The sequence below is a fragment of the Triticum urartu genome, chromosome 5 (assembly GCF_003073215.2).
Source record: "Triticum urartu cultivar G1812 chromosome 5, Tu2.1, whole genome shotgun sequence".
NCBI classification, from domain to species: Eukaryota; Viridiplantae; Streptophyta; class Magnoliopsida; order Poales; family Poaceae; genus Triticum; species Triticum urartu.
This window is the reverse complement of record NC_053026.1, coordinates 457,824,981-457,897,069: the sequence shown is the minus strand read 5'-3', so window position 1 is coordinate 457,897,069 and position 72,089 is coordinate 457,824,981. Positions and strand designations below refer to the sequence as shown.

Here is a 72,089-nt window from a genome sequence, read left to right as displayed (position 1 = left end):
TAGAAGTGTCATATGTATGAGAGAAAAAAAATTCGTTCGGCCCAAAATGTCATGGATGTGTCTTTTTTTGTAGTGTATGTGGGGACTTCTATTAAACCATCTTTTAATATATCCCTTGTTCACCAAAAGTAAGCTCCGAGATGAATGATGCGTTATGTGCGGATTTTTTAGATGAGGAAATTAGTGTCAAACTAATCCAGATTGGCCCACTTAAAGATCCAGGGCCTCCCGGGTGAATGATATCACTATTGTGCTTATTCCAAAGGTAAAAAATCTAGCTGACCTAAAGTATTTTCAGCACAAATGCTTGTGTGATTTCATTTGCAAAATTATCTCTATATTGTCCGGTGAATAGACCGCGTCCTAGTTTGAATGGGATGGTGTCACCAACCCATAGTGCTTTCATTCCAAAGAGACTAATTACAGATAATGCCCTCATAGTGGATTTGATGAAAGATGGCATGGCAAAGTTGTCTTATACATTGTTGTATTCAGGGGATGGACTCTGAGACAGCTAGATGTGCAGAATGTGTTTCTTCATGGTTTAAGAGGAAGTATACATGAAACTGCCACCTGGTTTGGAAGACAAGAATGCTCCTTTCCACGTGTGCAAACTTGACAAAGCAATATATAGTCTTAAGCAAGCTCTCACGGGCATGGTATTCATGTTTGAGTCTGGAGGTGCATAAACTTGGTTTTGCTCCCTCCAATCCAACACATAACGGTTTATCTATAATAAGTGCAATACCTCTATCTTTGTATTTATATATGTTGATGATATCATTGCTACAAGCTCTTCAGATAAGGCAGGGCTTCTAAAGACTTGAACTCTGAGTTTTCTCTTAAGGATCTAGGAGACTTGCATTACTTCCTCGGTAGTACTGAAGTGAAGAAAACTAGGGACACTAGTAGAAAACGGGCCTATTGTCCCGGTTCATAAGGGCTTTTTGTCCCGGTTCCTGAACCGGGACTAAAGGGTCGTTATTAATGCCCTGACCCTTTAGTCCCGGTTCAAACAAGAACTGGGATAGATGGGCCTCCACGTGGCCTGCACGCTGAGCCCAGGCAGGAGGGCCTTTGGTCCCGGTTGGTGGCATCAACCGGGACCAATAGGCATCCACGCGTCAGCATTTCTGTGGCTGGGGTTTTTGTTTTTTTTAAGGGGCTTGTTTAGGGGTTTTGGGGGTTAATTTAGTTTGTTATTAGCTAGCTAATAGAGAGAAGTGTCCTCTCTTATATCTCCGTGCTTGGTTTATACCAACACTATGCTATGCCTAAACATGGCTTAGATTGAAGTGAAGGCAACATGTGGTGCATGTCAAAAGTAATACTAATTAATCCTAACTTGATCAAGTTTGGATTAGTACTACTTTCGACATGCACCACATGCATGTTGCCTTCACTTCAATCCAATCCATGTTCATTTCACCCGCTGATATGTAATAACTCTTCATGCTCACATCATGCATCATAATAATAATAAGTCCTACTAATCATCATGATACAACTTCTACTTGTTATTAATAACAAGTCATACGATCATCATCCTCATAGTCATCGAACCAACCCTACTTAATTGTTCTTAGCACATGATCATCAGTATTAGGTAGGACCTAAATACCCTATTTAAGGTAAAATAGCATAAAATAGTATAGACCCTGACTCTCCATTATGGAGAATGGAGATCATCCTGTCTCCAATTCTTGTGCCGCGCTTCCTTTTGCGTCCAAGAACCTCTTTACGAGTGTCCATACATTTTTTCCATTCTCTGATTTGCATGTCTCCACTTCTTTTAGAAATCCGGTATGGACAGTTGAGATTCGTAGGATGACCTGGATATATGTTCAAAACATCAAGGCGACCATGCTCATACATCAGATGAGGCACACAATCCTCTAGGATTATCTGTTGAAAAACATAGTAATAACTTCATAGTTAGCAATGAAGTACTAGTTTTATAGAAGTATGCAAAAGATGCACGTATGTCGTAATAGTAAAAAATCTTACCAGGGTATCTCCATAGTAGTTACCGTAGTTCAACACGTGCACTAGTGGCACGTATTGACCATAATGTTGAGGAGTTCGATTGTAGATATTGTAATTCTCAAGATCATTACAAAATCCAACCAGATGATTTTTCTCCTTGTAAGTTAACTCAGAGCCATCGGTGTAGTAAGTTCTATCTACCATCTTCTGCACATTCTTTGATACTCCAAAATAAGCTGTCAATGGAAATAAGTCGTCAACTATTTTGAAATGAACAATATAAATTAGTTAATAATTAACTATGTTTGAGAAACTCACATAGCGGTAGAACTGGAGGCGTATCAACAAGGACCCAAATGTCCATATTGTCTTGCTCGATTTCAGGATCACCAAGATCCATGGTGACAAGCATACCCTCATCAAAACCATACAATTTGCAAAATGCTTCCCAATTTTTGCAACCAAAATGGGTTACGCTCTCAGCATTATACAGCTTTACTTCAAAATCCACATCATGATGGGTCCTTAGGTGAATTTTCTTCGTTTCAAAATTTTCATGGTCTTCAAAATCCATCCTCTCCAAGACATAGCGTCTTGCATGGCATGGGATAAACTATACTCGAATTGTAAAAGATGAAAATTACACGTTGAAATAGTTGAAGTCATGCTTAATTATGAAAAAAACACCTGTCGTCATTGCGTACCGTTTCAACTTCGAAGGTCTCCTCGAGCTTAATGCTGAAGCGCCGATCATCGTCCAGGTGAGGCTTGTCGCACAGACCACGATCGTCATGGCACCAGTCGCACTCCCCCGGGAGACTTCCATCGTCCGATGATGACATTTCCTACGTTCATAATTCAAAGATTAAACATGTATAATTAAATATATATATATATGTACTACAAAAACTAAATTAGATCATTATTATTCAACTAATCATATGCATATGCCTTGCATAGTGCTCTCCAATTTGAGCATTCAATTAGAAAAATCAAATCACAAAATAAAGTAGTATTCAAATTAGGATGCATTCAATTATAAGAAAAACTACATCATCTCCATGTGTCCGTACATCATCGAATATTATCACTAATACACGTCGAATACTATCATACATATCACCAGTACAGCTAGAACCGTAGCGCCCGACGGGTATCGGCGCGGGCGGTGGACACCCAAAGGGAAGGAACCATCACAGGATCATAGCTCCAGTGATATCCCTCAAGAACCTGCCAGGTATTCTCGAACCTGCCCTCCAACGCAACCATGTAGCGACGGACGTGCTGGTCCTCCTCGCTGACACGGTGACGTACCACCTCCGCGGTGTCCGGAAGCCTCAGCACCGTCACTGGCCCACGCGACCGCCACCAAACAAGGATCGGGTCAACGACGGGCTGGCTCCTCACCAAGCTACGCCCCCCAAGAAGGTAGCGCCTCCCAGTACCACCCCGGCGGAGCCCAGTCCCAGACATGGCCCATCTGGTCAAGCAGGTGTCGTCCTCCGCCGACTCGACGACGAGGATGCGGGATAGGCATCGTCCACGTCGATGCGGGAAAAATTGCTTTAACTAAAAAAATAAACTAGTTCTATTAATTTTCTTGCTAAAAATAAACTACTTCTATATATAGTAAATAAACTAGTTTTCTTAAATCAACCAGTTCAACTACTACTAATATAAGCACTTAATTACTATAAATAAAATAAAGTAGTACTAACTAAAAATAAACTACTTGTATATATAGTAAAATAAAGTAGTACTTATTAAAAAATTAATTCAACTACTAATTAAACTAGTTCAAAGCACTAACCTAGAATGTACTATCCTAAAATGCACTAACAATAGAACTAATAACCTCAAATGCATTAAATCAACTAACCTTAAATGTAACTTTTGCAACACAATTTTTTTTCTGAATATGGACATATATATATATGAACATATATATACATAAATTGACAAAAAAATCTATGAACAAAAAAAATCATACATCAATTCATTTATATCAATGGATCATACATACATCTGCATATATGCATATACATACAACATCCATATATACATACATCAATGAATTACAAAAAATATGAAAAAAACAGAGGGCGGCGACGGTGAGGCGCGGCAGAGGGCGGCGATGACGGCGGCGCGCGGCAAGCAGAGAAGGTAGGGGCGGCGGCGGGGGGGAAGGGAGGGGCCGGGGCTCACTGGGCGGCGACGATGAGGCACGGCAGAGGGCGGCGACGGCGAGGTCGGGGCAGAGGGCGGCCACGTCGGGGTGGCGCGGGGCAGCTACGGCGTCCGGACGGTGCGCGGCGACGACGGCGACGGCGAGGCGCAGAGGGGCAGCCTGGCGACGTCGTCGGGGCGGGATCGAAGAACTGACCCCAAATTTTCACAAGTGCTGTATATATAGACCGAGCATTGGTCCCGGTTCGTGGCTCAAACCGGGACCAATGCCACCTTTAGTCCCGGTTGGTGGCACCAACCGGGACCAAAGGCCACTTTTCGGCAGCCCAAAGGGCGGGAAGCGGCGGCCTTTGCTCCCAGTTGGTGGCGCCAACCGGGACTGAAGGGGGGGCATTGGTCCCGGTTGGTGCCACGAACCGGTACCGATGCCCCTTTAGTCCCGGTTGGTGCCACCAACCGGGACCAAAGGCCTTGTGCTGCTGTGGCGTCGAAAGTTTAGTCCCACCTTGCTAGTTGAGAGGGGTGCGCAGTGGTTTATAAGCCCCACTGCCGCACCCCTCTCGAGCTCCTCTCCATTGCAGGCTTACGGGCCTAATTGTTACTGCTATGCCTTTGGGCCTACTGGGCCTCCTGCGGGCCTGAATCCTGGCCCATGGATGGGTTTCTAGTCGTATTCAGGCCGTGGGGGCCCAGTAGGTGGCAAATTTTTTTGTTTTTTTGTTGCTTTATTCATTTTATTTTGTTTCTACTTACAACAAAATACTTATTGTTGCTATTTTTATTTTTTTTTCCAGATTTTTTGTTTTGTTTTCTGCATTATTTATTTTCTTTTGTTTTTTTCTTTATTTTTTAATTCTTTATGCTTGTAGTTTTAGAAAAATTATAAACTTTTTGTTAATGCCATTAGTTTTCAAATTTGAAAACACTTTTTTTGTTTTTTTGTTTTCTTTGTTGCTTTATTTATTTTATTTTATTTCTACTTACAGAATATTAGGATTTTTAGTATTATATTTACTATCTACAATCTTTCTCCACAGAGATACCAAAAATTATAAACTTTCTGTTAGTGCCATTAGTTTTCAAATTAGAATAGTTAAAATTTGAATTCTTTGAAATTTGTGTGAATCACAAGTTTGTGATTAACTTTACTAAAAAAATGAACGTAGATGCGCCTATAGAGAAAATTCAACCTAAATTCATAATCAATTTCTATGAATTTTAGAGAAATTCATTATGAATTTAGGTCAAATTTCCTGTATAGGGGCATCTATTTTCACTTTGAGAGGAGCTCAACAAGGCAGAGAGGGACGGGCTTATAAACAGGTGTGGGCGCCTTCGGTTGGCGAGGTGGGACTAAACTGTGAATCGCAACGAGGACCAACCATTTAGTCCCGGTTGGTGGCATGAACCGGGACTAAAGGGGACCTATTGGTCCCGGTTCATGCCACCAACCGGGACCAATGGTGGTGGGCCAGGAGCGAGGCCCATTGGTCCCGGTTCGTCCCACAAACCGGGACCAAAAGGTCCAGACGAACCAGGACCAATGGCCCACGTGGCCCGGGCGGCCCCCTGGGCTCACGAACTGGGTCCAATGCACCCATTGGTCCCGGTTCTGGACTGAACCGGGACTAATGGGCTTACCCGGCCTGAACCAAAGCCCCCTTTTCTACTAGTGGGAGAGCCTCCATCTCTATCAAGAGAAATATGCAAATGAACTTCTGACTAGATTTGGAATTCAAAATTACAAACCATAATCAATCCCATTATCCAATATAGAAAAGTTATAATCCAGAGGATGGCACTAGATACAGAAGCATAGTAGGAGCACTTCAATACTTAACTGTTAGTAGGCCAGATATTCCGTTCGTTGTTCATAAAGTGTGCCAGTTTCTTCACGCACCCACCACAGCACACTGGACAACTACAAAGTGAGTATTGAGATATATTAAAAGTGCAACGAGTATAGGTCTTCTAAAATTCAGCAAGTCATCATCTACTCTTGTCAGTGCTTTCTCTGATTCTGACTCGGCAAGTTGTCTAGATGCTTGACGATTAACAAGTGATTGTGCAGTGTTCTCTGGACCAAATTTGATCTCATGATGTGCAAATAAATAGGCTGTAGTCCCAATGTCAATCGCAAAAGCTGAGTATAATGCCACAGCAAATGCTACGGTGGATAATCTTGGTGCTACATATCATTCTACTAATCATGTCTCTAGGACTAGGCATATTGAGATAAATTTTCACTTTGTTAGAGAAAGATTTACTACTAAAAAATTATAAATCAGATTCATTCATTCTAAAGATCAGATTGCAGATGGTTTTACCAAAGCATTACCAACAAAAAGTTTGATGCATTCAAGCATAATCTCAACTTGGAATCGTTCTGGTTAAGGGAGGGACTTGTCCACAAGGTCTATTATATCACATGATAGCTGCAGGGCGCACAACTTATATTCTACGGCCCAGCTATTTTGGCCGATTCTTCCCAAATCTTTATGTCAAAAAGATATGGGTTTAAGATTCTAGGAGATGCTAGGTGAAGGTTTGATTCTCAAGATTCTGGAACAACTGGCCAAAACAACTGGGCCATCTCGTGTACCTTATACTTCCTGTACTCTATCTCTCCTTCCATGATCTCCAAGCTATGTGACAAATTATACGCATCATGTCGGGTTTATTCCCACTATATTATTTTTTTACGGGAAGGCCTCCCGCCTAGCTTTATTAACATCAAATGGCACTTACATCGGCTACTAAAAATTTAACCAGAAAAGTTGGGGGTTCATCCGTCCAAACAGTGGGAGGATTAACACGACCCCAATTAGCTAGCTCATGAGCAACTACATTCGACTCCCTATTACAATGTTCAATAGTCACCTTCCTGAAATCACATAAGATGAAACGACAGTCTTCTAAAATAAGAGCTGCTACCACCGAGTGTCCTTCGTTTTGATTAAGTGCCTCCACTATGATGATGTTATCCATTCATACCAGGATGTTTGAACATGCAATGCTCTGCCCCAATTTCAGACCCTCGAAGAGTGCGGCAGCCTCCGCTGACACCAAGTCTACCACATGTTCCTGTTTTGCCGATGCCGCCGCAAGGAACTTCCCTCTGTGGTCACACACTACCATACCACAGGAGCCCGAGTAATCACCATTGGAGAAAGTAGCTTTTCTCACTACTCGATTATAATTCAAGGTTAGCGCACAAATTGTTGGAGTTGTTCTTCCTAGAGGTTGAACCTCCTCGCCTTGGAACATCTGCCACCTCTGCCACCACAGGTACCAACAGGTTGCAGCCAATAGTTCTTGGAGGTTAACCGCTTCTACGTATGGTCGCTGAAAAGACTCGTCGCACAGCAGAAATTCCATGATAGCTGGTGATAACCCACAAGTATAGGGGACCAATTGTAGCCTCTTTCGATAATTAAGAGTGTCGAACCCAATGAGGAGTTAAAGGTAGAACACATATTCCCTCAAGTTCTATCGACCACCGATACAATTCTACGCACACTTGAAGTTTGCTTTACCTAGAACAAGTATGAAACTAGAAGTACTTTGTAGGTGTTGTGGGATAGGTTTGCAAGAATATAAAGAGCACGTAAATAAAAACTAGGGGCCGTTTTAGGTAAAGAAGCAATAAAGTTAGTATAGCGGCTGTGGAAAAGTGGTGGTAGGAGTTGTGAAATTGTCCCTAAGCAAGTGACTACTTTACTAGACCGATAGCAAGTTTTATGTGAGAGAGGCCACTGCTAGCATGTCATCTCTGACTTGGAATTCTATGCACTTATGATTGTAACTATTAGCAAGCATCCGCAACTACTAACATTCAGTAAGGTAAAACCCAACCATAGCATTAAGATATATTGGTCCCCCTTCAATCTCGTATGCATCAATTTATATGCTAGGTTGAAGCTTCTGTCACTCTTGCCCTCCAATACATAGTCCTATCAACATACAACTAACCCTATGGTGTGATCCACGTGCGCGCTCATATGATGGGCACCAAAGGAAAGAAACATAACCACAAGCAAATTAAACCAATCATAGCAATTCACCAATTACCGATAGGACAACGAAAATCTACTCAGACATCATAGGATGGCAGCACATCATTGGATAATAATATGAAGCATAAAGCACCATGTTCAAGTAGAGGGTACAGCGGGTTGTGGGAGAGTGGACCACTATAGATATATGGGGGAAGGTGATGAAGATGTTGGTGAAGATGACGGAGGTGTTGGTGTAGATCATTGTTGCGATGATGGCCCCGGCGGTGTTCCGGCGCCATCGGGAGAAAGGGTGAGAGAGCCCCCCTTATTCTTCTTCCTTGACCTTCCCCCTAGATGGGAGAAGGGTTTCTCCTCTGGTCCATGGCCTCCATGGCGGCGGAGGGACGAGAGCCCCTCCGAGATTGGATCTGTCTCTCTGTTTCCTTCTGTTTCTGCGTTCCCCGATTCTGCCCTTTCACCGTTTCTTAAATTCCCGGAGATCCATAACTCCGACTAGGCTGAAATTTGGACACAATTTTTATCCAGATATTGGCTTTATTGCGGCGAAAGAAGGGCACCAACCGCCTTACAGAGTGGCCACGAGGGCCCAGGGCGCTCCCTACCCCCTGGGGCGCGCCCCTCACCCTCGTGGTCCCCTCGGGCATCGTCTCGCGTTGATTCCACTTCCCAAAATTCACATGTATTCCAAAAAATCTCCGTAAGTTTTTATCCCGCTTGGACTCTGTTTGATATGGATTTTCTACGAAACAAAAAACATGCAACAAACAGGAACTGGCACTGGGCACTGGATCAATATGCTAGTCCCAAAAATAGTATAAAAAGTTGCCAAAAGTATGTAAAAGTTGTATAATATTGGCATGGAACAATCAAAAATTATAGATATGACGGAGATGTATCAGCATCCCCAAGCTTAATTCCTGCTCATCCTCGAGTAGGTAAATGATAAAAAACATAATTTTTGATGTGGAATGCTACCTAGCATAATCTTGATCATGTAATCTAATCATGGCATGAATATTAAGACACGAGTGATTTAAAGCAATAGTCTATCATTTGACATTAAGACAATAATACTTCAAGCATACTAATAAAGTAATCATGTCTTCTCAAAATAACATGGCCAAAGAAAGTTCATCCCTACAAAATCATATAGTTTGGCTATGCTCCATCTTCGTCACACAAAATGTTCAAATCATGCACAACCCCGATGACAAGCCAAGCAATTGTTTCATACTTTAGTATTCTCGAACTTTTTCAACCTTCACTCAATACATGAGCGTGAGCCATGGACATAGCACTATAGGTGGAATAGAATATGATGGTGGAGGTTGTGTGGAGAAGACAAAAAGGAATAAAGTCTCACATCGACGCGGCTAATTAATGGGCTATGGAGATGCCCATAAATTGATGTCAATGCGAGGAGTAGGGATTGCCATGCAACGGATGCACTAAGAGCTAAAAGTGTATGAAATCTCAAACTAAAAACTAAGTGGGTGTGCATCCAACTTGCTTGCTCATGAAGACCTAGGGCATTTGAGGAAGCCCATCGTTGGAATATACAAGCCAAGTTCTATAATGAAAATTCCCACTAGTATATGAAAGTGATAACTCAAGAGACTCTCTATATGAAGAACATGGTGCTACTCTGAAGCACAAGTGTGGTAAAAGGATAGTAACATTGCCCCTTCTCTCTTTTTCTCTCTCTTTTTTTCTTTTTTTGGTGGGCTTCTTTGCCCCCCCTTTTTTATAACCTCACATGGGACAATGTTCTAATAATGATGATCATCACACTTTTATTTACTTACGACTCAATATTACAACTCGATACTAGAACAAAATATGACTCTATATGAATGCCTCTGGCAGTGTACCAGGATGTGCAATGATCTAGCATAGCAAAGATATCAAAAAAGGGACAAGCCATGAAAACATCATGCTAGCTATCTTACGATCATGCAAAGCAATATGACAATGAATGCTCAAGTCATGTATATGATGATGATGGAAGTTGCATGGCAATATATCTCGGAGTGGCTATAGAAATGCCATAATAGGTAGGTATGGTGGCTTTTTTGAGGAAGATATAAGGAGGCTTATGTGTGATAGAGCGTATCATATCACGGGGTTTGGATGCACCGGCGAAGTTTGCACCAACTCTCGAGGTGAGAAAGGGCAATGCACGGTACCGAAGAGGCTAGCAATGATGGAAGGGTGAGAGTGCGTATAATCCATGGACTCAACATTAGTCATAAAGAACTCACATACTTATTGCAAAAATCTACAAGTCATCAAAACCAAGCACTACGCGCATGCTCCTAGGGGGATAGATTGGTAGGAAAAGACCATCGCTCATCCCCGACCGCCACTCATAAGGAAGACAATCAAAGAAACACCTCATGCTTTAAATTTGTTACACAACGGTTACCATACATGCATGCTACGGGACTTGCAAACCTCAACACAAGTATTTCTCAAATTCACAATTACACACTAGCATGACTCTAATATCGCCACCTTTATATCGCAAAACTATTGCAAGGAATCAAACATATCATATTCAGTGATCTACAAGTTTTATGTATGATTTTATGACTAACCATGTGAATGACCAATTCCTGTCAACTCTCTAAATAGATATAAGTGAAGCAAGAGAGTTTAATTCTTTCTACAAAAGATATGCCCATGCTCTAACAAATATAAGGGAAGGAAAAGAGCATTCTACAAATGGCGGTTTTCTATGTGTAAGGAAACAGGCAATCCAAACTTCAAATGATATAAGCGAAGCACATGAAGCATTCTATAAAGCCATACTCAAAAGATGTAAGTGAAGTACAAAGAGCATTCTGTAAATCAACCATGGACTATCGCATACCAGCATGGTGCATCAAAGAAAAGTGGAAACTAAATGCAAAAGATGCTCCAAGATTTGCACATATCACATGAACGAAACGAAACCAAGAACATACCGATACTTGTTGAAGAAAGATGGGATGCCTTCCGGGGCATACCCAAGCTTAGATGCTTGAGTCTCCTTTAATATTTACTTGGGGTGCCTTGGGCATCCCCAAGCTTGAGCTCTTGCCTCTCCTCCTTCTCCTCATATCAAGACCTCCTCGATCTTTGATCACTTCATCCACACAAAACTCAACAGAAAGCTCGGTAAGATCTGTTAGTATAATAAAGCAAATCACTAATCTAAGTACTATTGCAAACCAATTCATATTTTGTTTTTTCATTGTAGCTACTATAATATAACTTTTCCATGGCTTAATCCACTGATAGAAATCGATATTTCGTCAAAACAAACAAAAAATGCATCAAAAACAGAGTCTATCTTAAACAGGACAGTCTGTAGTAATCTGAACATTCACCATACTTATGGTACTCCAAAAATTCTGAAAAATAGGAAAAATAAACAATTTGTATAGAAAGACAGTTCAAAAAGTTTCAGAACCGTTTGACGTTCCAGTAAACAATGTAAAATCGCGCACTACAGCCAAAGTTTTTGTTTTGCACCGCACAAACCAACAAGCAATGTAAACATCCTAAAGGCTCCGTCGTATCTACCTTTCCAAACACTTTTGCCCTTGTTTTGGACTCTAACTTGTATGATTTGAATGGAACTAACCCGGACTGACGCGGTTTTTAGCAGAATTGCCATGATGTTGTTTTATGTGCAGAAAACAAATATTCTCGGAATGACCTAAAACTCCACGGAACATCTTAGAAAAAAACAATAAAAAATCCTCGCCAAAGATGAAGACTAGGGGGCCCCCACCCTGTCCACGAGGGTGGGGGCGCCCCCCTTAGGGCGTGCCCCCCTACCTTGTGGGCCCACTGGAGACCCTCCGCCGCCGAATCCAACTCTATATATTGGCTTTCGGGGAGAAAAAAACAGAGAGAAGAAATCATCGCGTTTTACGATACGGAGCCGCCGCCAAGCCCTAAAACCTCTCAGGAGGGCTGATCTGGAGTCCGTTCGGGGCTCCGGAGAGGGGGATTCGTTGTCGTCGTCATCATCAACCATCCTCCATCACCAATTTCATGATGCTCACCGCCATGCGTGAGTAATTCCATCGTAGGTTTGCTGGACGGTGATGGGTTGGATGGGATTTATCATGTAATCGAGTTAGTTTTGTTAGGGTTTGATCCCTAGTATCCATTATGTTCTGAGATTGATGTTGTTATGACTTTGCTATGCTTAATGCTTGTCACTAGGGCCCGAGTGCCATGATTTCAGATCTGAACCTATTATGTTTTCATGAATATATGTGAGTTCTTGATCCTATCTTGCAAGTCTATAGTCACCTACTATGTGTTATGATCCGGCAACCCCGAAGTCACAATAATCGGGACCACTCCCGGTGATGACCATAGTTTGAGGAGTTCATGTATTCACTATGTGCTAATGCTTTGTTCCGGTTCTCTATTAAAAGGAGGCCTTAATATCCCTTAGTTTCCAATAGGACCCCGCTGCCACGGGAGGGTAGGACAAAAGATGTCATGCAAGTTCTTTTCCATAAGCATGTATGACTATATATGGAATACATGCCTACATTGCATTGATGAATTGGAGCTAGTTCTGTGTCACCCTATGTTATGACTGATACATGATGAACCGCATCCGGCATAGTTATCCATCACTGATCCGGTGCCTACGAGCTTTCCATATACTGGTTCTCGCTTATTTACTTTCCCGCTGCTACTGTTACAACCACTACAAAATACCAAAAACATTACTTTTGCTGTCTTTACTTTTGTTACCGTTACCACCACTATCATATTACTTTGCTACTAAACACTTTGCTGCAGATACTAAGTTTCCAGGTGTGGTTGAATTGACAACTCAGCTGCTAATACTTGAGAATATTCTTTGGCTCCCCTTGTGTCGAATCAACAAATTTGGGTTGAATACTCTACCCTCGAAAGCTGTTGCGATCCCCTATACTTGTGGGTTATCAAGACTAATTTCTGGCGCCGTTGCCGGGGAGCATAGCTCTATTCTTTGAGTCACTTGGGATTTATATCTGCTGGACACTATGAAGAACTTGAAAGACGCTAAAACAACAATTTATCCCTCAACTACGAGGGGAGATAAGGAACTGCCATCTGGCCTTGCACTTGATTCACCTTCTGTTATGAGTGAGCTAGCGACACCTAAACCTGCTTCTGCTATTTGTTCTGATATGTCGCATGTTATTGATGATGCCACCTCTGCTATGCATGATACTTATGATGAAACTGCTTCTATGCCCGATACTACTGTGCCCCTTAGTGAATTTCTCGATGAACAAATTGCTAGGGCTAGAGAAAAATAAATTATTGAATCAGAATACAATGATGATAGTGATGATGAAAATATGCCTGTTATTCCTGAGGGTTATGTTTTTGATATGGAATCTTCTGCCGCTATTTTAGCTTGCAAAGATAGATATGAGCTCAAGAGGTTATTGATTAAATGGAACAAAGAATCACTTAGAGATAAAATGAAACCCGACCCTGATTTTGCAACTTCACCTATATGTGTTCCTGATAAGGATTATGAATTTTCTGTTGATCCAGATATAATTACTTTGGTTGAATCTGATCCTTTTTATGGCTATGAATCTGAAACTGTTGTGGCACATCTTACTAAGTTAAATGATATAGCCGCCCTGTTTACTAATGATGAGAGATCGCGTTACTTTTATATACTCAAAATATTTCTGTTCTCATTAAAGGGTGACGCTAAGATATGGTTCAATTCTCTTGATCCTGGTTGTGTGCGTAGTCCCAAGGATATGATTTATTACTTCTCTGCTAAATATTTCCCTGCTCATAAGAAACAAGCTGCTTTGAGGGAAATATACAACTTTGTGCAAATTAAAGAAGAGAGTCTCCCACAAGCCTGGGGGAGGCTTCTCAAGTTACTTAATGCTTTTCCTGATCATCCTCTTAAGAAACCTGAAATACTTGATATCTTTTATAATGGACTAACTGATGCTTCCAGAGATTACCTGGATAGTTGTGCTGGTTCTCTTTTCAGGGAAAGAACACCGGATGAAGCTGAAATTCTATTGAATAATATGTTGACAAATAAAAATAATTGGGCACCTCCTGAGCCAGCTCCTGCTCCAATTACTGAGCCTATTCCTAAACCAACTCCGAAGAAGAGAGGTGTTCTATTTCTCAGTCCCAAAGATATGAAAGAGGCAAAGAAATCTATGAAAGAAAAAGGTATTAAAGCTGAAGATGTTAAGAATTTACCTCCTATTGAAGAAATACATGGTCTTAATTTACCGCCTGTCGAAGAAACATATAATCTCAATTCTTTATTTACTGAAGAACCTCCTGATCCCGATATCCTGACACAGGTAGTAAAGGTAAATTCTCTCTATAGATTTGATGAAGGTGATATCCCTTACTATAAGTCTTCTAGGCAATGCTTCGATGAGTTTGATAATTTTATTGTCAAACAAGAAAATTTCAATGCTTATTTTGGTAGACAATTAAAACAAAATTCCGATATGATTAAATACTTGGGTGATTATATGGCTAATTAAAGGTGAACTTAAGCTTGTTAGCAAACATGCTTCTATGGTTACCACTCAAGTAGAACAAGTACTTAAAGCTCAAAAAGAAGTGCTTAATGAAATGAATAGTAAGAAGAATGATTATGCTGTTAGAGTGGCTACTAGAACTGGTAGAATGACTCAGGAACCTTTGTATCCTAAAGGCCACCCTAAGAGAATCGAGAAAGATTCTCAGAGAAATAATATTGATGTTCCTAGTTCTTCTAAAAAGAAGAAAAAGAAAAATGATAGAACTATGCAAACTTCTAGTGAACCTATTGCTGAACCACCTGATAATCCAAATAATATCTCTATGTCCGATGCTGAAACACAATCTGGTAATGAACATGAATCTAATGAAAATGTTAATGATGATGTTCATGATGATGCTCAACCTAGTAATGATAATGATGTAGAAATTGAACCTGTTGTTGATCTTGATAACCCACAATCAAAGAATCAACGTTATGATAAGAGAGACTTTGTTGCTAAGAAACATGGTAAAGAAAGAGAACCTTGGGTTCAGAAACCCATGCCTTTTCCTCCCAAGCCATCCAAGAAAAAGGATGATGAGGATTTTGAGCGCTTTGCTAAAATGATTAGACCTATATTTTTGTGTATGCGATTGACTGATGTGCTCAAAACAAATCCTTATGCTAAATATATGAAAGATATCATCACTAATAAAAGAAAGATACCGGAAGCTGAAATTTCCACCATGCTTGCTAATTATACTTTGAAGGGTGGAATACCAAAGAAACTTGGAGATCCAGGAGTACCTACTATACCTTGCTCCATTAAAAGAAATTATATTAAAACTGCTTTATGTGATCTTGGAGCCGGTGTTAGTGTTATGCCTCTTTCTTTATATCGTAGACTTGACTTGAATAAGTTGACACCTACTGAAATATCTTTGCAAATGGCTGATAAATCAACTGCTATACCTGTCAGTATTTGTGAGGATGTGCCTGCTGTGGTTGCAAACGTTACTATTTTAACGGACTTTGTTATTCTTGATATTCCCGAGGATGATAGTATGTCTATTATTCTTGGAAGACCTTTTCTTAATACTGAAGGGGCTGTTATTGATTGCAACAAAGGCAATGTCACTTTTCATGTTAATGGCAATGAGCATACGGTACACTTTTTGAGGAAACAACCTCAAGTCCACAGTATCAACTCCATCGAAAAAATTCCATCGATTATTATTGGAGGTTTTGAATTTCCTCTTCCTACTATCAAAAAGAAATATGATATACTTATTATAGGGGATGTGCATATCCCCATTGAGGTAACCTAGTGTTATTCGAAATTTCTCCGGTTTCATGATTATCGAAATGGGTTTGTTAACAAGACTTGATCAACCTTGTTAGTGGATTCTTTTTGATGAGCATGAGATGGATGAAACTGGAAGCACAACCTTCTGTACCCTCTTTATATTCTCTGTTCTTTAGTAAAAATAAAGTAAAAATAGTATTCTTCTGTCTGTTTCCTATCTTATCCGTGCAATATAAAAATATCCCGAAAATAAAAGTCCTCAGAATGCCATGTCAATTTAATATGATTTTTTCGGGAATATTTGAGGATTTACTGTGCAAAAACTACCTTGGGAGGAGCTGCCACTTGGCCACGAGGGTGGACGGCGCCCCCCCCCTCTAGGGCGCGCCCCCTGCCTCGTGGGCCCATGGTGGCCCTCCTCCACTTATCCCAGCACCCATCTTCTTCCTCTGCCTCACACAAACCTGAAAAACCAACTCAAGCACGAGTTCCAGCCACTTTTGTTGTGATTTTCGATCTCCTTGCTCAAAGCACCTCTCGCAAAACTGCTTGGGGAGATTGTTCCTTGGTATGTGACTCCTCCATTGGTCCAATTAGTTTTTGTTCTAGTGCTTTATTCTTTGCAAATTTGTGCTGCATAGGTGACCATGTTCTTGAGCTTGCATGTCAAATTTATATGGTTCCAAGTAGTTCTAATGCTTGATATAGGCTCTAGGCACTTGCAGGAGTAGTTGCTATCAGTTTTATTGAAGTTGGTTCACTTTTGTTTAAAGTTACTGAAAATTTCAGAATTTTTTAGAGAAAAACAATATGCTTAGGAAGATGTTCCAAGGTGGTTCTTCTAAGAAGCAAGGACCCAGAATTGCTATGCGTGATGCTGACGAGGATCCACCAAGAGACGCTCCAGTACGGCCTTGTGAATGGCCGTCGGAAAATTTTATGGACCGTGCAGGAATTAGAGAAGAATTCAAAGCATATTTGCGCAATGCCGGTCTTGAGGATTTTGAGGCTAACAAATGCCCCAGTATCATGATCTCACAAGTTCGTCTGTGAGGAGGTTTGAGTATTCATCTTCGCGTAATTCTCCTTCAGTCATGTTTGATCTTTATGACAAATCTTATACCATGGACTTAGAGGATTTTACTTTTGCTTGCAAACTTCCATCATGGGGTAGTATTAGGGATCCCCCTAAATCTGAATTTAGAAACTTTCTAGCTAGTATAACTGTAGGGGAATCTAGAGATATAACGCAAGCCACCATAGGGAGCCTTCACTTTCCTGCTATACATTATTTTGCTCTCTTCATCGGTAGATGCATAAATGCTAAGGATGAAGCATGTCACATGTGTGTCCCTGACCTCAGCATTCTTAGGAGTGCTGTGTTAGGAGACCAATCTTATCATATGGGAGCCATTGTAGCTCGTAGGTTGCATCATAATAGACATAATGGAGATTTCTTTGGAGGAATCTACGCAACCCGCTTAGCTAATTTTCTTGAGATAGACATCCGTGAAGGTGATACGGAGTTGCTTCCTGCATATTTAGATTATAACTCTATGGCTTCGCACCAGTTTGTCGAGAGGCCTGAATCACCTCTCTTATATCGTTTAATTTTTAACAAACGGCATGTTGTCCGTATTACTCTCCCTGCTCCTGCCTTCTTTGATTCTCACGCAAAACAAAGATATACTATTACCAGAGAGGAGGCAGATGAGTACGAGAGGAGACAGAAGCAGCACGACTCCACGCTGCACCTCAGCAGTCGATAACTGCTGTGTCGCAATATGACCCCGGCTACACATACGGGTATCCGCTAGGCTATCCCTGGCCATAGACCAACTTAGGCCAAAAGCCTAAGCTTGGGGGAGTACGTATTTCTCACCGACCTTACATTTATGTTCACACACACTCATTGCTAGATGTCAGTGCTCATACTCTTTCACTGTAATATCCATGCTAGTTTATTTTATTTTTCCTGCTTTCTTCTTGTGTGTTTGTTAAACCTTAAGAAAAAACAAAAAAAATTAGTAGTAGTTTACTTCCTTGCTGTAGTATTAAAAAGAAAACCCAAAAATATTTCCCGTTTTTCTTTTGCTTGTTGGGAGCTTTCCCGTGTAAATAGTTTTATTTCTTTTCTTTTCTTTGGGGGTCAGTAGGAGAAGACCATAATTAAACTGTTGAAGTGGCTTTTATATGCATTATTGTTGATTTAACAAAGAGCCCATATTGCCTTGTCTTCTCCTATTTATTGAATGCTCGCAGATTCCAGCTTAGTCCAATGCACGTGCACTCTTATTATTATTCACATCGTTCGGTCGTGCAAGTGAAAGGAAATTATGATGATATATGATGGACTGACTGAGATGGGAAAAGCTGGTATGAACTCGACCTCTTTTGTTTTTGTAAATATGATGAGTCCGTCGTTCTTGATTCAGCTTATTATGAATAAACATGTTTGCAATGACAATTAGAGATCATAGTTGCTTGTGCCATGCTTGATTAGCTATGAGTTATAATGATTTACCTTGTGTGCCAACATGCTATTGAGATGGTTATGATGTGGTATGATGGGGTGGTAACCTCCTTTGAATGATTTAAGTGACTTGACTTGGCACATGTTCACGCATGTAGTTGAAACAAATCAACATAGCCTTCGCGATATTTATGTTCATGGTGGATTATATCCTACTCATGCTTGCATCCAATGTTTATTAATTTTAATGCATGTACATGGCTGTTGTCGCTCTCTAGTTGGTCGCTTCCCAGTCTTTTGCTAGCCTTCACTTGTACTAAGCGGGAATACTGCTTGTGCATCAAATCCCTTAAACCCCAAGTTATTCCATATGAGTCCACTATACCTTCCTATATGCGGTATCTACCTGCCGTGCCAAGTAAATTTGTATGTGCCAAACTCTAAACCTTCAAATAAACATTATGTTTTGTATGCTCTAATAGCTCATGTATCAACCAAGGCTGTCCTTATCTTCCGTGTTAGGCGGGTTATTCTCAAGAGGAGTGGACTCCGCTCCTCACTCACGAGAAAATGGTTGGTCACCGGGATGCCCAGTCCCATGCTTTATGCAAACTAAATCAAAATTAATTGCAAACAAAACTCCCCCTGGGACCTGATGTATGTTGGAGACACTCGTTGTTTCGAGCAAGTCATGGATTGATGCTTGTTGGTGGAGGGGAGTATAAACTTTACCATTCTGTTTGGGAACTGCCTATAATGTGTGTAGCATGGAAGATATCGCCATCTCTTAGTTGTTACGTTGACAATGAAAGTATACCGCTCAAAATACAATTTATCTCTATTTTAAAACCGAGCTCTGGCACCTCTACAAATCCCTGCTTCCCTCTGCGAAGGGCCTATCCATTTACTTTTATGTTGAGCCATCACCCTCTTATCAAAAAGCACTAGCTGGAGAGCACAACTGTCATTTGCATTCATCACTATTAATCTATGTTGGGTGTGACTATGATTGGATCTCTTTTACCATGAATTACAATGTCTAGTCAGTCCTTGATCTTTAAAGGTGCTCTGCATTTATGTTTTGCGATCTCAGAAAGGGCTAGCGAGATACCATCTTGTTATATCATATTATGATTTTTCTGAGAACGTGTTGGCATCCGAGATTTATTATTATGGCTTGCTAGTTGATTATGCTATTGATATGAGTAATTATGAGACCTGAGAATTATTGCAAATGTGGTTAGTTATGATATATGCTGAAAACTTGAATGCTGGCTTGACATAGTTACAACAACAAGAGCAAACAGAGTTTGTAAAAGTTTTTCTTTCTTTCAGTTTGTCAACTGAATTGCTTGAGGACAAGCAAGGGTTTAAGCTTGGGGGAGTTGATACGTCTCCGTCGTATCTACTTTTCCAAACACTTTTGCCCTTGTTTTGGACTCTAACTTGTATGATTTGAATGGAACTAACCCCGATTGACGCGGTTTTCAGCAGAATTGCCATGATATTGTTTTATGTGCAGAAAACAAATATTCTCGGAATGACCTGAAACTCCACGGAACATCTTAGAAAAAACAATAAAAAATCCTTGCCAAATATGAAGACCAGGGGCCCACACCCTGTCCACGAGGGTGGGGGCGCCCCCCCTTAGGGCGCGCCCCTACCTCATGGGCCCCCTGGAGACCCTCCGACGCCAACTCCAACTCTATATATTGGCTTTCGGGGAGAAAAAAATCAGAGAAGAAATCATCGCGTTTTACGATACGGAGCCGCCGCCAAGCCCTAAAACCTCTCGGGAGGGCTGATCTAGAGTCCGTTCGGGGCTCCGGAGAGGGGGATTCGTCGCCGTCGTCATCATCAACCATCCTCCATCACCAATTTCATGATGCTCACCGCCGTGCATGAGTAATTCCATTGTAGGCTTGCTGGACGGTGATGGGTTGGATGAGATTTATCATGTAATCAATTTAGTTTTGTTAGGGTTTGATCCCTAGTATCCATTATGTTCTGAGATTGATGTTGCTATGACTTTGCTATGCTTAATGCTTGTCACTAGGGCCCGAGTGCCATGATTTCAGATCTGGACCTATTATGTTTTCATGAATATATGTGAGTTCTTGATCCTATTTTGCAAGTCTATAGTCACCTACTATGTGTTATGATCCGGCAACCCCGAAGTGACAATAATCGGGACCACTCTCGGTGATGACCATAGTTTGAGGAGTTCATGTATTTACTATGTGCTAATGCTTTGTTCCGGTTCTCTATTAAAAGGATGCCTTAATATCCCTTAGTTTCCAATAGGACCCCGCTGCCACGGGAGGGTAGGACAAAAGATGTCATGCAAGTTCTTTTCCATAAGCACGTATGACTATACACGGAATACATGCCTACATTACATTGATGAATTGGAGCTAGTTCTGTGTCACCCTATGTTATGACTGATACATGATGAACCGCATCCGGCATAATTATCTATCACTGATCCGGTGCCTACGAGCTTTCCATATACTGGTGTAGCAACCCGACCTCAGACGGTCAAGTCTCTGTGCTTAAGTGTCATCCCTGGATCGGTATGCTGACACACACAGTACTCGAGGATATATAACAGAGGTAAATCACATGTATAAAGTAACGTAAATACTATTACCTCAATCCAAATAGCGGAAGTAACAACAAGGTTGTGGATTCCCATCAGCACCAACGGCAAAGTTGAGTGTAGAAATCGTAACCCTAACGTATCACTTACTCATCGTAAGAAGTCCTGCAACATGAGACGTTGCAGCCACAAAGGGTCAGTACATTGAATGTACTGGCAAATTCACACCATAGGATAATGATGAATAATAACTATCACTACATGCATATTTGGCTCGTGGAAAAGCTCTATGGGTATAATGTTTTTGCGAAAAGCCAATTTTTCCCTACTACAAAGGAATATATTTTATTTAACTACAAGGTTGGTTGATAATTATTGAGAAGGTTCTCCAACTCAATCCCAAAATAATAATCATTAACCCAAATCAAAATAATAATTAAAGTGTTGAGATCAACATGAATATCCAAAGACCAGAGACTCAAAGTTGTCCATAACCGGGGACACGGCTAACCATGATTAGATTGTACACTCTGCAGAGGTTTGCGCACTTTTCCCCACAAGACTCGATCGTCTCCGTTGGATTTCTCGCACTGCATGGTGTTTGAGAAACGGATGACCGAGACACGGTCTTTCAGAAACATTAACTCTCTACTCCGAGCAGACCATACCAAACCTACAATCCTCTACCTGCTAATCCACCTCTTCAAGAGCTTCATGTAACCTACTCAACTATGCTAGAGCCCATAATAGCTTGTGGCTGCACACGGAAGTTTCTAGCATGAATAATCTTATGATCCCTTTGAGCCTGCGTGGCGGACTGTAGGATGATCACACGGTATATCCCCGGGATCTCCTAGGACAACACTGTATTTCCCCAGGTGTTCGGGCAATTCCACTGGTATATCCCCAGGGTGCCCCTAGCAATCCACCCAGATGTGTAGTTGACAATAATCTCTCACATCTTTCATGAAAAACACTCAAACCCAATCCACGTCTACGAGCATAGCATGGCAATAATAGCATAACGTAAAAGTAACTCCCAAGCTTTGAATGCAGGGCAATAGGTTCTTACCTCATCAACTACTTCCCAATACCCACGTGTTATCAATTCCTAACCATGCAATGTTTGAGGATGAAACTAATGCATAAAAACTGGGTATGAAAGGGATATGATCAAAGTGTGAACTTGCCTGCAATGTTGGTGAAGATGATTTGCACTCATAACTCTTGATAGTTCTACTCGTCACACTCCGGTCAATCTATCGTAGGCAAGCAATAGTAACCACACATAAGCAATCACTCAAAAGATCGGGAAGAACGAAGAAGACAGTTCGGAAAACATCAAAACCAAGAAAATAACTCTTGCAACATAAAACAATTTCTAACAGTACCAAAATTATGTGAATTTGGCCTTATCAGAAAGTTTAGGTCAAGAGCTTCGATTTGCAAAAAAAAATCAACTAAATCAGAGTTACGAAACTCAAGTTATGTTCAAAGGAAGTTTGAATATGAATCTGAACAAAATTCAAAATTTGAAAATTTCAAAAAGTTGACGTGACAGGTTGACTGGATAGGTGAAAACAAGACGAAACTATAGGCGCTGGTTTCATCTAATTTGGATGAACGAGTAAAATGTTATGGCTATTTGAAAAATCAAGGCCAAGCTGTTTTACGGAAGAAAAATAGCTACGGCTAAGGTCTAATATATAAATACGTAGACTAATTGATAATCTAATTATTATATCGTATTAGTCTAAAAATAATAAACTACGGAAGTATAAAAAAACAAAGAAAGATACCTGAGAAAAGATGACTTCAGAGAGAGGAGACAATTCCCAAAAGTTGCGCCGGAGAGGAGAAAATATTTTTTTTAAAAGAATCTAGTCAAACCAAAATATTGATAACCCGAATCGGATGATTTTTGGAGGCTCTATAGGTCTATATTTATTGGTGGAAAAGAGGCTTAGGGATTAAAGGCTAAGCAATGTGGGACTAAACCTATACGTACGCAGATGAAATTTGAAAAAGATCGCATGGGCTAAAAGTTCGGCCCGGCAACGCACGTACACTGGCGCGACAATTTTTTTTTCAAAGGAAGAAAGAAAAGAAAATCTGGAAAGAAAAGGCTGGCTGGGCCTGACCCACTTAGGAAAAAAATGAGGCGCCTGCTGCCACTATGCTACGCGTGTAGGCGATAAATAAATATGGGCCCCACATACAGTTTTTTTAATATAAACAGAAGGAAAACCGAATAAAGAACATAACATAAAATTTTATATAGGCATATTATATATCAAAATTTTCAGAAAAAGATTTCCTACAAGTTAAACATTTTATGGCTACAAGTTAAAATTTTCAGAAAAAGATTTCCTACAATTTGGATGAACGAGTAAAATGTTATGGCTATTTGAAAAATCAAGGCCAAGCTGTTTTACGGAAGAAAAATAGCTACGACTAAGGTCTAATATATAAATACGTAGACTAATTGATAATCTAATTATTCTACCATATTAGTCTAAAAATAATAAACTACGAAAGTATAAAAAAACAAAGAAATATACTTTTATAAGGCAGAGAAAAGATGACTTCGGAGAGAGGAGATAATTCCCAAAAGTCGTGCCGGAGAGGAGAAAATATTTTTCTTTAAAAAATCTAGTCAAACTAAAATATTGATTTAAGCCGAATCAGATGATTTTTGGAGGCTCTATGGGTCTATATTTATTGGGTTTTTTTTAGACAAATATATATTTATTGGTGGAAAAGAGGCTTAGGGGTCAAAGGCTAGCCAATGTAGGACTAAAGCTATACGTACGGAGATGAAATTTGAAAAAGATCGCATGGGCTAAAAGTTCGGCCCGGCCACGCGTGTACACTGGCGTGACAGTTTTTTTTCAAAGGAAGAAAGAAAAGAAAATCTAGAAAGAAAAGGCTGGCTGGGCCTGGCCCACTTAGGAAAAAATGAGGCGCCTGCTGCCACTATGCTACGCGTGTAGGCGATAAATAAATATGGGCCGCACGTACAGATTTTTTTAATATGAACAGAAGGAAAACCGAATAAAGAAAATAAAGTAAAATTCTATATAGGCATATTATATATCAAAATTTTCGTAAAAAGATTTCTACAAGATGAACATTTTTATGATGCCAAATAAAATTCACACAAAATCAGATAATTCAAAGAGTGCTACTGGTCTAATAAAATCCAATAAAAATCATTTTAAAAATACAAAAATTAATTCAAATTTATTTATCTCCAATTTTCTTATGTAGGGAATCATGTTACCTATTTTCCGTATATTTTATATTTGGAGAAAAATAATTTGAAACCCAAATAACTCCAAATTGAAAATAATTACAAAAGGATTTTAATTTGATCCTTTGAAATTTCCAACTCATATTTCATCTGTTTTGAAGAAGTCATTTTATCTTCTCTCATGAAAATCATTGAGTTGCATGAAGTTTATGAATTGAAATATTTCCAAATGAAATTCAAATATTTTCAAACACCCTTTCATTTAATTAAATGGAAGAAGTCATATCATCTTTGGCCAAGGGTTTTGTATTTGAAAAGAATTTGAATTCATGGAGATCAAAATGCAAAATGAAAGTTTGGGAAAGTCATTTTATTCCCTCTCATTTAACTTTTAAATAGATACGGATTTCACTCAACTTCACTCAAGCAATCATACAACCAAGCAAAACTATCTATTTATTATAACATTCCAAAATTTAGAATTTTGGGATGTTACAACTGGTTCTCGCTTATTTACTTTCCCGCTGCTACTGTTACAACCACTACAAAATACCAAAAACATTACTTTTGCTGTCTTTACTTTTGTTACCATTACCACCACTATCATATTACTTTGCTACTAAACACTTTGCTGCAGATACTAAGTTTCCAGGTGTGGTTGAATTGACAACTCAGCTGCTAATACTTGAGAATATTCTTTGGCTCCCCTTGTGTCGAATCAACAAATTTGGGTTGAATACTCTACCCTCGAAAATTGTTGCGATCCCCTATACTTGTGGGTTATCACAAATCTTGGAACATTATTTTTATGATACAATGGATTTGTACAAGGGGATAATTATTATTTTTGAAAAGTTTCTGTAATCAAGGGTCACAAAGTTTCCATGGGCATGAATAAAGTTCAAGGCTAGCTCCCACTTTAACAATGCTCGCCTTTCTTACTTTCGCTTTTTTTTGAAAAAGTTTTAGGTTCCTCTCTTTATTTTTTTGTTTTTAAACTTTATAAAAGCACACAACAGAAATAAATGACTCTCTAAAACTTCCGGGTTGTTTCCCTGGCAGTGCTTTCTTTAAAGCCATTAAGCTAGGCATATAGTGCTCAAGTAATGGATCCACCCGGATCCCAAGGTATATCAAAGCCAATTTTAATTAACAATGATTTGTGATTTAGTAGTGAGCACAAAGTAACATATATCATGCAACAACGAAGTATAATTCTCTTCCTATGCATCGGCATGTCATAAAAGAACAATTGATGCATACATAGTAAAGGTCAATGCATAGTATAAAATGTTTCTTGCAATTTTATCATATTGGAAACATGGAGAGGCAGAGATGTAGTTCCTCTCTCATAATAATTGCAAGTAGGAGCAGCAAGCACATGCATATTATATCTATCAAAATCATCATGTGTAGTAGTAAAACGCAACCCATCAATATAATCCTTAATAAGGGCAAACTTCTCTGATATAGTGTAGTCGGGAGAATTCAAAAAGATAATAGGACTATCATGTGTGGGTGCAATAGCAACAATTTCATGTTTAACATAAGGAACTATAGCAAGTTCATCTCCATAAGCATAATTCATATTGGCATTTTGGCCACAAGCATAGCAAGCATCATCAAAAAGGGATATTTCAAAAGAATCAATGGGATTATAACAATCATCATAGTATTCATCCTTCGGTAAATTCAAAGGGAAATTAAACAATGTATGGGATAAAGAGTTACTATCATTAGATGGTGGGAACGTGTGATCAATCCGCTCTTCCTTCTTTTGTTCTTCGATCTCCTCCTCATCTTTTTCATCCAATGAGCTCACAGTGTCATTAATTTCTTCTTCCATAGACTCCTGCAAAATATTAGTCTCTTCTTGGACAGCGGAGGAGTCCTCAATATATGGTTTAATATAAGGATTAGAAGCATAATTATCATAGCAATGTTTAAGTATGGCCAAATTTTCAGATTTGTAGAGAGTAGTATCACACTCTTCAATAAAAGAAGCAATTTCACAAGTACCCATAAAAGCAACAAATTCTTCAATTTGTTGAATATCATAGTAATTATAAACACCCTTAGTATACCAAGATACGATTCCATTATCACTAAACTCACATTGGTAAGGAAGGTGTTTCTTAGGGTCTTTAGAACAACAAGTACAATCATATACTTCACATAAATTCCAAGCATAGCACAGCAAACGATGAATTTGATCCAATAAAAGTTTCCCTTTTTCAGATGTGCGGTGTCGCACATAACAAGCATGCTCATCTAAAGGTTTGCCCTCAACTAAGCTAGTTGGGGTTTCAGCCCGAGCACATAGGGATCGAAGATGATCCAAGTAAAAAGCTTCAGTAGTGTGATAGATTTTGAGTGGTTTTTTCAACCATTGGTTCAGTAGGTACCACTATTTTTTTTGGTATTTTGCGTTTCCTACCCATAACTAAAGATAGAAAACAAGAGCACAAAATAAAAACTACTTAGTGATAAAGCAAACAAGCACACACGAGAATATTCACCCCACGCTATAACTCCCCTGCAACGGCGCTAGAAAAAGGTCTTGATAACCCACAAGTATAGGGGATCAATTGTAGCCTCTTTCGATAAGTAAGAGTGTTGAAGCCAACAAGGAGCTAAAGGTAGAATAAATATTCCCTCAAGTTCTATCGACCACCGATACAACTCTACGCACGCTTGACGTTCGCTTTACCTAGAACAAGTATGAAACTAGAAGTACTTCGTAGGTGTTGTGGGATAGGTTTGCAAGAATATAAAGAGCATGTAAATAAGAACTATGGGATGTTTTAGGTAAAGAAGCAATAAAGTTAGTATAGCGAGTGTGGAAAAGTGGTGGTAGGAGTTGTGGAATTGTCCCTAAGCAATTGACTACTTTACTAGACCGATAGCAAGTTTTATGTTGGAGAGGCCACTGCTAGCATGTCATCCCTGACCTCGAATTCTATGCACTTATGATTGGAACTATTAGCAAGCATCTGCAACTACTAACGTTCATTAAGGTAAAACTCAACCATAGCATTAAGATATATTGGTCCCCCTTCAATCCCGTATGCATCAATTTCTATGCTAGGTTGAAGCTTCTGTCACTCTTACCCTCTGATACGTCTCCAACGTATCTATAATTTTTTATTGCTCCATGCTATGTTATCTACTGTTTTGGGCAATATTGGGCTTTATTATACACTTTTATATTATTTTTGGGACTAACCTATTAACCGGAGGCCCAGCCCAGATTTGCTGTTTTTTGCCTATTTCAGTGTTTCGAAGAAAAGGAATATCAAACGGAGTCGAAACGGAACGAAATCAACTGGAGAAGTTATTTTTGGAAGGAAAGCTACCGGATGGACTTGGACCCCACGTGAGCTAAGGGAGGTGCTCACGAGGGTGGGGGGCACGCCCACCCCCTAAGGCGCGCCCCCCTACCTCGTGGGGCCCCCGAAGCTCCACCGACGTACTCCCTGCACCCATATATACCTACGTATCCTAAAACTTCCAGAATAGAGATTAGATCGGGAGTTCCGCCGCCGCAAGCCTCTCTAGCCACCAAAAACCTCTCGGGAGCCCGTTCCGGCACCCTGCCGGAGGGGGGAACCCTCACCGGTGGCCTAGGATAAAACTTCTGATGAAATTCCAATTTCAATCGGTTGTAGTTCCATGATCCCATATCATCACATAGCCTAAACCATGTCAATGCCTCTCCCTTCAAAGATAAAGGGAAGACCTTCTTCTTGATAACATCCTCGAGCATACCTGCAAGGTTAAATAATCCACAAACTTCATCCACATAGATTAGGTGCAAATCAGGATGTAATGTTCCATCACCTATGAAAGGATTAGCTAGCAGTTTCTCTATCATACCCGAAGGAATTTCAAAGTAAACATTTTCAGTAGGTTCAGTAGGTTGAGGAGCAACTCTTTGCTCTACTAGTCGGGGTGAAGATACCCCGAACAAGCCCCTCAGAGGATTACTTTCCATAGTAACAGGTGACAGTAAATTTCAGCACACTATATAAATTTTTCCTTACCAAATTCCACCTACCAAAGGCGCATTCACTCCCCGGCAACGGTGCCAGAAAAGAGTCTTGATGACCCACAAGTATAGGGGATCTATCATAGCCTTTCGATAAGTAAGAGTGTCGAACCCAACGAGGAGCAGAAGAAAATGACAAGCGGTTTTCAGTAAGGTATTCTCTGCAAGCACTGAAATTATCGGTAACAGATAGTTTTGTGATAAGGTAATTTGTAACGGGTAACAAGTAATGAAAGTAAATAAGGTGCAGAAAGATGGCTCAATCCTTTTTGTAGCAAAGGACAAGCCTGGACAAACTCTTATATAGAGAAAAGCGCTCCTGAGGACACATGGGAATTATCGTCAAGCTAGTTTTCATCACGCTCATATGATTCGTGTTTGTTACTTTGATAATTTGGTATGTGGGTGGACCGGTGCTTGGGTGCTGCCCTTTCTTGGACAAACATCCCACTTATGATTAACCCCTATTGCAAGCATCCACAACTACAAAAAAAGTATTAAGGTAAACCTAACCATAGTATGAAACATATGGATCCAAATCAGCCCCTTACGAAGCAACTCATAAACTAGGGTTTAAGCTTCTGCCACTCTAGCAACCCATCATCTACTTATTATTTCCCAATGCCTTCCTCTAGGCCCAAATAATGGTGAAGTGTCTTGTAGTCGACGTTCACATAACACCACTAGAGGAGAGACAACATACATCTCATCAAAATATCTAACGAATATCAAATTCACATGACTACTTATAGCAAGACTTCTCACATGCATGTCCTCAGGAACAAACGTAACTACTCACAAATCATATTCATGTTCATAATCAGAGGGGTATCAATATGCATAAAGGATCTGAACATATGATCTTCCACCAAATAAACCAACTAGCATCAACTACAAGGAGTAATCAACACTACTAGCAACCCACAGGTACCAACCTAAGGCTTTGGGACAAAGATTGGATACAAGAGATGAACGGTTTTAGAGGAGATGGTGCTAGTGAAGATGTTGATGGAGATTGACCCCCTCCCGATGAGAGGATTGTTGGTGATGACGATGGCGATGATTTCCCCCTCCCAGAGGGAAGTTTCCCCGCCACAACAGCTCTGCCGGAGCCCTAGATTGGTTCCGCCAAGGTTCTGCCTCGTGGTGGCGGAGTTTCTTCCCGAAAGCTTGCTTATGATTTTTTTTCCAGGGTAAAAGACCTCATATAGCAGAAGATGGGCACCGGAGGCCTGCCAGGGGACCCACACGGCAGGGGGGCGCGCCCAGGGGGGTAGGGCGTGCCCCCACCCTCGTGGCCAGGGTGTGGGCCCCTCTGGTGGATTCTTTCGCCAGTATTTTTATTAATTCCAAAAATAACTTCCGTGAAGTTTCAGAACTTTTGGAGTTGTGTAGAATAGGTCTCTAATATTTGCTCCTTTTCCAGCCCAGAATTCCAGCTGCCGGCATTCTCCCTCTTCATGTAAACCTTGTAAAATAAGAGAGAATAGGCATAAGTATTGTGACATAACGTGTAATAACAACCCATAATGCAATAAATATCGGTATAAAAGCATGATGCAAAATGGACGTATCAGTCCATGGCCTCCATGGCGGCGGAGGGGCGAGAGCCCCTCCGAAGATTGGATCTCTCTCTCTCTCTGTTTCCTTCTGTTTCTGCGTTCCCCGATTCTGCCCTTTCACCGTTTCTTAAATTCCCGGAGATCCGAAATTCCGATTGGGCTGAAATTTGGACATATTTTTTATATGGATATTGGCTTTCTAGCGGCGAAAGAAGGGCACCAACCGCCTTACAGAGTGGCCACGAGGGCCCAGGGTGCGCCCTACCCCCTAGGGCCCGCCCCTCACCCTCGTGGGCCCCTCGAGCATCGTCTCTCATTGATTCTAGTTCCCAAAATTCACATATATTTCAAAAAAATCTCCGTAAGTTTTTATCTCGTTTGGACTCCGTTTGATATGGATTTTCTGCGAAACAAAAAACATGCAACAAACAGGAACTGGCACTGGGCACTGGATCAATATGTTAGTCCCAAAAATAGTGTAAAAAATTGCCAAAAGTATGTAAAAGTTGTAGAATATTGGCATGGAACAATCAAAAATTATAGATACGACGGAGACGTATCAGCTGGCCCCGACCGGTCTAACCGCCATGCAAAGTCCACCTCTCCTCTGATGCTCAGCGAGTTCCATACTGCATTGGCTCTACCACATTTAAACAACACATGCGCTATATCCTCCGCCCAGGCATTATAGATCGGGCATTCTGAATTTGAGCCGATGTGGCAGTTTACCAAGACGTTGTCGGAATAGCATTATGCAGGCACCTCCAAACAAAATTTTTAATCTTCCCCGGAAGCTTCAACTCCATTGCTTGCGCCAAATAGGATGGAAAGAGGAGCTATTCCGATTTGTACCATGATTCTCAGCGGCAACATACTATTCCCACTGTTTGTAGTACGCTGAACTTACAGAAAATCTACCATTTTCCGTCAAATGCCAAGCCACAAAAGCTCCTGTCTCTTGATGGAAAATTGGAATTTGCAATATTCTCTCCGCTTCTATTTCAAGAAGCTCTCTCGAATTAGCATCTCGTCCCACTTACCCATAGTTGGGTTGATTAGATTACACACTTTGGTCAAGAGTTGGCTACCTCGCCTAGTTATAACCTTCCTTGTGGCACTATTTGGTATCCAACAATCATTCTAGATGTTGATCTTTGCTCCATCTCCCACTCTCCAGATACATCCTTTCTTGAATGTTTGGATGCCTGACCAAATACATCACCACACATAGGATGACCCTTTTTTCAATTCATAGTTTAACAAGTCACCACTCGAATAGTATCTTGCTCTCAATACTCTTGCATAGGGTGAATCATAATTTTCAATCAGCTTCCAACATTGCTTAGCTAGCATTGCTAGATTAAAACTATGCACATCTCTGAACCCCATACCACCTCTCTTTTGGCACACACATTTTCCACCACGCAAACCGATGCATCCTTCGCTAGTTCTCCTCATCACCCCACCAATATTGTGACATTGCATCAGTGATCCCCTTGCAGATTTTTTTGGTGAATTTGAAAACACCCATCGCATATGTTGGGATGGCTTGGGCCACCGGTTTCAACAAAGCTTCCTTACCCTCCATAAGAGAGGGCTCTTTCCTTCCATCCATTGACCATTGCCAGAATTATTTCAATGATATGTTTGAAACAATCAACCCTGTCTAGCCCAATCATGGAAGGTAGTCCTAGGTATTTTTTTGAGAGGGATTCCGTCATTATATTCAAGGTCTGACGTACTTGAGCCTTCACTTCCACATCCATATTTGGACTAAAAAATTGAGCACTTGGCCACGCTTAGCATTTGCCCGGATACCGCACTATAGTCGTCCAATACCCGTTTAAGAGATGTAGCATTTGCAGAATCCGCTCTCATTAGGATAAGAGAATCGTTAGTGAATGGTAAATGGGGAATTGTTGGGGAATCTTGACACACCTAAACACCATTTAATGCACCCACTGACTCTTCATGAGCAATGAAAGTCGATAAACCTTCGTCACAAAATAGGAAGAGGTAGGGTGATAGGGGATCTCCTTGCCTCAACCCTCTGGTCGGTGAAAAAGGAAGGGTCTCATTTGAACTAAAGCGTACCTTGTACGCCACTGATCTAACACATGACATTAATAATTGGATCCATCTAGGATCAAAACCAAGCTTCCCAAGAATAGCCTCCAGAAAAACCCATTCAACACGGTTGTAAGCTTTGTGCATATCCAATTTAACAGCACAAGTCCCAAAATTTCCTTTTGTTCCTTTTTTCATTGTGTGTAAGCACTTATATGCCGCTATAACATTGCCAGTGATGATACGTCTAGGAACAAAAGCACTTTGAGTCTCACTTATAATGTCAGGGAGTAGTAACTTTAGTCTCATTGCCAACATCTTTAAGATTACCTTTACACCACGTTGCATAAACTGATGGGCCTAAATTCTGAAATCTTCTCTGGATTATCCACTTTTGGAATGAGTACAATCATTGTGGAATTCCACCCATTCGGAATGACTTCTGTATTAACAGCCTCAAGCACTTCCTTCACCAAATCTCCTCCAAGGACCGACCAGAATTCTTGTAGAAGATGGCATGTAGACCGTCTGGATCCGGAGCCTTCAAATCACCTATACTGAATAATACTTTTTTGACTTCATCCTCAGTAAGGAGCAAGCAGAGACTCATTCATGTAGCTTGTAACACCGTTTTTTACTTTATTTAAAACATCCTCGTTCGATACATTAATTTTTGAAGAGAAAAGATTCTAAAAGTATTCGCTAAGCTACTCATCGACTCATTATCTTCTCTCCAAACTCCTTATTCATCCAACAGTTTCCTGATATGATTCATCTTCTTACGAGTTGCTGCAAAATTGTTAAACAAATTGGTATTCCTAGCGCCAAACTTCAGCCAATTCGCACGACTCCCATGTACCCAATAAATTTCGCCCATTTCCAAGTTTTCCTCTATTTCAATGAGTAGTTATTGCTGCCTATTTGCCACCTCTTCAGTGAGGGGGTCCAACCGCAGCTATTCCAACTCAACCTTGAGCTCAGGCAGCGATGAGGCGCCTTCAAGATCTCTCTATCCTAGTCATGCCTTTAGGATCTCCCTATCTCAGTCATGCATGGCTGCATGAACAACTATCGTACGCGCTGACAAAGATGTCGCAGGATTCGTGTGCTCCCATGCATCTGTTACTAGCTACATAATATTCCCCTGCACTAGCCACCTTGCCTCAAATTTCTTCACATACACGCGCTTCTGGTCACCTGGCACATCGCCCTCTATGTCCACAAAGACCAGTCCATGGTCAGATTTTATGTGTGCTGCATTAACCACCTTAGCATGCGGAAAGAGATCATGAAATTGCCCATTACACATAGCCTTATCAAGATATTCACATAACCTCCTCCTTCGCCAAGTGAATTGATCTCCTGAGGACCCCATATCTTCCAACTCACATATTACTAAAGCATCTCCGAATCTCTCCATCATACTCATCGGCCGTGGCGCCCCTCCCTCCTTTTCATGAGAATATAATCTCATTAAAATCACCTGCAACTAGCCACAGTACACGAATCTACAGATAGAGAGTACTGAGATAGACAGGTGCTTATCTTCCAACTTTGGCTCCCCATAGAAGCTTGTAAATCTCCACGTCTCCCCCGACAAGCTACCCACTAGCACATCAATGAAATTTTTCCTCTTGTCCTTGGATGGTAATCGGGTTATGCCAAAACATGAGCAAGCCACCGCTTGCGCCTGCACTCTCATGAACTTTCACCATGTCCATCTTAAGTTTTTACCTCAACTTTTCTGTCTTAACTGTGTTCAGACAGGAAAACCACATCTGTCCCCCATTACTTCTGGATGTCACCATAGTTCCAGCACAACGACAATTCAAAAGGAATGGATCCAACATTATGTTACTATCGAAATTAGAGATCCTTTTCTTTTAATCTATTAAAGAGTATTTAAGTTCTTTAAGTGCTTGGAAGGTTTGTTTTAAACTCTTTAGAAATAGCTACAATAGCGCCTAAAGGCCCAAAATGCGTTAGTAAATGGTAAAATGAAGAAAAATGCAACATAAAGCTACAATAGCGTCTAAGGGCCTAAAAATTTCTCAAATAGGAATTCTTGGATTCCATTCTTTTATCACATTCGGATGTTTTGAATTCTTGAATAAACCAATTCAAGAACAGTTGGATGCCGACAAAATCATCAAAGAGTGGTATTCTTTATTTTGATTCAACAAAGTGCTCTTACCTCAACAAGGGGAGCACCGGCCTTTTCTTTTAGAAATAGCTACAATAGGGCCTAAGGGCCCAACATTGGGATGCTTCTGGATGTTGGCTAAGTGATTCAATCTTCGCCTTGGAATAAAAAGAATTGATATTGGATCTTGTGGCAAATGTGTTGCTAAAATTCTTCCTTCATCCATTTCATATGCCAAGGTAGGTAACAAAACTGACTATTTGTGTGATAAAATCTTTCAGTTAACTTGATATTTCTTAAGAAATAAAATTGACAAATCGAATTTGGTGATTATTTTCTTCTTCAAGAGATCCTGTGGGAAAAGTGTTGCTAAATTTCTTCCTTCATCCATTTCATATGCCGTGTAGGGCAAATGGAAACAAAACCCTTTTCCTGCTCTTGAGAATTTTTTTCCATTGAACATAGCCCCAATTTTTCCTTTTTTTATTCCTTAGAATCTTTTTTTGTCTTTCTAGCGGTATGAAACAGCCAACTAATTATCTTATCTGCTAAAATGAATATCTCCAAAAATATTTGGAGTCCCGTATGGCTTTTTTTCTCTTCACTCGGACCAGTCCACGTAGTTGACTTCTTGTATTTTTTTTGTGTGTGTATCCACTCCAATAATACTATTGTCAAATCTCGCCAAGATATGAAGTTCTTGAAGAATGAAAAAAAACCTCCAATAAATTCTTTTGTTCCTCAATGTTGAATCAAACCCTCTATTTTTAAGATGGAATCTTCCTCTGGGATAGTCCTGGCCATAGGAAGCCGAACCCGGTTGACCTGGCCCGACGCTACTCTTAGGTCGGGCTCGGGCCCACCATTTTTGCGCCCGGCAGGCTTTTACATACTCAGCCCAGGCACAATTGCCCAGCCAGGCCCAGGCCTAGGTTTTTTGCCTCCGGCTTGGCTAGGCCCAACCCAAAGCCCGGCCCAGCCAAAGGTTTGGCCAGGTATACTCTGGGATCTCGTATTCGCCGTATGAATCTTCTTCTGAGTCTTCCTCTAGAGTACCATATTTTTCCTCTGTGCTTTCCCCAAGGCTGCCATATCCGTCTTCTGAGGAGTTCTATTGCCGACTATGAGGTGTATCCTGTGATCGACGACAAAGAAACTCCCCGTCAACAAAACAATGAGAGGTCTATAGATCCAAGCTTTGCATCAATGATTAACAAAACATGGCGCCCAAGGACAACAAATAGATCCCAACAAATAGATCAATGACAAAACTCTCAGTCAGCAGAGCCGCCAAAGGACAGCAAACCAAGAAGGGAACACCTCGTCAGGACATCATACAGCCACCAACCGATTCCCACTATATAACACGATGCTTCAGATTGATGATCATTAATTGACGGTTCCACTATATAACATAGAACAGTCGATTACAGTATCTTAGTCTTCACAATGTGTCCTTGAACATTTTCAACGTTACAACACTGCAGGCTGAAACTACCGCTACTGGACCTAACAAAGACAGCGCTGGAGAGGCACTCACGCAATGAAGCTGGGCAGCCCAGGGATGTAGGCAAACTGCAGCTGGTCGTCTACAGAGGCGGATCCCGGGTCAAAAAGAACAGTCGGCTCAGAAAGCCCAGGGATGTAAGCAAGATGTCTGTATTAGGATCTCTATTATTTTTGCTTTAGTTTAGCATATTTTTCATTTTCTTAGGCCTGCGCGAGGATTGCAGTCCTGGTCGTTCTGCTCAAGCGACAGCAGAAAAACTGCGCTGAGGGAGGCAGAGACACAAAGACAACGGCAGGGTCAATAGAAAGGGTATAGCCATCAGAGATATGGGGAGCAAAATCCTGGGAAAATTGTGGAAGTACAGATGAACACTGTGAAGCCATAGATAATCTGAGTGCCGAGGAATTCCATGAACCTAGTTACCAATTATTTTAATAGTAATTAACAGGTGAACAGCTCCCAATTTTTAGGTGTTTTAAGTACCAGGACCAGTATATTCGTTGATCTCCTAAATCAAGAGCAAGATCCAAACTAGGTAAAAAGGGTAAAATAGATTGAGTGATAAACAATGGATTGGATGCAAAAGCCTCAGATTGTAGGTTCTTTTCATAGCTGAAGCTGCAAAGTATATTTAACACCATCACAGGCAGTTCGCCCCAATCCACGAATCAAAAAAACCAGAAAATAGAAATCAGAATAATAGCCATTAACTTGGAAGTAGCTGCCTCAGTGGTTGTGACAATGTGTTTGATCGTCATGGAACAATCCGATAATACGTGCATTTTTATGCATCATCGGCAGCCAATCAAATCCCATGAAAAAACGAATCAAAAACTCGAATCGACTTGGAAAACAGAAACATCAGAGAGATTCCCATTAGACTTGGTATATCATAACCATTAGATGGTTCTGATGTCCCTGTCTGATTGTCATCACCTGCTTCACGGATTCCCATCCAAGCTCTGAACTGCCTCGAACGAGAAAGAGGATTCGAAAGAATACGAGCAAACCCAAAAGAGCAGATCTGAAAGAAACAACTATAGCAACTCAAACATATCTATCTGGCTTGGGAAATCGAAAACATCAGAGAGATTCCCATTATAGACGTAGTCTGTCATAACCCCGAAGGGTTCTGATGTCCCTGTCTTGCTATCATCACTTGCTTCCATGGATCCCCAACCAAGAACTCGTCAAACTACTAAACCAGCAAGGAAGAAAGGGAAGATTTGGACGAAGCAATACGGGGAGAAGCAAATCGAAAACTCGAGCTCAAGAAACAAACCGAAGGCGGCGGGCGGTGGGGGCTGGGCGATGCTTCCTGATCCCTACGGCTGGTGTATATATAGGTGCCGCGGAACATCTAGGGTTTTCGAACGTGGGCCTGCTGGGCTATGTATCTTAAGCACTTGGCCTATTAAGTTATCGTAGTGGGCTGTTATGCGACCGAACTATGTCGGCTCGGTTTATCACGACTACTCTTTTCCTTTCAACCTTTACTAAAAAAAAAACTCTTTTCGTCTCTGTTTGACTCTCTTTTTTCCTTGCTTGACCATAAAAAATGTAGGTCTCTGTTTGACTCTCCCTGTTTCTTTGCTTGACCATATTTTTAATAGGTAGGACCGTGGGAATAAAAAACAACAATTTCTATTCCTAATAGAGCAGTTGGTAAATTGCGTCCAGGTTTTCTTTCGTCCCACCACCTTCATTCGGGTTTTTTTTCGTCCTCCTTCCACCTCCCTCGCACCCAAGAACGATGCCCCCTCGCGCGAGAAAAAGAAACAGATGATGACCGCCCTCGTGAAAAAGAACCGTACGACGACCCCTCACACGAAGAAAAAACGGACGGTCTCTCCCCGCGCCTAGGAGCTCGATCTGGATCTCGGCGACGGCTCTCCTCTCTCTCTCTCTCTCTTCCCTCATCGACGCATCCCCCGGAGCCCTCCCCACCTCCTCCCATTTCTTTTTTTTGAACAACAAAAGGCGCACTAGGCGCCAAACTTTATTATTTCAGCTCAGAAACACCGTACAGCATGAATTACAAAGCCCTGAAATTGAAAAGTAGAGAGAAGAGAAACTACAAGGCAAGTCATATTCCGATGAGCTGAAGCGAAACAACATATATCAGGTTCTACCACTGATGTTAGAACCTGGTGAGCTACATTGTGTGCAATACCATTGATCTCCCTAGAGATGTGAAACACCTGGGACTGAAGATCTTTGGAGTAGCAGAAGAAGTCAGCCAGAATTTTCCTTATAGTCCAAGGAGTAGTAGATTCCTTAATCTTTCTGCTAGCCGCCCATGACGCCAAAGACAGATTGTCAGTGAGGAAAGTGGGCTGAGAAATGCATAGCTGTTTGGCCACTCTAGCCACCAAAAGAAGCGCCAAAGTTTCAGCTTGTAAAGGTGTATCTGTGATAACAGTAGAAGCTTGGATCTGCACATTGACCTCCAATTGGACTTGTGGTAAAGAGAGGTAAATTCCAATTCCAGTAGCAACAGATCCTTGAGTCAAGCCTGGAATTTTTTTGCATCTAAATGCTGCATCAGAGTATACTTTTGGTCCTGTAACTTGAAGATCAGACTTAATCACTTTCCCCTGCATAGGAATCTGATTAGTAAGAGGTAAAACACCGACCATCTCATTGGATTTGAGCTGAGAAGAAATATGTATAGAATCATCGAGTTCATTACACAGGGCTATGGCAGCAGTGTTAATATGATAAGGAAGAGATTTTTTTCCTACTAAATAAATAATCATTCCTAGCTTTCCAAAGACACCACATAAAGTTGAGAATGTTGGGTAGAGAAGCATGAGGATGATTCATATTAATCAGAGCAAGGAAAATACTGTGAATATTAGGGTTACTTTGAACTAAAATATCCATTCTAATGCACCAAGGATTCAGAAACCAAGCAGCTCTAGCAAAATCACAAAGAAAAAAATAAATGCATCTCATCCTCAAGCTTACCGCATCTGCTACAAAGTTGAGATATGTGCACGGAGAAGCGGCCAGCTCTCAAACCTGTGGGAAGAGCTTTTCTAAGAAGCCTCCAAGCAAAAGTTTTTACCCTGGGAATCATCATCTTTTGTTTCCAGACCTCATTTAGAAGATTCTTGACCTGCAAAGAAACCTGAGAAGGTGCAAATCTAGGATTGGCATGAATATCCTGCAAACACAGCTTATAAGTAGATTTAGAAGTACAAATACCATTAGGGGTAAGGTCCCAACACAGAATATCTGGACCGTCCTCTTGAATAATATCAGTCTGCATAATAGTAGAAGCAAGAGGTTGTTGGAAAAGAGAGTAAATAAGGGTAGAATTCCATTCTTTCCTATCAGGAACCCAAAGATCTTTAACAAGAGAAGGGTAACTATATCCTGAAGGTTGAATAATAAGATGATCATAAATAGCATTCCGATGCGAGCACCAAGGGGTACTCCATATAGAAATATTACCTTGAGTAATCTGATAAAAAGAATGAGCTTTGAGTTTGGGCAGTATTTTGAGAATGGAGGACCAAAAAGCTGATTTTGGATTAGAAGGGCTAGCAGTCCAGATGGAAGAATCATGGAAGTATTTGGACTTAAGAACAAGATGGAGATGGGAAGAAGAATCTTTCGCTATACGCCAAGCAGCTGCAAGCATCAGGCCTTCATTAATGGCTTGTAAGTTCCTAATACCAAGGCCACCCTCTTTTTTAGAATAACAAGTATCCTTCCAAGCTCTAAGACACAAGCTTTTGCTCGAATTATGCTCTCTAATACTTGTCCACCAAAAGTTCCTAATAATAGCAGTGAGTTTGGCTATGAACTTCTTAGGAAATAAAATATTAGCCATATAGTAAACAGGAATACCAGAAAAAACTGATCTAATCAATTCAAGCCTAGCTGCATGAGAGAGCAAGTTGGCCTTATAAGCAGGAAGCTTATTCATGAATTTATCCAAAACAAAATTGTAGGCCGAGTTCGACTCGCCTCAGGCCACCATGTACACGGAGGCGGAAGCCAAGGAAGCACGAGAAGACGGTGTTGACCTGCTGGAAGAGGGCTGGCTGTTAGCTCTCAGTCGGTCCGCCATCTATCAGCAGGGTCTGCGTCGCTACCACAGCCGGAAGGTCAAGCCAAGATCTTTCCAAGAGGGCGTCCTGTGCTCCAGCTGATCCAGCGAACAGCCGGCCAGCACAAGCTCTCGGCCCCTTGGGAGGGCCCCTTCATCATCAGCAGAGCTTTAGGCAACGACTCCTACTACCTAATTGACGCGCAGAAGCCGAAGGCACGCAAGAGAGACGATTCCGGCAAGGAGTCGGACCGACCGTGGAACGCCAATCTCCCCGAAGATTTTATAGTTAAAAAGCAGTACATAGCACGCTACCTTTTGTACTAAGTACGAGACAAGGGGTGCCCCGAGGAGTACTCGGGGACTACCCTCTTTTATCTATGGAAGATGAGTATCATGCATACGATTATGTTGCTACACTTGCCTTCCTCGTCCGGCACCGGGTTCGACCAGTCGGCCCGGGGACTCGCCACCTCAAGTTATATCTGAAGTTCCACCTGCAGCCAGACAAGTAGTGTGCCGGCACCCAAGCCCCCTCTTGCTAAAAGTCGCAGATCGAAGAAACGACTGTCCGACTGGCAAGAGCCAAGGGCAGGAAAGGATGCCCATGCGAAAAACGGCTAAGGACTAACGAACTTATATAACATGAGCCAGCCTCCCACCCCGCCAGCCGACTACCAGAGCAGTCGGCTGGCCGGCTTCCCGTTCACCTTGCTGCAAATCTGAAAAAGCTCAAGTACTTGCCTTCCCAAAAGCACCAAGTCCTTCTCCAGCCACAGACTGCAGAGCAGCTGTCCGGCTGGGAAGGCGATGGCCAAGGGAAGGCGGCAAAGGAAAAAGCCAAAGGATAAAAAGCAAACATAAACGGAAGCCAAACACATGCATAATATTTACAGAAAAGACCTTCGAAAGGCCAGCATTCAACATAGTCTGAATACACCCCCAGTGGGTGGAACTGCGCAAATTTAAAAGATTGTTCAAAGAAGTAACAAGCAGGAAAGCTAGGATGGCGGATCAAGCCAGGGGAACAACAGGTGAGTTGGGTAGGTTGGCGGAGTCGGCGGTGTCGGCTGGAGGAGTGACCGGCTGGCGAGTCTCGGCATCGTTGTTGGAAGCACGATCAAGCTGAGGCGGGCTGGTCGCTTCATCATCCGGCGCAGCGTCTTCGTCATCCTCTCACTCTTCCTCTTCGCCCTCATCACTGGAGGCAATCTCCTCCGCCGAGTCCTCACCTTCGGCCGGGTTCAGCCCGAACCACTCCTCCGGCTGAGCGGCGCCGGCGTCATCCACCTTAGGAGCAAAGGCGCTGGTATCGGTATACTCGGCGATCGTCGAGGCGCGCTGGATGATAGCCGGCCGCACCGCCTCCAGCTCCTCGTCAGCCTCCTGCCGCCAGGTGCTCAGCTGGTCCAAGTTCAGCCCAGGATACCAAGCCCGGACGAACTCCGGAGCCCGCCCAGCGGCGGAGCGGGCCGCTGATGCCTTCCAAGCCTCGAAGCGGCCGACTGCGACCTCCAGCCAGTCGGTGGTCCGACTTGGGGTGCGCGGAATCACCTCGCCAGGCCAGAGGGCGACCAGCACTTGCACTCTGACGTGCTGAAGACGGCGGAGCATATGATGGGCCGGCTGCAGGCGGGCTTGAAGCCCCAGAAGCTGCTCCTCAAGTGACCGGCTGGCATTCGGCGCAATCTCGGCCCCCGCCTGCCGTCGCGCGACGCGGTAGGCCTCGATGTCTTGGGTGGCGGCGGCTGAGTAGCCGGGGAAGTAATCTGCACAAAGAGGAAACGAGTGACACAAAATCAAAAAATGAATCAGATAGTAGAAGGCAGGCAAGGAAGCAAAGAAGAAGGCGGCCTACCATCAATCAAGTCTTCAACCCCGCTGTAGCCTTGGCTCAGCGCCTGCCTCATCTCGGCCCAGTTTGTCGCCTCAGTCTCGTACTCGGCTTTGAGGGCGGCCTCGTTGTCCTGCGCCGCCTTCAGGGCCGCCTTGTGGCTCTCCTCCTGGTCGGCCAGCTTCTTGGCCAGGTGGTCACGCTCTTGAGCCAGGGCGGTGCACTCGGCCTCCTTGGCACAAAGGGCGGTCTGGGCTCCGCTCAGCTGGCTCCTCAAGTCAGCATTGGCCCCTGCAATATAAAGAAAGAAGTCGTCAGGAAAAGATCCGACCCGACTACTCGGTAGTCGGCCTGAATCTTGGGGACTACACCTAGTGGGTGCGCTGACGCACCCCCACTTAAAAGAAAAACGAAGCGCTTACTCCGGCTCTCAGTCAGATCGGTGGCTTTCTGATTCAACTCCTGGGCCTGGGAGTTGAAGGCGGCCGCGCGGAGGTTGTGGTACTCCTGCAGAGAAGACAAGGGACGTGAGTAAGAACAAGATGGTAATCAAGCTTTCCAATAAGTTCCAAGCCCCCTGCTCAGCAGCCGGCTCGAAACTCGGAGACTACACCCAGTGGGTGCGCTGACGCGCCCCCATGGAAGAAATTAAAAGCAATCAAAGGAGTAGGAGGACTCACCCGAATAACCGACCGCGTCGTGAGAAACTCCTGGGTGTACTGCTTCTGCGCGGTGGCTTGGGCCTGAAGCCGGTTCCGGACGTCCTGCGCCGCCACATTCAGCACGGCTGTCCCGCCGCCCGGCATCCACCCGGGCGAGCTGTCGCTGGCCGCTTCTAGGTCCTGGGCCGATGAGCCGGCATCCATGGTCTTCTGCGCGTCCGGCGCTGAAGTCGCCTTCCCCGCGCGTCGGCGAAGCGATGACGAGATCACAAGATCCCCTCCCACGGTCGGCTCGCCCCAAGCCGGCTGCGCTGGCGGCACTTCAGGCCGACCTCCTCGGCCCGCTCCAGTCGGCAGTGATGGCGCCGCCTCCCTCTCCATCTCCGGCTGGCCGCGGCCGGCCTCCTCCAGCGGGGGCACAGGGGTGTCGGGAGCCGCGACGTGGAGGGGAATGACGAACTGCGGAGGCTGGTTCTGCGGGGCCTCCGCCTCCCTCTCCACATCTGCGGCCTCCGCTTGGGCCTTGGCGGCCGCGACGGCTCGCGCCTCCGCCGACTTCTGCTCCGCCTCCTGAGCCGCCCTCCGCTCCTCCGCCTCCCGCTCCTCCCGCGCTTTCCGCGCGTTCCGCTCCGTCGCCTCTAGGAGGTCGGCGCGGGGATCTACCCGGCGCGAGCTTGAAGACCCTCCTACGGCTCCGACTATGGAGGCGGCCGGGACTCGCCCAAGGGAAAGAGGGGCCTTGTTTGATAAATTGAGAAAAAGGGTTTGGAAAAACATCAACCGAAGAAGAAGAAAAAAGAAAGGCATGAGAACAGCGACACTTACGCTGAGACCGCCTGCGGCTGCTTCACCACCTTGCGGAAGCGGGCTGCCTTCGCGGCCGCCTCATCGCGCTTGGTCGCCGCGGCGGTGCTCTTGGGCTTCTTCGGCCGACTGCCGAAGTGGGTCGACGCGGTCGGCCCGGCGGATGGGCCCGCACCATGGTGATCGGCCGCCGGTCGGCGGCGCATGATGACTTCGGCCTCGTCATCATCTGGCCAGTCCTCGAAGCCGGCCCCGAGCCCGGACCCGCCTGCGTCGCCACCTTCCCCCACGACGTCGTCTTCCATGGCGGCCGCCCCTAGGTCTAGGTCGTCTACATCGTCCATAGTACGGTTGGGGAGGAACTGGCGTTCCACCCCTGCGGCCCCAGCTGCTGGCGGAATCATGGGGTTCTGCCAAAGAAAGGCCGGCTGGTCATGAGTTGGCCACCATGAACTCGGCAACAAGAAAAGATAAAGAGGAAGAGAAACTTACCACCGGCGGAGGATTGGCGCGAGAGTACAGCACCTTGCCATACTGCCACTCCTCGGTGAGCTTGTAGTTGGAAATGTAGTTCACCATATAAGACACCTCGGCGTGAGGCATCTCCTTGGTGCTTAGTCGGCACGGGTCGAAGTGGCCGCTCATCTGGCAGATCATATGAGGTCGGCCCTGGAGCGGGAGCACCCAGCGCTCCACGAAGGCAGCCACCAGGTCGGCCCCGGACAGACCCTCCGACTGGATCATCACCCGGAGCCGGGCAACAGAGGCGGACCCGCCCGGAGACAGCGACCTGGACCGGAAGGACCATGAAGGTTGCCTCCCAGCCGGCGGGCCGGCTATGTAAGCCGGCAGGTTGACGAAGTCGCCTTGCGGAGCAATATTCTTCACATAAAAGTAGGACTTCTGCCAGAGCTTCACCGACTGGATCAGCGGGACCTGGACCGGAAACGGGTTGTTGTCGCTCGCCCTCCGCATGGCGATGAAGGCACCGCATGAGGTGGGCACGCCCGCGACAACGGTGCCGAGCTTGCACTGAAAGAACTCTCCCCACAGTTTAAGAGTGGGGAGGACGCCAGGAAAACCCTCGCACAGGGTGACGAAGGCCGACAGCAGCATCACCGTGTTGGGAGTGAGGTGATGTGGCTGGAGATGATAAAATTCAAGGAACGAGCGGAGGAACCCGCTCGCCGGCAGGCCGAAGCCACGCAGGTAGTGCGAGCAGAAGATTACCCGCTCGTCCTCTTCCGGCGCCGGTGAGATTTCCCTCTCCGGCGCGAGGCGGACCCACACGAGATCCGCGCCCGGCAGCCGCCACGTCCGACGGAGGAAGTCGTCGTGGACGTTGGAGCCGTCCCAGGAGCTCGACAACGCCTTGGGTACGGCGCGGCGGTGAGAAAGGTGCGGCGAAAGGAGGGTGCACAACCCAACTGCGACGAAGCGACGGCGAGCCAAGAAGATTGGCAGGAAGGCCGAGCGGCGACAGGTAGCTGTCATGACAAGAGGAGGAAGAAGAAGGAGGGGGCAGAGCGAGGGAGAGCGCGAGAGCGTTTGGCGCTCCCCTCCTCTCCCCCTACTTATAGCCTCGTGCGGCGAAGCCGAGGAGGCAGGACGTGGGGGGATGTGGGATTAACTGCACCCACTCCCCCACGCACCGTAATTATTGCGCCATTACGGTGTGGGGAAACCGCCGCTGGGGCACGTGCGGTCCATCCAGGCCACAGAAGATCTGCGCGTGGGCCGAGGCCCTATAGTGGTGGGCCCCAGACTGCGGCGGTGTCCCGTCACACGCGTGGGCTGGCAGGCCCCTCCAGCCGGAGGATGCCATGTGGCGCGCAGACGACGAGCGGTCAGTTCACAGCCGGACTCGCGCGCCGACTGGCGCCCGCCTTCAAACTTCGAGATCTCTAAGAGACAGCGCGCCTAGTCAAAACCGGCTTCTAATTCCCGGCTCCTCAAGAAAGGAAGCTGATTGAGCTCCTCGACTTTTTTCTGCCTCGGAGCCCAATCAGCTTCGGGGACTACTGTCGGAGTAAATGACCACGGGTAGCCTAGCCAGCTTCCCCTGGCACTTCAGAAAAAGTACAGGCCGATCAAGCCTCCAAGCGTCCAAGACACGGGGCCGCTGAGGGAGTCCCGGATTAGGGGGTGTCCGTGTGGCTGGACTATACCTTCAGCCAGACTCCTGGACTATGAAGATACAAGATTGAAGACTTCGTCCCGTGTCCGGAAGGGATTTTCCTTGGCATGGAAGGCAAGCTTGGCGATACGGATATGCAGATCTCCTACCATTGTAACCGACTTTGTGTAACCCTAACCCTCTCCGGTGTCTGTATAAATCGGAGGGTTTTAGTCCGTAGGACAACATACAGAACAACAATCATACCATAGGCTAGCTTCTAGGGTTTAGGCTCTCCGATCTCGTGGTAGATCTACTCTTGTACTACCCATATCATCAATATTAATCAAGCAGGACGTAGGGTTTTACCTCCGTCGAGAGGGCCCGAACCTGGGTAAAACTTCGTGTCCCTTGCCTCCTGTTACCATTCGGCCTAGACGCACAGTTCGGGACCCCCTACCCGAGATCCCGCCGGTTTTGACACCGACATTGGTGCTTTCATATAGGGTTCCTCTGTGTCATCACCGTCAGGCTTGATGGCTCCTACGATCATCGATAGTGATGCGGTCCAGGGTGAAACTTGTCTCCCCGGACAAATCTCTGTCTTTGGCGGCTTTGCACTGCGGGCCAATTCACTTGACCATCTGGAGCAGATCGAAAGCTATGCCCCTGGCCGTCAGGTCAGATTTGTAAGTTTAAACTACATGGCTGACATCCGCGGGGACTTGATCTTCGATGGATTCGAGCCACTGCCGAGCGCGCCGCACTGCCATGACAAGCATGATCTAGCTCTGCCGCCTAACAGTGCCCTGAAGGCCGCACCCGCATCGGCTTCGACCCTTAATTCGGAGCCAACTGCACCGATCGAGGATGGGTGGATGGACGCCGCCTCGGGGGCTATGATCCTAGCGGCGATCGAGCCGAACACCAGCCCCGCACTCCGCGAGACTCGTGATTCCAAGGAGCCGGACTCCTCTCCGGACTCCGAACCATTCGCGCCTCTACCGATCGAATCCGATTGGGCGCTGATCATGGAGTTTACTGCCGCGGACATCTTTCAGCACTCGCCCTTTGGCGATATTATGAAATCACTAAAGTCTCTCTCTTTATCAGGAGAGCCCTAGCCGGACTATGGTTAGCGAGATTGGGATACGGACGATGAAGAAATTCAAAGCCCGCCCACCACCCACTTTGTAGCCACTGTCGACGATTTAACCGACATGCTCGACTTGGACTCCGAAGACATCGACGGTATGGACACCGATGAAGGAGACGATGAAGAACCAGCGCCTATTGGGCCCTGGAACGCCACCTCGTCATATGGCGTATACATGGTGGACGCACCAAAAGATGACGATGAGGAGCGGAAGGACGCACCGAAGGCTTGTTCCCTCGAAAAGCAGTCAAAGCGGCGACGCAAGCGCCGCCCCAAATCCCGCCTCAAATAGCGATCACACAGACCCAGCGCTGGAGCAGGGCGAACCGCTGCCGGATAATGGAAATCTGGATAATCAAACCGAACAAACAAATCCTATCAAGGATAATGGTCCGGACAACATAACGCCGGACAGGCACCCGGAGAAGAAGACTACCCGTAAAAGGCTTGTTGCCACCGCGAGGAGTCTGAAAAAGCAGAAGCAAAGGCTCAAGGCCGCGCAAGACACACTCCAAATCAGATGGAGTAAAATACTCAACACAGCAGCAAGGTACGGCGACAATCGCCCCTCCAAGAGCTACCCAAAGCGGAAGCTGCTACCCGAATTCGATGAGGAGGCCTCAGACCCCCCACAACCAAATATTAGAGCAGCCACCTGGTCGGATAGACAACCCCTCTACCAACACAGAGCGGCATACAACGCCGCTCACAATACAACACGCAACCCATGCGAGGGCTCGCACCCAAAGGACGGTGCAGCAAGATCCATCTATGGACCACGCAAGCGCGCCCCAGCATACAATGCAACACAACAAACATCCGAACAATGCGGTACACCCAGCTACAGGGGTGCCGCACACCCCCTATGTTTCACCAATGAGGTGCTGGACCATGAATTTCCAGAGGGATTCAAGCCCGTAAACATAGAGGCATACGACGGAACAACAGACCCTGGGGTCTGGATTGAGGACTACATCCTCCATATCCATATGGCTCGAGGAGATGATCTCCACGCCATCAAGTACTTACCCCTCAAGCTCAAAGGGCCAGCTCGTCACTGGCTCAAAGGCCTCCCCGAAAGCTCCATTGGAAGTTGGGAAGAGCTCGAAGACGCCTTTCGGGAAAATTTTCAAGGGACTTATGTCCGACCTCCGGATGCGGACGATTTGAGTCATATAACTCAACAGCCCGGAGAGTCAGCCCGAAAGCTTTGGAACAGGTTTCTTACTAAAAAGAACCAGATTGTCAACTGTCCGGACGCCGAAGCCTTGGCAGCTTTCAGGCATAGCATCCGTGACGAATGGCTCGCCAGACACCTCGGCCAAAATAAGCCGAGAACAATGGCCGCATTAACAAACCTCATGACCCGCTTTTGCGCGGGTGAGGACAGCTGGCTAGCCAAATGCAGCACCAGCGACCCCAGTACATCTGAAGTTAGAGATGGAAACGGGAGATCACGGCGCAACAGCAACAACAAACGCCGGAATAAAGAAGACAGCACGAAGGGCATGACAGTAAATGCCGGATTCAAAAGCTCTCGGCCAGGTCAAAAGCCGCCCCCTAAAGGCACCAGGGATGAACTGTCCAGCCTCAACAAAATTCTGGACCAAGTATGTCAGATCCATAGTACCCCTGGTAAACCTGCTAATCATACCCACAGAGAATGTTGGGTCTTCAAGCAGTCCGGCAAGCTCAACGCCATACATAAGGGGGAGGATACACCAAGTGAAGACGAGGACGAGCCTCCCAAGCAAGACATGGCGGAACAAAAGAGTTTTCCACCAGAAGTCAAAACAGTAAATGTGTTACACGTGATCAAGGGAAAAGACAACACGACACTCCCAGGAAAATATACCCAAGTGCCTGTCACCGCGAAGTCCTGCCACTGGTCGTCTCAACCAATCACTTTCGACCATCGCGATTACTCAGCAAGTATCCAACACGCAGGATGGGCTGCCCTGGTATTAGACCCAATAATTGGCGGATATCACTTCACACGAGTCCTGATGGACGGCGGCAGCAGCCTAAACTTAATATATCAGGATACAATCCGCGGGATGGGGTTAGACCCAACACAAATTCGCCATAGCAATACTACCTTTAAAGGAGTAACGCCAAGCCCAGGGGCTCGTTGTACGGGCTCCCTCCTACTACAGGTTATATTCGGCTCCCCCGATAACTTCCGTCACGAGCATTTAACCTTCCACATCGCTCCGTTTCAATGTGGCTATCAAGCACTGCTCGGACGCGAAGCTTTCGCTCGCTTTAATGCAATACCACACTACGCCTCCCTCACACTCAAGATGCCCGGTACACGTGGCATCATTTCAGTGAACGGAAATATCAAGCAATCTCTGTGCGCCGAAGAGAGTGCGGCTGCCTTGGCAACCGCACACTAAAGGCGCCCGGACCAGTGAAAGCATCCAAATAGGTCATCAAGACCTTAGACACAACCAATCAAGTCCGGCGCCGCTATTTATACCGAATAAGTGGTCACACCCCTATTTGTCAATACAAGGGGCTCAACGCGCGCAGACAAGTGGCAATTTCTTATCATCTTGAATTATACATGGTTTCTTTAAAAACTATCTTTTTGCACGACAACTTTTTCACTTAAATTCCTCTATTTTACAGACGATCATCATGCTACACCCGTCCAGGATACGGCACAACGGAGACACAGGCGCAGACGTGCAGCAGGGACCCGCTCCAAGGATTCTTTTTAGATTAAGACCCTGCGTAAACCTTTTTTACTGTCTCTTGTTGATATATATCCACCATTGAGAAGGATGCTGACGTCTTGGCATGTGGCCACGCCAGAACAATGCACGTACCTGGACACAAGGGGCTTCTTACAAAGGCCATTATTTAGGCCCGGTTTATACCACAAAGACCGAATACCTTAGGGAGTGTTCGGCGTCGCGAGTTTGGCCCTATATGCATCAACTCCGAATCATTGTCTTTGGTCAAATGTTGGGTTTTCCCGGCTCCTGTGTTTTGGTGCCTTACGTTCCGCTTTACCAGCTAAGGTAGCACCAGGAGAACTACTGCGATTGTGCCCTGGTTCATCCGGACGAGCACCTTAGTAGAGAAAGCCGAAAACTAATTGTCATGATATAGCGTGAGACTGGTCAACCACTCGATGACCTGTGGGAATGTTAGAATTCCTCCGCCTTAACGAAGGGCCTTTTCCGGCCAGGCATGTACGCACCCCGGAATTGGGAGAGTGCAGAGCCACCAGGGGCTATCTAGTAGCCCCACTGTCAAACTCCTATGGCTAAGTGAAAGTGCTAAAGCATTATAGTCCGGTTGCCTCGCTCGCTCCGCTATCACCTCCTTAATAGGACCAAGACGTTGGGTTAAGTGTGAACGCGTGTCTTTGCGAGCACCTCTGCATTATATGTGTGGGGGTTGAAGCCGACGACTGCAATCTTTCAGGTTATACACATGTATACATAAACGGCCGCCCAGGAGGCATCATATTACTTTCAGGCAAAAGTATAAAAATAGCCTTATAAAAATTTATGAAAGCATTTCGCTTACAATGAGATTACATATCACTCAAACATAATATTTTTTGAGCACTGGGTCTCTATCAAACGGGCACCCTCAAGAACTTCTTCAAAGTAGTGCTCAGTAGCCTTTCGACCTATAGCCGAATCCCGCGCTGCAACATTGGTAGCATCCATCTCCGCCCAGTATGCCTTAACACGGGCAAAGGCCATCCGTGCGCCCTCTATGCACGCCGACCTCTTCATCGCATTAATGCGCGGCACCACGTCAAGGAAATTCTGCACCAAGCTGAAATAGCTGTTCGGTTTTGACCTTTCCGTCCATAGCTGATCCACAACAGACCTCATGGAGAGTCCGGACAACCTATTTAGTTCGGCCCATTCGGCTAATTGGTCAGTCAACGAGAGTGGACGCTCAGGAGAATAGAATTGTCTCCAAAACAACTGGTCTACTTCATGGTCCGTCTGACCCTGGAAGTACTTGGCCGCATCGGCAGCGCTCGCCGTCAAATCCATATACACATCCTCCGAACTCCACAGCCGATCCAGAGGGGCATACCGTGGATCTCCGAACTTCCTCCGCAACATAAAGGATTTCCCAGCTACAATATCCTCGGCTTCCCGCAGCTCCTCCTTCTTTGCCCTCATAGCAAAGCGGAGGTCTTTTTTCATCGCAGCAGCCTTCTCAAGGTCCGATGCCTTCGCTTGGTTTTCCTTTTCAAGAACCTGGCAACGGTCGGCGGCGGCTTTTAATTCTATGGCCATCTTGGCCATCTTGTCTCGGCTCTCGCCATACGCGGCCTTCTCGGCTTGCAACTCTTCGGCCGCCTTCAAAGCAGCCGCATTACCCAACCTCGCTTGTTCCTTGGCTCGGCAAGTTCTGCTCGCAAGGCTTCAACAGTGGCAGCTCCATCTGCAGTCACAACATATTAAAGATGTTGGCATCATGCTACTCTTCCTATTGTGGCGTTTACCAGATAATGACACTTACCCTATGCCTCGTCAAGCCTTTTGTTAGCAAGCTCGATGTCGGCGTCTGCTGCATCCAACTGCCGTTCTAAATGGGCAAACTCGCTAGTCCGGCTAGCCACCGGAGCTTCCATCACCTGCACATAGAGGCAGTATGGTTATTACCTGGGAATATGATCCTCTGTTCGTCGTCGTTTCCAACGACAACCAGAGTCTCAGGGGCTACTATCTACACAGGGCACACCTAGCATGTGCAGGACTATCATACATTCTTTTACGTACCTCAAAGCCTGTCAGTAGACTCATAAAAGCTTCATGCAATCCACTTTCGGCGGATGATATTCTCTCCATCACCGTATTCATCAGCACACGGTGTTCATCTGAGATGGCCGCTCGCCCCACCAACTCCCTCAGAACATTCGATCGCACACTAGACGGTGCCGGACTCTTTTGTCTGCTCTCTTCGGGAGATGGACGCTGGGAGCTTCGGGGGTCAATGGGATTATCTTCCAGCCTCACCGGACTCGGAGAGGCCCTCCGCGACGACACTTCAGGGTCGCCCGCTTCCGGAGCAGAGGAGTCTGGAGGAGGCGTTTCGCTCTCCATCATCTCTGAAAGAAGATCCCCCGAAGAGGAGCTCATTTGAGAGGGGCTAAGGCCCGAACTGCAAAAATATATGCGGTGGTTATTCTCTCAGAAGAAAAAGATGGCATATCTGTACTATTAAAGTATTTCGGGTCACTTACGACTCGCGGGAGAATTGATCCCCCCGCGGACTTTGTGCGGCAAGAGCGCCCCCCAAGGTAGGACCCTCTGTGGGAGACTTCTTCTCCCGTTTGGAAGCTTCGACTTCCGAATCCCCGGGCGCAGTCCTTTTCCTCTTCTGGTCGTCTTCCTTCATGGAGACGCTCGCTCCCTCGGTTAGAATGGGCAGCGTTGGGGGCCCGCGTCCGCCCGTATTATCCTCCACAGTATCTTCCTTCAAGGGCTCCGGGCAAGGTGCGGTCTGGAGCATCTTTTCCAATACCGGATTTTCCAAACCCTCAGGGAGGGGGGCCGAACACCGAATAAACTTCGCCTTTGTTAGCCAGTCCTGGTCAAAAAGCGAACTCTCAGAAATAACTTCGTAACAAAGGAGAGATAGTATGTTCGGCCGGAAGATGCCTTACCTGTTCGGCGGCGCGGTTACTACTCAGGACCACGTCCTCGGTGATTTCCGGACACTCCAGCTGAGGTCCAAAGAATGACTTGTACATCTCCTCGTGCGTCAGGCCGAGAAAATTTTGAATGACACGCGGTCCCTCGGGATTGAACTCCCACAGGCGAAGAGGCCAGCGTTTGCAAGGCTAGACTTGACGAACCAGCATAACTTGTATTACCGCAACCAAACTGAAATCTCCATTGAAGAGATCTCGAATGCGGCTTTGCAGTATAGGCATGTCCTTGGCTGGACCCCAGCTCAGACCTCTGCTGATCCATGACATCAGTTGTGGTGGAGGGCCCGAGCGGAAAACAGGGGCGGCCGCCCACTTGGCACTTCTAGGAGTCGTGATGTAGAACCACTCCTGTTGCCACAATTCAGACACCTCTGGGATGGAACCTTTGGGCCACAGAGCTCCTGTCATCTTGCGTATTGAGGCACCTCCACACGCTGCATGTTTCCCCTCGATCATCTTCGGCTTTACTTCAAAGGTCTTGAGCCATAGGACAAAGTGAGGGGTAACCCGGAGGAAGGCCTCGCACACGACAATAAATGTCGTGATATGAAGAAAGGAGTCCGGAGCTAGATCATGGAAGTCTAGCCCGTAATAAAACATCAAACCTCTGACGAAAGGATCCAGAGCAAGGCCTAGACCTCGGAGGAAGTGGGAGACGAACACGACGTTCTCGTTGGGTTCAGGGGTGGGGACGGCCTGCCCTCGGGGAGGCAGCCGATGCAAAATCTCGGCGGTTAGATATCTGGCCTCCCTCAACTTTTTGATGTCTTCTTCCGTGACGGAGGAAGGCACCCATCGGCCTTGAAGGCTAGATCCGGACATGACTGAAGGTTCGGAGCACCTGACCTGAACTTCGGGCGTTTGAGCTTGAGGTGGGGGAAGGATTCGATTGAGCATGGGAGGGAAAAATAAAAGCCTTGTCCCTTTATAAAGAGGGTGAATATCAAGCGTCCTCTCCGTGTCCGTTTGGACTTGCCTATAATCTAGGAGTCCTAGAAGCGGTTGGGTGACCTACGCCCGTATTGATGAGAATCCCGGAATAAGGGGACACGATCTCTGCTTTAACAAGACGTGCCAAGGAAACTGCCTCGCATGATGTGCTGAGGTGGGATAATAAAACGACTCGGATAAAGGCTTGGCCGTGGTGTGTCACACTACGGAATACGTCAGCAGATTAGATTTGTGTAAATATTATTCTCTCTATGGCAATATGTGGAAACTTATTTTGCAGAGCCGGACACTATCTTTATGTTCAAAATCTTCTATGAAGTACTTGGAGGAGGAACCCGCCTTGCAATGCCGAAGACAATCTGCGCGCCGGACTCGTCGTCATTGAAGCCTGGTTCAGGGGCTACTGAGGGAGTCCTGGATTAGGGGGTGTCCAGATGGCCGGACTATACCTTCAGCCGGACTCCTGGACTATGAAAATACAAGATTGAAGACTTTGTCCCGTGTCCGGAAGGGATTTTCCTTGGCGTGGAAGGCAAGCTTGGCGATACGGATATGCAGATCTCCTACCATTGTAACCGACTTTGTGTAACCCTAACCCTCTCCGGTGTCTATATAAATCGAAGGGTTTTAGTCCGTAGGACAACATACGGAACAACAATCATACCATAGGCTAGCTTCTAGGGTTTAGCCTCTCCGATCTCGTGGTAGATCTACTCTTGTACTACCCATATCATCAATATTAATCAAGCAGGATGTAGGGTTTTACCTCCATCGAGAGGGCCCGAACCTGGGTAAAACTTCGTGTCCCTTGCCTCCTGTTACCATCCGGCCTAAACGCATAGTTTGGGACCCCTTACCCAAGATCCGCCGGTTTTGACACCGACACCCGCCTTCCCCTAGCCGGCTACCTCTCAAGCCGGCTGCGCGAAGGCGGCCCAGCCCTGAAATCTTTGAGAAACAAGACCACGAGAAGGCCGACTTCCAGAAGCCGGCCATAAAAGGGCCGACTCCCGGGAGCCGGCCCCTCAGCAGGCGGCTAAGATCTTGCCCTCAGAATCTGCACCCACATAACGGCGACAAGACGGGGCGTGGCTACAGTAAAGCCTGCCACCCCCGAATCCCGGCGCACGCCTGACCATAGTGCACTGTACGAGGCGGCCATCCCGTCCGGCGCGTCACTGTTGCCACGATGATCGTGACGTCACCCACGGCGAACGGCCAGTACGACCCGTGGGTGGCGGGCCCCCTTGGCCAGGGAGATCCTAAAAGCGGCCGGGCTTCCCGCAGCCGGCCAGGGGTATGGCCGGCTTCCAATAGCCGGCCAACTTTCTCCCTCCAAGGAGGTGCTTCATTAAGGAGACAAGAGAAGGTAAGGCTACAGTGATGAGCCACCTCGCGGCGGCACTGTAGCCATGCTTACCACGACAAAGCCATCGTCACCAGGGGCAAGGTAACAGTAACCAGCCCCCGACAAGACCCCCGGGCGGTGGGGCCGGCCTGTCGACCAAAGGGTCGGCAGCCGGCGGGCCCACCAGTCGGCGGGCCCCACCAGTCGGCGGAGAAGTCGGCGGGCGTAGACACAGACGGCTGGGGCCCACGCCTAGCCGGATTACCATTGTACCCCTGGGGGGTAGGCCTATATAAACCCCCCAGGGTTCCCATGCAGGGGAGATCGCTCTTTGGATAGATTTTAGACACCACAAGGAGAAGAGGAGCGGGCTAGCCTGGCCCTCCTTCATCCTTTCTCCGAACAGTTCAAGGAGCATTCTGTAGCTACCCTTCGAGCTAGTGATCATGCGGAGACCCCGCAGAGCAGCATTAGGGGTGTTATCTCCACGGAGAGCCCTGAAGCTGGGTAAGATTCACCGGCGTGTATGTCTTCGCCTTATCCTGTTTTCAGGCACCGGCGATGTTTTATTGGCTCCCACAATGATAAGCCATCCATTGGCATATGTCGCACCAACCACCCGACAATTTGCATAGAAAAGGACATCACGTCGAGGAATAACTTGTGCAGCAGTGCTAAGCGGATGACAGAATTCAACTATTCACAGACGACACATACATCCAGCCGGACATGCGCATGAATGAGCAGGGTACCGGCCGGTGGATTTTCAGATCGGGCAAAATCATCATGTGTGGAGCAATTTCGATAACTTGTGTGACAGTATTCTTCAGAATGGTTTTCTAGTTAAGCCTGAAAATAGTCCTACTGAATGACTATCCCATGAAACTCCACCCATACCACAACTCCACAAGGGATCAATGCGTAATTTTCTTCCCCGGCTTCAAATTAGTGCAAGTATATTTAGCTCTGTGATAAGCACATTTTTAGAAAGCATTTGTCTCAGTTGATTTAAAAATAACAATTTCTCAATTGACTTAAAAAATCAAGCAGATTTAAAAAGTTCAACATAAAATTGTCCCTACGTAAGACTATTACTACAAAAACCATATGTTCTAGTTTATTTTTGAACTATAATTGCTCCAGGATTCTAACTGGAGTCTTTTCTTTTCTTGCGAACATGCAAAAGCTATGCACGACGATGTATTAGAAGAAGAATATGCTCATCAAGTGTAAAAGGCGGTAATATTGTCTTAATATACCTCATGCATATCTAGAATAATGTTCACCGTGCTATAACATTTTGTTCATCCGGTGGGGGGGAAATGTATCTTTTTCCTCTCAAAGTTCAAACTAACATTGAATCGTGCATGTATCTCAACACTGGATAAATGGTCCTTGACGTCTGCCGACAACTAAGTAATTCATTGTCAACTGGGATTAGCAAAATCCAATTATTCTTTTCTCTAAGATTGGTCTTTTTAGAATAAACTGCTTTACTCAGGTAAGAAGATACAATTGTAGTTTCAAATAACAAACTTTGCAAGACAGAAAAATAATAAGCCCTTAACACCGATGAGTTGTCGTTGAGGAGAACAACCCACATCGAGAGAAGCATCGCTGCAGTAAGGAACCATTTACACCATCACCAGGACTCCACCAGGGGATTCTCCTTGAGGTTTTTTAAGCTGCTTGAGTCACCTGAGCTATCCAAATCATAGATTAAAATCATGGGAGAAACTATTTCATGGCGGCCTCTCCCAGCAGCTATAGCGGCCGCCATAGCGGGCAATAGCGGCAAATAGCAGCAAATTTTCTGGTGGGAGAGATGATTTCTAGAGGTGGCCAATAATACTACATCTACGTAAACCTGTTACGTGATCCTACATAACCTTCCCTCTAATTCTCTCCTCCCCTGATTTTCATGGGTGTGGGGCCCCCTCCTTTCCCTTCTTCCAATTAAAATTGGCCAAATCAGCAGCATTACGTAAACCTTACGTAGCTTTGCGTGGATGTAGCATTGCTTATATCATGGCCCCTCTAACCATCCAACTACAGGTTGGTTCGCTCTGATCACGTGTTTTAAAGCACAAGTTTATTCTCCGGTATTTTCTTGGATGTTATATACCAAGCCGCTCGCGATGCATGAGCATGAGCACACACACTGCCTTCGTTGCTCAACCGCATTTGCAGGTACCAGAGACGCACCGCGTCCACGAGATGGCCGTGCCGGTGTGGTTCTTCTCGCTGGCCTCGCTTGGCGCTCTCCATGTCGTTGCCATCAGCTTCCGCCTCATCGCCTACTTCTCGGTCTTCCTCCGCCGGCCCATTGACCTGCGCCGCCGGTACGGCGCCTGGGCCGTCGTCACCGGCCCAAGGTCCGGCATCGGGCGCTCCATGGCCCTGGAGCTCGCGGAGAGGGGCCTCAACCTCGTCCTCGTCGGCCGCGACCCGCCCAAGCTCGGGGACATCTCCGAGAGGATCTCCAGGGCTCACGCCGCCGTGCAGACCAAGACCGTGCTGTTCGATTTCTCCCTCGTCTCCACCGCGCAAGGTGTAAAGGTTGATCGTAGACATAGCGTACGTATGCGTCTGAGCACCGACTGCCTGACCGGTCGTGTCGTGTCGATCGATCTTGGGCATGCAGGCGACGAGGCGATGCGGCGGCTCCGGGAAGCCGTGGCGGGGCTGGACGTAGGGGTGCTGGTGAACAACGCGGGCGTGGCGAAGCCGGGCGCGGTGTACCTCCACGAGGTGGACGTGGAGGCGTGGGTGAGGATGATACGGGTGAACGCGCTGGCCCTGACGGAGGTGACGGCGGCGGTGCTGCCGGGGATGCTGCGGCGAGGGAGGGGCGCCGTCGTGAACATCGGCTCTGGGTCATCGTTCGGCCTCCCGTCCTACCCCCTCTACTCCGTCTACGTCGCCACCAAGCGGTAACGACGACGCGCACATCTTTCGCGTGTTATTCTTGAATTGAAACACATGATCTGTTCCTTTCATCAATCAAAATAGACTAAAAAAAATCAAAAAAGAAAAGAAGAAGAATACATGCTCTGTTCTTGCCGACCTGCAGGTACGTTCTTGAGTTCTCCAGGAGCCTCTCCGTGGAGTACAAGAGCAGAGGAATCGATGTGCAATGTCAGGTATCCCCATAATCACTCGTTTGCGTTGTAGAAATGTGGGGTCGGAGCTCGTTGCATGTTCAGAATGTTGGGTATGGTTGTGACCTGATCTTGTGCTTATGAGGTTGCATGCTCTATGAGTAAGTAGTTCGCATGTGGTTAGTTTGTAACGGTTTTTTTTCCGTTTTCCATTAATTAAATGGGCAACTCTTTCATTAATCGATGAGGTAAATCTTTTACCTCCATTTGAAAAAGAAAAAATCACTCGCGTACATAGGTGAGCAGCTGATGTATATAAACACATTCATTCTCTTTAGATCTATTCATCTTTAATCAAGATAGTGCATCGAACACTAGAAATAATAAAATTAACCATGCTTGATTGATAGCCTATATAATCCACCAGGTCCCGTTCCTGGTGGAGACGAACATGGTGTCGAGCGCGGCCAGGCTCGTCTGGCAGCTCGTGCTGACCCCGAACGCCTACGCGCGCGCGGCGGTAAGCTGGATTGGGCACGGATCGCTGTGTATGCCCAACGCCGTCCACCGCCTCCAGGGATGGTACCTCTGCTACTTCTCATCAGATTTCATCACCGATTGGTGGTTGTTACGGCGACACCTGAAGGAGAGGGTTATCTTTCGGAGGCTCAGATCATGGAGGAAATCACAGGGTAACTATGTTGCTACCGGGAACAATAGTGCTGGTGATTAAAGCGAACGAATTTGCTAAATCTCATATAGGCTATGTCACATCTAAGACTGTTTGGTTGAGCTATAGACTGTGTGAAATTTGTTGTGAGCCGTGAGATGTTAGAAAGTTGTCAACTTCCACCTGTGGAAAAACCGGAAGTTCCCCCTCAAAAAAAAACCCCGGAAGTTGTTTCACTAAAATAACTAATGTAGATTTGGCCATGGATTGTCTGCAACGCCCCTCGTCCATGAGATATGTTTATATGCTAATTGACTATAAGACAATGATCTTTAAATTGGTAGAACGGCCATTTTGAAAAGAAAAAAAAATTATGACAATGTAGATGATTCAACGACAATACTTTGATATTGCATACATATAAATAGATACGGATCCCATAATACTATTAGAAAGACATGGATCGTACAAACACATATAGTTCACATGATGATGACCTCCATCAACATAGTTAACGTATGTTGAGTATCGACTATCCTACTACGAATACCGGTCATGGTATTTTCATTCTCCTGCTCTTCAACAACGGTACTCCCTCCCGCCCAAATTAATTAACACAAAGTTAGCACAAAGTTGTACTAACTTTGTACTAAGTTCGTAGCAATTAATATGGATCGGAGGGAGTAGTGATTAAAGTGAATGTCACGGCGGACCAAAAAATTATGTCAGAGGAGGATGCATGACCAAAAAATTATGTCATAGGAGGATGCATGCACCAGCGAGATGATATGTTAATCTGTGGAATTCATGGAACTATGAAGAATGGAGGCTAGCGTCATCCTCAAAGAGATACTCCCTCCATTTTTTTATACAAGGCCACTTCGTTTTTTGTGTAAAACTTTGACGTATAATTTTAGTCAACAAAATATGGATTATATGTCATCAAAATTATATCATCGGAAAGTTCTTTGAAATGTGCATCCAATGAAATACTTATTGTGGTATATAACTCATTTTTGTTGGTAAAATTAATGGTCAAAGTTAGACATAAAAATATGAAGTGACCTTGCATAAGGGAATGGAGGGAGTACATGGGAATGTTAACAGTTCTAGATGCCAAGGAGTTGGCTCATTTGTGTGCAAAGCAAGGCAATTCATCCAGAAGGAGTTGCTTGTGGGTTAGTTTTATCCTTAGATTTTAGTTGATTGTATTGCTACCTCCCATAGTGAGAGTATCATCCATCTAAGTGAAAAATATGATGTGCCACTATAATTGATGATGTGAGAGGGGATTCTAATAGGGAAATGATGGTAACCGTCCAATCGGCCGAATGAGTGCGCCGGTCGCACGCGTGCCGCACGATTGCACATCGATCCAAACTAGCAGATCAAACCTATTCACGTCTCCTGATCGAGTAAATTGCTCAAAGACACCACATTTGTGGCTTGGATACCAGAAAACTATTGCTTTTGCCAAAAATAACAGAAGACCACCAACTCATCAAATGAGTAACAAATCACACTGATTCGATATTGGGCCGTGTCTAACAGCAAAACTGACGGGTGGGACCCGTTTGTCTGGGCTGCTATGGCAAAGACTGGTCCTGAGGTGGACCGGGGGGGGGGGCACTTGTTTGTCTCACACCTCCTTCTTCCTCAATTTTTCTCTCCCTAAACTTCTCACCGGCTCCATCCGCAATCCTGCCGGCAAGCTCCACCGGACATGAAGAAGGGGCGGCCGCCGGCAAGCCCCGCCCCGCACCCGCCGGACCTAAAGGAGGGACGCACGCCGGCAAGCCACGCCCCGCGTCGCCGGACCTGAAGGAGGGGCGCCCATTGGCAAGCCCCGCCCGTGCCCGCCGAACCTGAAGGAGGGGCGCCCGCCGGTAAGCCCTACCCCGCACCCGCCGGACCTGAAGGAGGGGCGCCCGCCGCCAACCCCCGCCCCGCGCCCATGCCCGGCTTCCCCGGCATGCCCGACCTGCCGCTCCTTCGGCTTCCCCCGTGGCAGAGTCGACAGTTGTGGCGGCGCCACCGCGCATGTTGGGGCCGTTCAAGGTGTTGGGGAACGCAGTATTTCAAAAAAATTCCTACAATCACGCAAGATCTATCTAGGAGATGCATAGCAACGAGAGGGGAGAGTGTGTCTATGTACCCTCGTAGACCGAAAGCGGAATCGTTAAGTAACGTAGTTGATGTAGTCGAACATCTTCGCGATACAACCGATCAAGTACCGAACGCACGGCACCTCCGCGATCTGCACACGTTCAGCTTGGTGACGACCCTCAAACTCTAGATCCAGCTGAGACCGAGGGAGAGTTTCGTCAGTACGATGGCGTGTTGACGGTGATGATGAAGTTACCGCCGCAGGGCTTCGCCTAAGCACTACGACAATATGACCGAGGTGGAAATCTGTGGGGGGGGGGGGCACCATACACGGCTAAGAAATCAACTTGTGTGTCTATGGGGTGCCCCCTCCCCCGTATATAAAGGAGTGGAGGAGGGGGAAATCTGTGGAGGGGGGCACCATACCCAAGGGGGGAATCCTACTCCTACTAGGAGTAGGTCCCCCCCTTTCCTAGTCTAACTAGGAGGGGAAGGAAAGGGAAGAGGGGAAGAAGGAAAGGGGGGCCGACCCCCCTCCCCAATTCGAATTGGGTTTGGGGGGGGCGCCCCTCCTCTGGGCCGCCTCCTCCTCTCTTCCACTAAAGCTCATGAAGGCCCATTAACCCCCCCCCCCCCCCCCCCCGGGGGGTTCCGGCAACCCCCCGGTACTCCGGAAAATGCCCGAACCTATCCTAAACCTTTCCGGTGTCCAAACATAACCTTCCAATATATCAATCTTCATGTCTCGACCATTTCGAGACTCTTTGTAATGTCCGTGATCACATCCGGGACTCCGAACAACCTTCGGTACATCAAATCACATAACTCACAATACATATCGTCATCGAACGTTAAGCGTGCGGACCCTACGAGTTTGAGAACTATGTAGACATGACCGAGACTCATCTCCGGTCAATAACCAATAGCGGAATCTGGATGCTCATATTGGTTCCTACATATTCTACGAAGATCTTTACTGGTCAAACCGCATAACAACATACGTTGTTCCCTTTATCATCGGTATGTTGCCCGAGATTCGATCGTCGGTATCATCATACCTAGTTCAATCTCATTACCGGCAAGTCTCTTTACTTGTTCTGTAATGCATCATTCTGTAACTAGCTCATTAGTCACATTGCTTGCAAGGCTCATAGTGATGTGCATTACCGAGAGGGCCCAGAGATACCTCTCCGACAATCGGAGTGACAAATCCTAATCTCGATCTATGCCAACTCAACAAACACCATCGGAGACACCTGTAGAGCATCTTTATAATCACCCAGTTACGTGTGACGTTTGATAGCACACTAAGTGTTCCTCCGGTATTTGGGAGTTGCATAATCTCATAGTCATAGGAACATGTATAATTCATGAAGAAAGCAATAGCAAAAAACTAAACGATCATAGTGCTAAGCTAACGGATGGGTCATGTCAATCACATCATTCTCTAATGATGTGATCTCGTTAATCAAATGACAACTCATGTCTATGGTTAGTAAACTTAACCATTGTCGGAGTAATGGGCCACGGGTAGGCCAACCCGAGTCCCAGAATCTTTCAAGACATCAGGGCAGGCTGCGCCCCTCAAGACCCCAGGACAAAGAGCCGCCAACTGAGGAGTCGACGGCCAGGCGGCCGACTGCCCGCTCACGGCCGAGTCCCAGGGACGACTTCCAGAGAAGCCGGCTTTGGGGAGTCGGCCTGCGACTCCAACAAACCCCATGACCTCATCAAAGGGGACGAGGCAGGGGCGTGGCTACAGCAAAGCCCACCCCCGCCCCTCACCAACGGCAGGCATGGCCACAGCACGCCGTACCCCGGAAGATCTCCGTGCGGCGTGGCACTGTTGCCATGCCGGCCCTGACATCAGCACTGTAGGGCTGAACCCTGCACCCACGACGGCTTGTCTGTACGGCCTGGAGGCAGCAGGGCCCACTAGTCAGTGAGACCTCGGGAGACGGCGGAAGAACCACCAGTCGGACACGTCGGGAGTCGGCCCGGGGGAGTCGGCCGAGCCCTCCCCCGGGGCCCACGCACCATTAATCAAGATGAGATGGGGAGTGGCAACAGTGATCGCCCGCCAGGCGGCGAGGCTGTTGCCACGACCTCATGATCAAGCCTGCGTCATCAGAAGTACGACTATAGTAATCAGCAGCCGGCAAGACCCGCCCGCGGCCTGTCGGCTCCGTACCCCGCCCAGCGGTCGGCAGAGAAGACGGAGGCCAGAGACACTGACGGCTGGGCCCGCGCCCAGCCTGATTACCATTGTACCCCCGGGGGGTAGGCCTATATAAATCCCCCAGGGCACCCGTGCAAAGGGTTGGAACCCATTAGCTCTAGACCAGAGCATATAGAAGGGAGAGAGCTAGTCCTTCCCTCTCCTACCACCAGAAAATAGCTCAAGGAGCAAACGTGTAAGCACTTTGCCATAGTGATCATGCGGAGACCCCGCAGAGCAGTAGTAGGGGTATTATCTCCCCGGAGAGCCCCGATGCTGGGTAAGATTCGCCGGCGTGCATGCCTTCGCCTCATCCCCTTTCCAGGCACCGGCGACGTTCTACTCGCCCCCACCATGATAAGCCATCCGTTGGCATATGTCGTACCAAACCCCCGACATTTGGCGCCCACCGTGGGGCCTGGTGCACCGCCGTCCGGAGATCTGTTCTGGACGGGAACCCTTTTCCTCCCTAGCGAGCGCAGCCAGCCAGGCACGCCAGACGAAGTTTGCGCCGATGCGCTAAGCGGCATTGAGATCGCCTGCGCGGTCAGCTCCTTGGCCGAACTCGTCGGCGAGGTCCGCCTCTCCGACGAACCTGCATCCAACGCAGGCACGGGCGGCCCCGAGAACCTCCTCACGGGCCTCCTCGATCAACTCCACGTTTCCGGCGAGCCTGCCGTAGACTTGGAGTCCGTAGGCTCCACCGACCCGATGCTGGTCGACTCCGACACCGCGTCGCTCGACGCGTTCCCCACCAATGTGGTGGTCTACGACGAACCTCTCCCCCACGCAGAGAGCAATGGAAGCACCGTCACCGAGGTGCTAGTCATCAGTCATGACGAGCTCCCCGGTGGAGGAGCGCACGACTCGCTCAGCGCGGCGCTGCAAGACCTAACTGCGCCCATTCCGGAAGACGCTGATGCAGAGACGTTGGAGGCGCGCCGCCTTCAGCTCGGTGAGGGCGCGAGGAAGCTGGCCAGCATGAGGCGCTTGTCAGAAGCCTTCCAGCGGGAGATGGATCGCGCCGTCGGCGGCTCGCTGGCCCCGGCGGGGCCCAGCCAACTTGGCGCGGTCCGGCAGCGCGGCGTAGCCATCGCCAACCTATTTGGGGCAAGCCGCCTTGTGTACGCTACACCAGCGGAGAACATCCGAGCCGCCCAGGCAGCGGCAGACGAGCTGGACAATTTCGAGGGCGAAGAACGCTGCCTCATGATGGAGCGAGTCCAGCGGCTTCTCGACGTGGCCGCCGCGCAAAACGAGACCGGCTGCCGCGCGAAGGCGCCTCAACGGCCCAATGACGACCTTCACCGAGATCAAGGCACGACGTCTCGGACGCCGACTGGCGGCGGCCGGGGAAGAAGAGACAAGGAGCCGACTGTCAGCCCCAGTTGGACTCGCATTACCATAGAGCGCGACCGAGACGGCCGCCCAAGGGCAGTGGAACGACGGGACGACTGTCCGCCTCCCCCTCCCCGCAAGGAGAGGCGAGTCTCCCCGCCGCCCGTTGACCATCCGACTCTCGGTGACCACCTTGGCCGCTGAGAGGGAGTTGGAGAGAACGACGCCCGCCATCGGATCGACCGACTCCACCGATCCTTAGCACTGGAAGAAGAAGACGAGCTGGGTCCGCCTTGTTTCGGGCCCCGCATTCGGGACGAGCCCTTTCCCAGAGGGTTCACGCTCCCAAGAGACACGCCCAAGTATACCAGCTCCGTGAAGCTGGAAGACTGGCTAGTCGACTACTCCACGGCTGTCAGCATAGCAAACGGCAACAAGTGTGTCGCCGTAAAGTACGTTCCGCTCATGCTCCAGGGCACGGCCCGGACATGGCTAAACAGCCTAAAGCCCCGCAGAATCAACAGCTGGGTCGACTTCACCGAAGTGTTCGTCCGCAACATTACCAGCACAAGCTGTCGGCGCCTTGGGAAGGCCCTTTCATCATCAGCAAAGTACTGGGCAACGATTCCTACTACCTGATCGACGCTCAGAAGCCCCGAGCACGCAAGAGGGACGACTCCGGCAAGGAGACAGAGCGGCCATGGAATGCAAATCTCCTCTGAAGATTTTACAGTTGATGCAGTATGTACGACGCTACGTTTTGTATTAAAGTACCAAGACTTCGGGACCCCCGAGACGAGCTCGGGGACTGCCCTCTTTTGTCTGTATGATAAAAATTATGCCTACAAGTATGATACTCTTTGTCGTGCCGCTTGGCACCGGGCTCAACAAGTCGGCCCGGGGACTTGCCGCCTTGCACTATGAAATGCTTCCTGCAGCCGGACAAGTAGTGTGTAACACCTAAACCGTCTTCTGTCAGAAGCCGCAGCTCGCAGAGCGACTGTACGGTGGGCAGAGGTAAGGTAGAATGGGTGTTCGCATGAAAAATGGTTAAGGACTCAAAGCATAGAACATAGCTCAAGACGGCTTCCAGCCTTTCTCGCAAACCGACTCTTAGATAGTCGGATTGCCGCGTTCTATCCAACCTGCTCAAAGACTCTTAAAAACGGCTAAGTACTCACTTTCCCAAAGTAGCCAAGCACTTGATCTAGCAACAGTCCGCAGAGCGGCTGTCCGATTGGCAAGGCAGGCAACTAAGAGAAAGCGGCAAAGGAAAAAAATCAAAAAGAGCAATGAGCAAGAAAAGATAGAACTCAGATAAATGTATTTACATAACATAGGCCCTTGGCCGAATTTTCGAGTAGAGGTTCAAAATACACCCCGCGGGTGGAATTGTGCGAATTAACAAGTTCTTCAAAGACTACCGAAGCAGACAAAACAAAGATACAGCGGCAGATTAGGAAGCAGCAGACGGACTCCGAAGGTCGGAGGAGGCGCCAGCGCCAGGCGTCGGGGTGGCCGGCTGGCTAGTCTCAGCTTGATCGCCTCCGGCAGCAGTCGGGTCGGTTGCACGCGGCTCGTTGCTGGAGGCACGGTCGAGCTGAGGCTGGCCGTCTGCTCCATCTTCTAGTGCCTCCGCCTCGCCTCCGTCCTCCGCCTCGCCCTGTTCCTCGACGCTGGAGCCAATCACCTCCGCCGAGTCCTCGCCGTAGTCTGGGTTCATCCCAAACCACTCCGGCGGTACCTCCTCGCCGTCTTCAGACCGCTCGGGGACGAAGATGCTGGTGTCGGTGTACTCGGCGATCGCCGCAGCACGCTTGACGAGGGCGTCTTCCGCGGCCGCCAGCTCCGGCTGGGCCTCCGACCGAAGCGTGGCCAGCCGGTCTAGGTCCAGCCCCGGATACCATGCCTTGACGAACTCCAAGGCCCGGCACGCTCCAGCTCGGGCCGAAGAGCCCTTCCAGGCCTCAAGACGACCAACCGCGACCTCCAGCCAGTCGGCCATCAGGCCGGGGGTGCACGGAGCCTGCATATCCGGCCACAGGGCAGCAATCGCCTGGGCACCGACACGCTGAAGCCGGCGCAGCATCCGGTGAGCCGGCCGGAGGCGAGCCTCGATGCTCAGGATGTGCTCGTCAAGAGTTCGGGGGGGCATCGGCGGCAATCTCTGCGCCCTCCGCCCTCCGACCTTCACGATCAGCCTCGATGGCTTGGATGGCGGCATGCGACTGCCCAGGGAAGAAGTCTGCAAAGATGCAAAGAAACGAAGAAGCTAGTCAAAAACTAGGAGTCGGCAGCTCGAAGAAAGAAAATAAAGAGGCTCACCATCAACGATGTCTTCAATCTCGTGGAAGCCGGAGGTCATCAGCGCCTCCTTGTCAAACCAGGAGGAGCGCTCGCTCGCGAACTCGGCCAAGAGGGCGGTTTCCGTCTCCTTCGCCTCCCTCTGCGACTTCACAAGCAGCTCCTTCTGCTCTGCTAATTGAGTGACCAGCAGATCGCGCTCCGTGGCGAGCTTGCGGCACTCCTCCTCTTTGGCGCGCAAAGTGGAGTTGGCGTCGCTCAGCTGCTGTTGAAGAACAGCGTTGGCCCCTAAGAAGAAGAAAGAAAGAAGGCGTCAAGCCACCAGTAAAGAAGGACGCCGGGGAGATCCGACCCGACTGCTCAGCAGTCGGCCCGAATCTCGGGGACTACAGCCCGCGGGTGCGCCAGCGCGCCCCCGCGAAGAAGGAAAGGGACTTACTCCGGCTCTCCGACAGACCGGCGGTCCGCTTGCCCAGCTCTTCAATGTTACGGTTGAAGGCAGTGACGCGGAGGTTGTGGTAATCCTGCGACGAACATTTCAGACAAAAAGTTAATACCCAAAGTTCATCAATTGGAGTTCCGGGCCGTCTACTCAGCAGCCAGCCCGAAACTCGGGGACTACACCCAGTGGGTGCGCTGGCGCGCCCCCGCAGAGAGGAACAAGAAAAACAAAGGCCAAAAGGAAAAACATACCCAGACGGCTGCCCGCGATGCCAGGTACGCCTTGGTGCAATTCTGGAGAGCGTCGCCCTCGGCACGAAGCTTCGCCTGGACGTCCAGAAGCGCCTGGTTTAGCGGCCCTGTGCCGCCTCCTCGCACCCACCCAATGGGCGCGGCGCTCGTCGCCTCGGCGTCTGGGATCGCCGAGCTGGCAGCGCCGGCTTCCAAGGGGCGGGGCGCCGACGTCGCCTTCTCCAGACGGCGGCGCGTTGGCGAGCCGACTTGGAGAAGTAGCCTCGCCACGGCCTCGTCTTCGGTCAGCGGCACCGAAGGGCCCGCCGGATGCTCGCCCTGCGCACCTTCAGACGGCGGCGGAGGCGGCGGCGGAACGTTCGCATCCAGCGCACAGGGGTCGCCGCCCTCCCCCTCCACGACGGGGTTCTCCCTGCCGGTTCCCCGGTCTGCCCCGTGAACTCTGGAGGCGGCGGCGCAGAGTTCAACGGGGTGACGAGCACCGCCGAATGGCAGCGTGCGGCTTCCTCAGCCTGCTGCTTCGCCGCGGCGGCGGCTTCGGCCTCCGCTAGTTTTTTCTTAGCAGAGGCCTCCGCCCTGTTGGCCTCCGCCTTCTCCAGGCGGAGGGCCTCTTCTTCGTTGCGCTTCTCCTGCGCATTCCGCTCCGTCGCCTCCCGGAGGTCAGCAGTGGGGTCAATCCGCCGAGTGGTGGCGGACGTCTCCGCTGACCCCATGACGGAGGCGGCGGTGACCCTCCCAAGAGAGAGGGGAGCCCTGAAGCAAGAGGGGCAAGCAGAGACTCAGACAAATCACAAAGAAAGAATAAAACTTTGAAGACAGAATACTTACACGGAGACCAACGACGGCTTCTTCACTTCCTTACGGAAGCGGATGGCCTTCGCGGCCGCCTCGTCCCGCCGGGTCGCCGCAGCCGAACCCTTGGGCTTCTTCGGCCGACTGCCAAACAAGGTCGGCACAGCCCTGCGCTTCTTCCTGCCGCCTGGAGCGCCCGGCGCAGCAGAAGATCCCGCGCCAGGCTGGCTGGCTCCTGGCCGATGGCGAGGGGCGACCTCTCCCTCGGCGTCGTCGTCAGGCCAGTCGGTGAAAGTGGCCGAAGGCCTGAAGTCGCCCGCTGTTCCTCCTCCTCCCTCGGCGTCATCTTCCAGAGCCGCCGCCCCCAGATCGGGGTCGTCGACGTCGCTCTCCACCCGGTCGGCGAGGAACTCACGGGCCGGCCCCGAGGTGCCAGCTGGTGGGTGAAGGAGGGGATTCTAACCAAAGCCGACTGGTCAAAACAAAACTCGGCAAGAAGAAGACAATCCAAAGAAAGAAAAGAAAGGCGACTCACCACGGGCGGGGGGTTGGCGCGGGAGTACGGATCCTTGCCGAACCGCCAGTCCTCCAGGAGCCTGCTGTCCGAGAGGTCGTTCACCATGAAGGCCACCTCTTCGTGAGGCATGTCCTTGGTGCACATCCGACTCGGGTCGCGGTATCCGCTCATCTAGCATATCATATGAGGGCAGCCTTGGAGTGGGAGAACTCGGTGCGAAACGAAGGCGGCCAGCAGATCCGGACCAGTCAGACCCTCCGACTGCGTCAGCACTCGGAGTCGCGTGATGGCGCCAGCTCCCGCAGGCGTCAGCGACTTGGCCCGGTACGACCAGTTGGGCAGTCGCCCAGCCGGCGGGCCAGCTTCGAAAGCCGGCAAGTTGACCCAGTCTCCCCTCATGGAGGCGTTCTTGATGTAGAAGTAGGATCTCTGCCACATCTTCACCGACTTGACCAGCGAGATGGAGGGGAAGGGATTATCGGCCCCCGACCTTCGCACAACGATGAAAGCGCTGCACTGAGCCAGCACGCCCGCAGCCTGGGTGCCGAGCTTGGAGAAGAAGAACTCCCCCCAGAGCTCGAGGGTGGGGAGGACTCCGAGCAAGCCTTCGCACATGGCCACGAAGGCGGACAGCAGCACCACTGCGTTGGGGGTGAGGTGGTGCGGCTGGAGGCCATAGAACTCCAGGAAGGACCGGAAGAAACTGCTCGCCGGCAGCCCCAGCCCGCGCAGGCAGTGCGAGCGGAAGATGACCCACTCGCCCTCCTGCGGTGCGGGGGAAATCTCCCCCTTCGGCGCAAGACGCACCTGCACGCGATCCTCGCCGGGAAGCCGACGGGTCTGGCGGAGGAACTCAATGTGGTCTTCATGAACTTCGGAGCCGTCCCAGGTGCCGGAGCGCACTGGGGGAGGCGCGGCGGCGGAGGAAGAACTCATCGCGAGCTGTCGCTGCAGCGTTCGCCGGAGCTTGGGCGCACGGAGGAGCAAAGAAGAGAAGAGGAAGGAGGAGAGCGAGGAGCAGCAAGAAGGAAGAGAACGAGGAGTAGTGGGAAGGAGGGGCGCGTGTGCCCCCCTCTTCCCCCTACTTATAGCCTTGTGGGCTGCGAAGCCGAGGGGGCGGATGTGGGGATTTACTGTGCCCATGACCCCACGACCCCCATGATCCACGATAAAGTTACTGTGTGTAGTAACTCCACGAGAATCCCAACCGTCCACCGGGGCTGCAGCGGATCCGCTCGGGCGCCGAGGCGCGGTAATGGCGGGCCCCGCCTATGGGCCTGTCCCGTCGCGCGCGTAGACTGGCAGGACGGCCTAGCCATGTGCCCTCGCGTGACAGGCCTAGAATGGGCGGCGGCCTGGAGGCTTAGCTAGCACGCCACTTAAATCCCGCCGTGACGTTCGAAATACTGAGAGATCCGGAATTGAGTGAGTCCGAGTTGAGCTAGTCCGACTCCTTCTAGTCGGCCCGGCAGAAGTCAATCAAAGACCATGTGTTGAGCACCCGGAAAGAGAAACTGTTGAGGCTTCTCGGCCGATCGTTCGCGGCGCCTCACCAGCTTCGGGGACTACTATCGGAGTAATGGGCCACGGGTAGGCCAACCCAAGTCCCAGAATCTTTCAAGACATCGGGGCAGGCTGCGCCCCTCAAGACCCTAGGACAAAGAGCCGCCTCTTGAGGAGTCGACGGCCAAGCGGCCGACTGCCCGCTCACGGCCAAGTTCCAGGGATGACTTCCAGAGAAGCCGGCTTTGGGGAGTCGGCCTGCGACTCCAACAAACCCCATGACCTCATCCAAGGGGATGAGGCAGGGGCGTGGCTACAGCAAAGCCCACCCCCGCCCCTCACCAAGGGCAGGCATGGCCACAGCACGCCGTACCCCGGAAGATCTCCGTGCGGCGTGGCACTGTTGCCATGCCGGCCCTGACATCAGCACCGCAGGGCCGAATCCTGCACCCATGACGACTTGTCTATACGGCCTGGAGGCAGCGGGGCCCACCAGTCAGCGAGACCTCGGGAGACGATGGGAGAACCACCATTCGGACCCGTCGGGAGTCGGCCCAGGGGAGTCGGCCGAGCCCTCCCCCGGGGCCCACGCGCCATTAATCAAGATGAGATGGGGAGTGGCAATAGTGATCGCCCGCCAGGCGGCGGGGCTGTTGCCACGACCTCATGATCAAGCCTGCGTCATCAGAAGTACGACTATAGTAATCAGCAGCCGGCAAGACCCGCCCGCGGCGGACGCGGCCTGTCGGCTCCATACCCGGCCAGTCGGCGGGCCCCAGCGGTCGGCAGAGAAGACGGAGGCCAGAGACACTGACGGCTGGGCCCGCGCCCAGCTGGATTACCATTGTACCCCTGGTGGGTAGGCCTATATAAACCCCCAGGGCACCCATGCAAAGGGTTGGAACCCATTAGCTCTAGACCAGAGCATATAGAAGGGAGAGAGAGCTAGTCTTGCCCTCTCCTACCACTAGAAAACAGCTCAAGGAGCAATTGTGTAAGCACTATGCCATAGTGATCATGCGGAGACCCCGCGGAGCAGCAGTAGGGGTATTATCTCCCCGGAGAGCCCCGAAGCTGGGTAAGATTCGCCGGCGTGCATGCCTTCGCCTCATCCGTTTCCAGGCACCGGCGACGTTCTACTCGCCCCCACCATGATAAGCCATCCGTTGGCATATGTCGCACCAAACCCCCGACAACCATCTATGATTAACGAGCTAGTCAAGTAGAGGCATACTAGTGACACTTTGTTTGTCTATGTATTCATGCATGTACTAAGTTTCCGGTTAATACAATTCTAGCATGAATAATAAACATTTATCATGATATAAGTAAATATAAATAACAACTTTATTATTGCCTCTAGGGCATATTTTCTTCAGTCTCCCACTTGCACTAGAGTCAATAATCTAGATTACATTGTAATGATTCTAACACCCATGGTGTCTTGGTGCTGATCATGTTTTGCTCGTGAGAGAGGCTTAGTCAACGGGTCTGCAACATTCAGATCTATATGTATGTTGCAAATCTCTATGTCTCCCTCCTTGACTTGATCGCGGATGGAATTGAAGCGTCTCTTGATGTGCTTGGTTCTCTTGTGAAATCTGGATTCTTTTCCAAAGGCAATTACACCAGTATTGTCACAAAAGATTTTCATTGGACCTGATGCACTAGGAATGACACCTAGATCGGATATGAACTCCTTCATCCAGACTCCTTCATTTGCTGCGTCCGAAGCAGCTATGTACTCCGCTTCACACGTAGATCCCGCCACTACACTCTGCTTGGAACTGCACCAACTTACAGCTCCTCCATTTAATAAAAATACATATCCGATCTGTGACTTTGAGTCATCCGGATCAGTGTCAAAACTTGCATCGACGTAACCATTTACGACGAGCTCTTTGTCGCCTCCATAAACGAGAAACATATCCTTAGTCCTTTTCAGGTATTTTAGGATGTTCTTGACTGCTGTCCAGTGATCCACTCTTGGATTACTTTGGTACCTCCCTGCTAAACTAATAGCAAGGCACACATCTGGTCTGGTACACATGATTGCATACATGATAGAACCTATGGCCGAAGCATAGGGAATGACTTTCATTTTCTCTCTATCTTCTGCAGTGGTCGGGCATTGAGTCTGACTCAGCTTCACGCCTTGTAACACAGGCAAGAACCCTTTCTTTGCTTGATCCATTTTGAACTTCTTCAAAACTTTATCAAGGTATGTGCTTTGTGAAAGTCCAATTAAGTGTCTTGATCTATCTCTATAGATCTTGATGCCCAATATATAAGCAGCTTCACCGAGGTCTTTCATTGAAAAATTCTTATTAAAGTATCCTTTTATGCTATTTAGAAATTCAGTATTATTTCCAATCAACAATATGTCATCCACATATAATATCAGAAATGCTACAGAGCTCCCACTTCTTTCTTGTAAATACAGGCTTCTCCAAAAGTCTGTATAAGACCATATGCTTTGATCACACTATCAAAGCATATATTCCAACTCCGAGATGCTTGCACCAGTCCATAAATGGATCGC

General features: G+C 47.3%; 1 protein-coding gene, 2 non-coding genes and 2 pseudogenes across 3 annotated transcripts; 1 reads left to right on the top strand and 4 right to left on the bottom strand.

Moving 5' to 3' along the window:
* Positions 1-36,256: 36,256 nt before the first annotated feature.
* Positions 36,257-36,329, bottom strand: LOC125511858. The gene has a single exon (XR_007285132.1). It is a non-coding gene; the product is annotated as a small nucleolar RNA Z267 (small nucleolar RNA).
* Positions 36,330-36,398: 69 nt separating this feature from the next.
* LOC125511908 lies at positions 36,399-36,476 on the bottom strand. The gene has a single exon (XR_007285178.1). It is a non-coding gene; the product is annotated as a small nucleolar RNA snoR122 (small nucleolar RNA).
* Positions 36,477-36,531: 55 nt separating this feature from the next.
* Positions 36,532-36,619, bottom strand: LOC125511864 (annotated as a pseudogene).
* Positions 36,620-36,753: 134 nt separating this feature from the next.
* Positions 36,754-36,842, bottom strand: LOC125511862 (annotated as a pseudogene).
* An 18,192-nt stretch (positions 36,843-55,034) lies between these two features.
* On the top strand, positions 55,035-58,343 carry LOC125507136 (very-long-chain 3-oxoacyl-CoA reductase 1-like). Its single transcript, XM_048671818.1, has 6 exons — positions 55,035-55,063; positions 55,126-55,176; positions 56,537-56,856; positions 56,950-57,238; positions 57,379-57,448; positions 57,834-58,343. Exons 1-6 carry the CDS (start codon positions 55,035-55,037, stop codon positions 58,137-58,139), a joined length of 1,065 nt encoding a protein of 354 aa, XP_048527775.1. The 3' UTR covers positions 58,140-58,343.
* Positions 58,344-72,089: the final 13,746 nt, after the last annotated feature.

What these genes read in the sequence shown, in the direction of transcription:
- LOC125507136 (XM_048671818.1), top strand. Translation starts at nt 55,035, where the DNA reads ATGCGCATGAATGAGCAGGGTACCGGCCG. An exon ending in CCTCGTCTCCACCGCGCAAG is followed by an intron (nt 56,857 to 56,949) that starts GTGTAAAGGTTG and finishes TTGGGCATGCAG; the next exon opens with GCGACGAGGCGATGCGGCGG. An exon ending in GAATCGATGTGCAATGTCAG is followed by an intron (nt 57,449 to 57,833) that starts GTATCCCCATAA and finishes ATAATCCACCAG; the next exon opens with GTCCCGTTCCTGGTGGAGAC.